Below are 66813 nucleotides of genomic sequence, written 5' to 3'. Positions count from 1 at the left end.
TGAGCTGTGCGCTCCCGGCCCGGGCCCCTCGGGGACCACGCAGCTCCTCCCCGGGGGGCTGTTCCCCGGGTGGAGGCAGAGCCCACGGGGGCGGGGCTTCCCTGATGGGCGGGGCTCTTCCCGGGGCGGGGCTTCCCTGATGGGCGGGGCTCTTCCCTGATGGGCGAGGCTCTTCCCGGGGGCGGGGCACCTGGAACCTCGGAGCGTGGAGCTGGAGCCCGTGGTCTCCCCGCCCCGCGGAGCCTGGGAAGCTCCCTCCCCGCGCCCCGCCCCGCTCCTGGGAGCCCCGAGGCCTGGGCGGGCGGCCACCCTGCCGGCCGGGAACGTTAGCGGGAGCGGGCGCCGGGCACCCAGGCGGAGCAGATGGGGACCGGAGGGCCTGGGAGGTCGGGGGTGCGGCTCGTCGGAATGGCGTGGCCATGGGGCCGCTGCCTGGCTGTGCGGACCGGGAGGGAGAAGGGACCCCACCCACCGCCCCGGTCCCGCAGCCGCCCCAGCTCGGCCTGGGAAGGAGCAGCGCGGCGCTGGCGCCTCTCCAGCCACTCGCGTGCTCAGTGCGGTTGAACCCCAGCCCCCTCGTTCGCCGTGTGGATCGTGGGGGGGGGACTCCCCGCAGGATGAGTGAGTGCCCCGGGGTGCGGCTCCGGGGAGGAGGGAGGGTTCAGGCCTCACCCCGCACCGACTCCGCAGGGGGGTGCCCGTCCAGGCTCAGCCCTGCCCCCTCCTGGTAGAGGAGGGGACGCCTGCCAGCGAGGCACCTACTTGGTCAAATCTCTTCTGAGCTCGAGGCAAAGCCAGGACCGGGGCTGCTAGTGTGCGGCTGAGACTCCATCAAGGTGTTTCTTTTTCTTAAATATTTTTTATTGATTCCAGAGAGGAAGGGAGAGGGAGAGAGAAACATCCATGATGAAAGAGAATCATGGATCGGCTGCCTCCTGCACGCCCCTCACTGGGGGTCGAGCCTGCGACCCGGGCCTGTGCCCTGACTGGGAATCCAACCGTGACCTCCTGGTCCATAGGTCGAGGCTCAAGGTGTTTTCTTGAATGACTTGGGATGGTTGAATGGCAGTGCCCCGGAGACAATGCTCAGCCCTTACCTCCTGTCTCCGTGTCTCCCCAGGAAACGGCAGTGAGTCGGAGGAAGACCACAGCGCCGTGACCGCGGGGAGCCCGGCGCTGACCGGCACTCACTGGGCCCCCGACTCCAAGTTCCACCCCGGCCACACCAAGATGGACGCCATCAAGAGAGGGAACGCCAAGGACAGCCAGCGCCACAAGGTCCACTCGGAGGCCCAGAGCACGGTCACCCAGAACTTCTCCTCCGAGACCAAGCAGGACACAGAATACGTGAGCGCGCCGCCTCCTGGGGGCGGGCGGGGGCCTGGGAGCCCGAGGCACCGGCTGCTCGTACCCCGAGCCGAGGCACACCCCGTCCAGGCACAGGGGCAGCTGCCAGTCTCCCAACGCCCAGAACAGGGACCAGACGGCCCTGCCCTCGGGGCGTCTCGGGGGCCGGGTCAAACACCGGGCGCGCCCCGGCCTCTGTGCTGGAGAAAGGCTCACAGCACCGGCTCTTCCTGTGCCCCTGGCCTCTGGGTGTCGGGTGACCCCGGTGCCGAGCCCCGTCTCGGACACACGGGAGGGGGGGCCGGTGTCCCCACGGGCGCCGTGATGGCTGAGTCAGGCCACGGGCACCGCTGGTCCCCCCGGGGTGCCCGGGCGGGTGGGACTTCATAGTGACCGGTCCACGCCCCCAGGGGCCCTGCCGCCGGGAGATGGAGGACACGCTGAACCGACTCAAGTCCCTGAGCACCCTGAGCCCGCGGGGCGTCCACCTCCCCAACTGCGACAGGAAGGGCTTCTACAAGAAGAAGCAGGTGAGCCTCCATCCGCCCCCCCCCCCCCCCGCAGGCGACCGGGAGCCACAGCTGGGCCCCTCCTCCTGCCCCTCCCTCCCCCCCCCCAGGGCCCTGCTCCCCTTTGTTAACCACGAAGGGACACAGCGCCTAGCACCTTCCCGCGGTCCCGGGTGGGCAGCCTGGTGGGCACAGGGCCTGGGAGCCCGGCCCCTCACCTTCTCTGCTCGGCACAGTGCCGCCCATCCAAGGGCAGGAAGCGCGGCTACTGCTGGTGCGTGGACAAGTACGGGCAGCCCCTCCCCGGCCACGACCCGCGGGGCAGAGCGGACGTGCACTGCGACAGCGCGGAGAGCCTGTGACCCGGTGAGCCTGGGCCGGGGCTCTCCGGCGGGAGGGGCGGGGCGGGGCTGGGCGCGGTCAGATGGAGGACAGACTGGGACACTCCCCGGAGGAAGGAGGGGTTCTGGGCCGCACAGGCAGAGGGTCTGGGCCCACGGGTCGGGTCCTCAGAGGCTTTCCCTGGAAGCCCGATGGAGCCCTTTCTTCCCAGTAAACTCTCTACCTTCAGAAGAACCTGTTTCTAAAATGGGATCTTTTTACTGATTGCAGAGAGGGAGAGAGAGGGAGAGACCAATGATGAGACAGAATCATGGGTCGGCTGCCTCCTGCACGCCCCACGCTGGACATCGAGCCCACAACCCGGGCCTGTGCCCTGACCTCCCGGTTCATAGGTCAACGCTCAACCACTGAGCCACGCCAGCTGAGCAAGAAACCTGTTTCTAAGTTAAAGACGTGTCTGTTTGTGCTTCCCCCCCCCCCCCGCCCCGCCCCCTGTAAAATACATTATGGGTATTCTGATCATCTGTGGTTAGTAGAATTTTAATAAAGTTTATTAAACCTAATTCAAACAATGACTTTTTAAACCATCATTTTGAAGAAGGCTCTCACATCCGATATTCTCTTTGACTACATGAGAGAGTTATTGGTGGGAAAAAGGAATAAATACGTCTCCTTTGGTCTCCTCAAGACAAATGTAAGTCAACAGAAGGAAATTTCATGTTTAGGTGTCTTCTTTCCTTGCAAGTTGGAAAAGGCAATTCTAATTTCGGGGTGACTGCGGAAGGACATAGCAAGCAGCCCAGCCAGCGGGGCCCAGTGGTTGAGCGTTGACCTATGAACCAGGAGGTCACGGTTCGATTCCCGGTCAGGGACACATGCCCAGGTTGTGGGCTCGATCCCCCGTGTGGGGCGTGCAGGAGGCAGCCGGTCCGTGGTTCTCTCCCATCACGGACGCTTCTCTCTCTCTCTCCCTTCCTCTCTGACGTCAGTAAGGACATATATGTTTTTAGATTGCTAGCATCGGGCAGGCCCTTCGCTCTGTGAACAGGCGGCCTGCCTGGTGCTCGGGGCGGGAGTGGAGGCCGACGCCGAGGAGTTAACCAACGTGCTCCTTTCTCTGTTTCAGTTCAGAGGGACTCAAACACCGACTCTGCACCAAAGACGGCCCAGGCGGTGACCAGCAGTGGCTACAGCCTCGAGGATCTGTCTGTCTCTGGCGAATCCGTTTCCTTTTAAACCACGTTTAGGGAGAGACCCCTGAAATGCCTGGGCTCTCAGCAGTGCGCTGAGCGGCTTCCACTCCCCAGCAGCCAGGGAACCACGTGATTTTTCTCGTCGCCTCTCCGAACCTCCTTATGAACTCAAGCGCAGACGCAGCCCACCCACCCGGGACCTCGCGCCCTAGCACCCTGCCACGTGGGCCTCCCGGGAACGCCAGCCTCTGCCCGGGGGCGTCTGCGCCTCTGGACGCACCTGCCGGGAACCAGGCCTGCGCCCCTCCGCCCACCAGCGAGCTCCTGCCCTCAGGCGGCCTGTCCTGCTTGGGGACGCGTGGAGACCATGAGGGGAGTCCTGCCTTTTTTAATGACCAAGAAGGTGCTCAGACCCGGGCACCTGGAGAAGTGGGTGGCCCGGCAGGCTCGGCCCCCAGGGCAGGGGCGGGGGGGGGGGTGCAAAGCCACACCTTTGTCTTCAGAGGCGCCCCAGACAGCGGCTCGATGCTCGGGGGGGCGGCAGGCAAGGGTGTTTTCCACTCACAACTCCAAGATCGAGGTAGTTTCCGAGGATACGCTCCTCAGAGGCAAAGGAGGTTGTGTTCATCCCTCGCCACGTGCCCTCCGTGCACAATGTAACACGTATGAATAACCATGTATCTAACCAGAGACAGGGGCCCTGGGGTAACACATATGAATAACCATGTATCTAACCAGAGACAGGGGCCCGGGGGACCCCGGAGTCGCCCCTCCTGACTCACGTATTCACAGAGAAGCGCCTTCGTGAGCTGTCACCGCTGCGTGCATCCTGGCCCACAGGTAACAGGGCCTGGACGCCACGGTCTCAGACGCCCGGCGGCCACGGCCTGTGGCCACGCGCCGCCCTCGGCCAGGCCGGGGGTCTCCAGACACTGCCTACCTTTCGCTTTCCTTTATTTTTTTAATCAAGTTTTCAGAAAGTATTTTTGAGAAGTCGGTCTCACCATGTATTTATAATTGGTTAATAAAGTGTTTACCGTGAAAAGCGCTCACCTGTGTCCGCAGCCAGCTCGCGTTGGGAGGGTCCCACGCCCCGTTTCACGGTGAGCTCCGGTGGCCCGCGGCCCGCCCGTCCCATTCCGGTGGGGTCTTGGCCGGGTCCTGGCCGGGCAGGTCAGCAGGTGCGCCCCCAGGCCCTCGCCACCCTCGGGCTTGTCCCCAGCCTCCTGCCGGTCCCGCTCCGGCGCAGGGGCACATGGGGCCTGGGGTCTGGGCTTGGGAAGGAACCGGCGGGAGGGAGAGCCGGGAACGCTGTGACTTCGGGGATCAGGGCGCACTGGTTTCTAGGACCCCCGTGCCTGGTCCTTCCTGCGCCCTTAAAGCACCCAAGTCCGCCCTCACCCACCTTGGGTGCGAGCACACGTGAGCATGCGCAGTCAGCAGGCATGGTGTGGGGGGAGCCTGCAAAGCCCTGGGCCGGAAGTGAGGGCGCACGTGCGGGGGCGGGGCCTGGCGCCCACCAGGGTCAGGATCCCGGGCAGGAGCTGTGGGCCCCCCAGGTTCGCCTTCCTGAGCACACGTTGCACACCCCCGTCACCCCAACCTCCGCTGCAGCCACACCCTGTCCACTCGCCTCCTAGTGCACTCCTGCCACATGGCGAGCACGTGACCTGCCACCTGGTCCCCCCCAGCTCCCGCCCCCACCCACCCCGCTCCCCTGCCCTCCAGGGTTCGGCTTACGGCCCCCACCCCCCCAGACGCATGCCCTGGAGTGCGCATGCTGCTCCCCTCGCTGGGTCAAGGCCCCGCGGGTGCCAGGCACCCCTTCCAGGGCTCAGCCGGCAGATGGACACTGACCGCGACGGGCAGGCCTCAGACTCCTGCTCCGGCACCACCTCCCGGAGAGAGGCCTCTCCCCAGCGTCCGACGCCTCGCCCGGAGGCAGCGTGCAGGCCGCTTGTCTGTGACGTTCCCACCGGGAATCCTCGGGGACAACGAGCAGATGCAACTGTCACGTGTCCACGACATGCATGCGCGCACACACGCAGGCACACAGACGCGCGCACAGGCACACACGTGCACACACAGCTGCGGGGCGGCCTGGTGTCCCCTGGCTCTGGGTGCAAGAAGGTCCCATCGTATTTCTACTTCTTCCCGCCTTGTCCCTCAGGAAGGTGACCCCTCCCCCGCGGTGGGTCGGGGGACAGGACCTGGTGGAGTCCTGTCAGGACATGGAACACTGAGTCACAGGTCGCTCCTGGGGACCTGGCCGAGGGGGCGGGGGGGGGGGGCTGGCAGCCGTGGGGTCTGAGGGGGCGGGGCCCCGGGGAACGGCTGGGGGCGGTGAGAGCGGAGACCTGCACCCACACACCTGGGGGCTCAGACCCCGGGCACAGCCAAGGTGGGGGCAGAGTGAGGAAAAGCGAGCGGGTAGGTAACCCTTGGAGGGAGAAGGGACCCGAGGAGCAGCGAGCCTGGCACTCCGAGCTCAGCGGTGCCAAGGGGCAGGCCAGCGCCCAGCAGGTGGCCACGCAGCCTGGGGGGAGGGGGGGGCAGAGGCTGAGGGGCGGGAGGAGGGTGGGGAGCTGGCCCAGGGGTGTTTCTGCCAGAAACCCAGGCCTGTTTACCAGCGGAAGGGACGGGGCGGGGCGAGTGGAGCAGTGAGGGCGGCCGGAGGTGGGAGGGGGGCCCAAGCCGGGGGTGACCGACACTGGGGGGCTGTTGGCCCGGCATCCTCAGAGGCGCAGCCGCTCTGGCAGGGGCCGCGGGCCGCGCAGCGGGTGGGGGCGCGCAGAGGTCCACGCAGGAGCAGGTGCTGAGAGGCCGTTTATTTGTGCACATGGTGCGAGCCTGTGACAATGCAGCCCTCACCTCCCGCACGCCCACCCACCCCTGGCGGGCTGAGCGCCACTGCGCCTCCCGGAGGGAACGAGGCTCCGAGTGGCCGCACGTCCCCGCGGGGCTGTCCAAGCTCGAGGACAGCTGGTGCGAGTGCTACACGCCGGCTGAGCAGTGTCTGTGCACGTAAGTTAGCAGAGCGCGGGTTCTCGCGTAGAAAAATAAACTCAGGGAGAATAAATAGACTACAGCTTCAGAAGCAAGTAGCGTGTGGAGTATCGAGAGCTCCCTCCCCGCACACGGAGCTGGTGTGTCGGAGCACGAACACACCCTGTGCCTCAACGTTTCGTTGAAGGAACAGGTCTCGCTGCGTCTGCCTTCGGGAAATACTGATCGCAGTTGGGGTCCCCGAACACCTCCGTGGACCCCACGATCTTCTGCCCGTTCCAGGGGTACACGCACCAGCAGACCCCTATCTCTCCATGCAGGGACACCATGCACTGCAAAACAGGGGTGCCAGGTCAGAGCGGCAGCAGAAGCTGGGGGAACGGGGCCCCCTGCCCCCAACACCCCACGGAGAGCCCACGGCTGAGGGCTCAGACCCCGGGCACCACCCGCCCACCGGGACTGACCGAGGACACACCAGCGCCCTCCAGGTCAGGTGTCCAGCGAGTCACAGACTCCACGCGTGTGCCGTGCAGTGTGGGTGTGCCCAGCGTGGTGTGCGTTCAGCTATCGGCTCCGGGGCCCCACCCTCGGGCAGGTGAGTGACGGGAACGCCGAGTGTGGTGTCCCCGGGGCTGACTGCTCCCCCGGCCAGAGGCTGGGTCTTCCTCACAGGGCAGGGAGGGGGGCCCGGGGGCGTGTTTGGGACGGGATGCAGTGGTGTGGAGCGTGGCTCTGCGGCTCGGGGACCCGCCTCCGTGGCTCACCTGCTTGGAGTGGTACATCCCGTTCCTGTGGCAGTTGGGCATGTAGAACTTGTAGAGGCCGTCAGCTGCCTGGGTCTTCTCCTGGGCCACTTTGGACAGCACCTCGTACAGTTCTCGCCGGCAAGGTTCCTGCGACAGGCACACGGCATCGGGGTAAAGGAGGAGGAAAGGCGACTTCCCCGCCCGGATGCAGGAAAGGGGGCTGTATGGACCGGGGAGACCCGGGCTGGTTCTCTGGCCTCCAGCTCTCGCCTGTCCCCAGAGGGCCGCACAGCTCTGTCTTGGGCGGTTAAGAGGGAGGTTGGGGCCCGCGCCCTCCCACCCGAACACCCCTAAACACCCATGGAAGCTAAGAGGTCTCCCCACTCTCTCCCCTCCTCCGCACGCACCCCCACCCCCACCCCCACCCCCACCCAGAGGCTAGTGCAGGCTCTGAATGGAGACTTTGGCCAGGGAGATTTCTAGCCATTGACATGGAGGCCGGCACCTCTGGTCCTTTGTCGCCCTCGAGTGGCAGAATTAAACAGGGCACCCGGAGACGGGGAGGGGGGAGATGGGGGGGCGGTGGGGAGGGTCCAGTCTTGCAGGTGGAGGGCTGGGGGATGGTCACAGGGCGTTGGGCGTGGACTTTGCGCCTTCAGCGGAGGAAGGCTCCATCGCACGTTGTGCCTAAGTCACCGCAGCCTTTCAAAGGGCGCAGACGTGACGGGGAGGGCAGCTCCGTCCTGTGCGCACTCTGTGCCCCGAGCCAGAGGCGCACCGCGGGGGTGGCCGGCCCCTCTCCACAGCAGAGCGGGGCCGCCCAGCGCCCTCCTAACGGCTCCGCAAAGCTCCGCTGTCCGTCCAGGCCCAGGGAGACGCCTGCGCCGCCCGTTCCCGCCCGCCCCACCCGACTCACCTTCGAGTCCTTGATGTTGGAGGTCCCGACCTTCTGGATCTTCTCGAAGGTACCGAGCGAGCTCCACAGCGGGGACTCTTCCCCCGGGCTCTCCTCCTCGGCCTCTGCAGACGGAGCCCACGGCCGTGAGCCCTCCCAGGACGGGGAGCCACGCTCAGCCCCCCGGCCCCCCCTCGGCTCCCCCGGAGCGTCTTTGTCATCCCACGGAGCCGGCGCTGAGTCACATGGCGAGGGCCCCTTCCACCCCGGGCCCTGGCTGCCCTCCTCACGGAGTCCACGGACCCGCTCCATCTCCCCTCCCTGCCCCGGGCCTTGCGTCGATGGGGCTCCTGAGAGGCTTGGGCCCCAAACTCTGGGTGCTGGGGGCTGGCGCCCGCTGGCTGTAGCTCTAGGCCACCCTGTGCGCCCAGGCTCGCTCCCCCCGCCCCCCGCCCCTCCCCGGGGAGAGCCTGATGGGGGGAGGCGGTACCTGTGGCCTCGGCGCTGGGCTCGGCGTTGGTGGTCTCGGGCATGCACACGCCCCGGCCCTGGGACAGCGCCCGCAGCGGCCGGGTCTCTCCGGGGCGCGCCTGGCAGCTGAGGCCGCTCTCGCAGCGCGCAGAGGTCATGCCGCACGCGTCGCCCTGGCGCAGGGCGCACATGGTGCAGCAGCCGCAGCCGTAGGGCCGGGCTCGCTCCCGGCAGGACTCGGGCACCGGCGGGCAGGCCGCCAGCTTCTCGGCGGAGCAGGGCGCGCACTCCCACCGGTGGGGCTCCTCGGCGGCGGCCTCGCCGAGCAGGGCGGCCAGCAGCAGCAGGAGCGGCGCGGCGGAGGCGGCGGGGACCGCGGGCATCGCCATCGGGGCGGCGGCGGCGGCGGGAGGGCCGGTCCTGGAGGCGCTGGGCGGGGCGGCAGGTGCTCAAGGCCCGGTGGACGCTCCGGGCGGCGATGGCGCTGGGAGCCGCGCGCGCCTTATAAAGGGCGCGGGGCGCGCACCTGCCGGAGGTTAATGATTGGCCGAGCGCGCGCCGCGGGGGACCGCGTTCCAAATAAGTTTGTTTTGCTCCTGCGCTCAAGGCCCCGCGCCAGGCGTGGGCGGGAGCGGGAGCGGCTGGGTCGCGGCTGTTTGTCCACTTGTTATGAGTTCCCGCCCCGAGCCCACGCGCAGCTCTACGCGGGAGCCGGAGCGCGTGGCCCGGGCGCGTGGCCAGGGGCGCGGCTAGTTCTGTGCCGGAGGAGCCCAGGCTGGGCCAAGGGAAGCCCACCGCCTTTTTCCCTCCCTCCCTCCCTCCCTCCCTCCTTCCCTTCCTTCCATATTTTTATTGATTTCAGAGAGGAAGGGAGAGGGAGAAACATCAATGATGAGAGAGAATCATGGATCCGCTGCCTCCTGCAGGCCCCCCACTGGGGATGGAGCCTGCAACCTGGGCCTGTGCCCTGACGGGGAATGGAACCCTGACCTCCTGGTTCCTAGGTCCAGGCTCAGCTGCTGAGCCACGCCCGCCAGGCCCCCACCCCCGCTTTCAAATGGGGAAACCGCGATTCGGGGAGAACAGGGGCGGCCGCTAAGGCATCAGCTGGCAGGTGGTTCTGGAGGGAGGAGGCTCCAGCCTGGAACTCCTGTCTCCCTGCCTTTCCCAGGAGGGGGACAGGGGAGCCCCTCCCAGGGCGATGTGGGTAACTGCACCTCCAGAGAGGAGCGGGCTGAGGCCGGGACAGAGTGCCGACGCTGCAGGGACACCCAGACCCCCGGCACCCAGACCCCCAGCACCCAGACCCCAAGCACCCAGACCCCCAGCACCCAGACCCCAAGCACCCAGACCCCCAGCACCCAGACCCCCAGGCACCCAGACCCCGGGCACCCAGACCCCAGGCACCCAGACCCCCGCCACCCAGACCCCGGGCACCCAGACCCCCAGGGCACCCAGATCCCGGGCACCCAGACCCCCAGGGCACCCAGATCCCGGGCACCCAGACCCCCAGGGCACCCAGACCCCGGGCACCCAGAGTCCAGCCACTGGGACTTTCTGACCCAGACCAGATGCGGTCAGGAATCCAACAGCAAGGCCTGCTCTTTAGTTAAAATCCCTTCTTGGATCTGCTCCTTGGGTTGCAAGACAAATGCCCCGTCCCTTCAAAGACTGTTTGGTGGCCCCACTGTCCCCAGGAGCTGCTGGTTTTCTGAGGAGCCCGGTCCCCCAGACCAGGCAGCCCTGTACGTACTGAGGGAGAACAGTCTTGAGATCAGTAAACACGCAAGTTGAGTACAATTTCCAAGTGAAGTAAAAATGAGAAGGTACTCGCCCGGCCAGCATGGCTCAGGGGCTGAGCATCGACCTATGAACCAGGAGGTCCCTGGTTCGATTCCCCGTCAGGGCACAGGCCCGGGTTGTGGGCTCCATCCCCAGTGCAGGAGGCGGCCGACCCAAGATTCTCTCTCATCGTTGATGTTTCTGTCTCTCTCCCCCTCTCCCTTCCTCTCTGAGATCAATAAAAATATTTTTTTAAATGAAAAGGTACAGGTGTGCCCTTATTTGTGTTCGATACCCCGTGTGGATAGCCACCTCCCTGTCCCCTGAATGGGCTGAAATGGGGCGGGTCAGGAGCCGAGGGAGAGGCCATGTCCCCTCGCATGTCCTTGGCCCCCTGGCTCACAGCACCTGAGACTCCTCGTTCTGTGCACGCAGGTGCTCACACGGACTGATGCATCGGGGCAGACAGCAGTGCCCGGGGTGCAGTGGGGCAGACAGCTGAGCCCCAGGGTCCTGGGAGCCCCGAGGGGCGGGGCCTGGAGCGCCCTCCCCCTACAGCCGCACCATTGTCCCCCCCAGATCGCCCCGCCAGCACCTGGCCCGTTCTTTAACCTCCCGGGCCTCAGTGTCCCCTGCTGTGAAATGGGGAGCAGTCAGCTGAGTGTGTGTGAGCCTCCCACGTCCTCCCGGAGGCCGGGGGCTGGGCCGGGGGCTGGGCCGGGGGCTGGGCCGGGGGCTCGGGTGATGAAACCCCGAAGGGCCTTTCGTCACCCGCTCGCCGGCCTCCCAGCCCGGGGCTTACTCACGGCCCAGGCGGTGTTGGGCAATCGGCTCAGAAAAACAATGCGGGGTCAAGGCCAAGGGCAGCCTCCTCGGGAGGACGAGGGGACCCTCCGGACGGGACGTGTTTTGAACCTGCGGAAACACAAAAATATGTTTTGCTCCTGGGCTGACGGGGGATGATGTCAGTGCAGCCAAGGCCGCTGCTGCCGATGAAGGCGCCGCTCCCGCTGAAGGCCCTCCAGCCCCATCCCGGGACCAGTGCGGGGGGCACCCGCTCTTCTCACATCATCACGCCAGGGCCTCACTGTGCCACCGCCACCAGCCCCCCAAAATCAGGACCCCCACGATCAGCAGGTGCGGGGTGCACCCTCCCCCCATGAGCACAGCCTGCTTCTCTGACCTGGCAAATGGCAGGGACCTGGCACAGAGAGGGGGGCAGCCTCCTCCATTCGGGGGGCAGCCTCCTCCATTAGGGGGACAGCCTCCTCCATTAAGGGGGGCAGCCTCCTCCATTACGGGGGACAGCCTCCTCCATTACGGGGAACAGCCTCCTCCATTAGGGGGACAGCCTCCTCCATTAAGGGGGACAGCCTCCTCCATTAAGGGGGACAGCCTCCTCCATTAAGGGGGGCAGCCTCCTCCATTAGGGGGACAGCCTCCTCCATTAGGGGGACAGCCTCCTCCATTGGGGGGGAAGCCTCCTCCATTAAGGGGGTCAGCCTCCTCCATTAAGGGGGGCAGCCTCCTCCATTAGGGGGGCAGCCTCCTCCATTAGGGGGGGAGCAGCCTCCTCCATTAGGGGGACAGCCTCCTCCATTAGGGAGACAGCCTCCTCCATTAAGGGGGACAGCCTCCTCCATTGGGGGGCAGCCTCCTCCATTAAGGGGGGCAGCCTCCTCCATTAAGGGGGACAGCCTCCTCCATTAGGGGGACAGCCTCCTCCATTAAGGGGGGCAGCCTCCTCCATTAAGGGGGGCAGCCTCCTCCATTAAGGGGGGCAGCCTCCTCCATTAAGGGGGACAGCCTCCTCCATTAGGGGGACAGCCTCCTCCTTTAAGGGGGACAGCCTCCTCCATTAGGGGGACAGCCTCCTCCATTAGGGGGACAGCCTCCTCCTTTAAGGGGGGCAGCCTCCTCCATTAGGGGGACAGCCTCCTCCTTTAAGGGGGGCAGCCTCCTCCATTAAGGGGGACAGCCTCCTCCTTTAAGGGGGGCAGCCTCCTCCATTAAGGGGGACAGCCTCCTCCTTTAAGGGGGACAGCCTCCTCCATTAAGGGGGACAGCCTCCTCCTTTAAGGGGGGCAGCCTCCTCCATTAGGGGGACAGCCTCCTCCATTAGGGGGACAGCCTCCTCCTTTAAGGGGGGCAGCCTCCTCCATTAAGGGGGGCAGCCTCCTCCATTAGGGGGGCAGCCTCCTCCATTAAGGGGGGCAGCCTCCTCCATTAAGGGGGGCAGCCTCCTCCATTAGGGGGGCAGCCTCCTCCATTAGGGGGGCAGCCTCCTCCTTTAAGGGGGGCAGCCTCCTCCATTAGGGGGACAGCCTCCTCCATTAAGGGGGACAGCCTCCTCCTTTAAGGGGGACAGCCTCCTCCATTAAGGGGGACAGCCTCCTCCTTTAAGGGGGGCAGCCTCCTCCATTAAGGGGGACAGCCTCCTCCTTTAAGGGGGGCAGCCTCCTCCATTAAGGGGGACAGCCTCCTCCTTTAAGGGGGGCAGCCTCCTCCATTAGGGGAACAGCTTCCTCCATTAGGGGGGCAGCCTCCTCCATTAGGGGGACAGCCTCCTCCTTTAAGGGGGGCAGCCTCCTCCTTTAAGGGGGGCAGCCTCCTCCATTAGGGGGGACAGCCTCCTCCTTTAAGGGGGACAGCCTCCTCCTTTAAGGGGGGCAGCCTCCTCCTTTAAGGGGGGCAGCCTCCTCCATTAGGGGGGACAGCCTCCTCCATTAGGGGGACAGCCTCCTCCATTAGGGGGGACAGCCTCCTCCATTAGGGGGACAGCCTCCTCCATTAGGGGAACAGCCTCCTCCATTACGGGGGGGGCAGCCTCCTCCATTAGGGGGACAGCTTCCTCCATTAGGGGGACAGCCTCCTCCATTAGGGGGGCAGCCTCCTCCATTAAGGGGGCAGCCTCCTCCATTAGGGGGCAGCCTCCTCCATTAAGGGGGACAGCCTCCTCCTTTAAGGGGGACAGCCTCCTCCTTTAAGGGGGACAGCCTCCTCCATTAGGGGGGACAGCCTCCTCCATTAGGGGGGCAGCCTCCTCCATTAGGGGGGCAGCCTCCTCCATTAGGGGGGACAGCCTCCTCCATTAGGGGGACAGCCTCCTCCATTAGGGGGGGCAGCCTCCTCCATTAAGGGGGACAGCCTCCTCCATTAGGGGGGGCAGCCTCCTCCATTAGGGGGGCAGCCTCCTCCATTAGGGGGGGAGCAGCCTCCTCCATTAGGGGGGGCAGCCTCCTCCATTAGGGGGGGCAGCCTCCTCCATTAGGGGGGCAGCCTCCTCCATTAGGGGGGGAGCAGCCTCCTCCATTAAGGGGGACAGCCTCCTCCATTAGGGGGGGCAGCCTCCTCCATTAGGGGGGGCAGCCTCCTCCATTAAGGGGGACAGCCTCCTCCATTAAGGGGGACAGCCTCCTCCATTAGGGGGACAGCCTCCTCCATTAAGGGGGGCAGCCTCCTCCATTAGGGGGACAGCTTCCTCCATTAGGGGGACAGCCTCCTCCATTAGGGGGGCAGCCTCCTCCATTAGGGGGGCAGCCTCCTCCATTAGGGGGACAGCCTCCTCCATTAGGGGGACAGCCTCCTCCATTAGGGGGACAGCCTCCTCCATTAGGGGAGCAGCCTCCTCCATTAGGGGGACAGCCTCCTCCATTAAGGGGGGACAGCCTCCTCCATTAGGGGGGCAGCCTCCTCCATTAAGGGGGACAGCCTCCTCCTTTAAGGGGGACAGCCTCCTCCTTTAAGGGGGACAGCCTCCTCCATTAGGGGGGACAGCCTCCTCCATTAGGGGGGCAGCCTCCTCCATTAGGGGGGCAGCCTCCTCCATTAGGGGGGACAGCCTCCTCCATTAGGGGGACAGCCTCCTCCATTAGGGGGGGCAGCCTCCTCCATTAAGGGGGACAGCCTCCTCCATTAGGGGGGGCAGCCTCCTCCATTAGGGGGGCAGCCTCCTCCATTAGGGGGGGAGCAGCCTCCTCCATTAGGGGGGGCAGCCTCCTCCATTAGGGGGGGCAGCCTCCTCCATTAGGGGGGCAGCCTCCTCCATTAGGGGGGGAGCAGCCTCCTCCATTAAGGGGGACAGCCTCCTCCATTAGGGGGGGCAGCCTCCTCCATTAGGGGGGGCAGCCTCCTCCATTAAGGGGGGCAGCCTCCTCCATTAAGGGGGACAGCCTCCTCCATTAGGGGGGCAGCCTCCTCCATTAGGGGGGACAGCCTCCTCCATTAAGGGGGGCAGCCTCCTCCATTACGGGGGGCAGCCTCCTCCATTAGGGGGGCAGCCTCCTCCATTAGGGGGAACAGCCTCCTCCATTTGGGGGGCAGCCTCCTCCATTAAGGGGGGCAGCCTCCTCCATTAGGGGGGGCAGCCTCCTCCATTAGGGGGACAGCCTCCTCCTTTAAGGGGGACAGCCTCCTCCATTAGGGGGGGAGCAGCCTCCTCCATTAGGGGAACAGCCTCCTCCATTAGGGGGGCAGCCTCCTCCATTAGGGGGGGAGCAGCCTCCTCCATTAGGGGGGACAGCCTCCTCCATTAGGGGGAGCAGCCTCCTCCATTAGGGGGGGACAGCCTCCTCCATTAGGGGGAGCAGCCTCCTCCATTAGGGGGGACAGCCTCCTCCATTAGGGGGAGCAGCCTCCTCAATTAGGGGAACAGCCTCCTCCATTAGGGGGAACAGCCTCCTCCATTAGGGGGGCAGCCTCCTCCATTAGGGGGACAGCCTCCTCCATTAGGGGGAGCAGCCTCCTCCATTAGGGGGGCAGCCTCCTCCATTAGGGGGGACAGCCTCCTCCATTAGGGGGACAGCCTCCTCTATTAGGGGGGCAGCTTCCTCCATTAGGGGGGCAGCCTCCTCCATTAGGGGGGCAGCCTCCTCCATTAGGGGGGCAGCCTCCTCCATTAGGGGGGCAGCCTCCTCCATTAAGGGGGGCAGCCTCCTCCATTAGGGGGGCAGCCTCCTCCATTAGGGGGGCAGCCTCCTACATTACAGTCTCTAGTCCCTTGTGGGGGTGTCTCGCTCGCATCACAATGTGCATTCACGGGGTGCAGCTAGCAGCAGGCATGGAGAGTTTTGGTCATGAATGGATGTTGGCGTTTTTAATGCTCGTCTGCATCTGTGCATAGAGTCTGTGATCTCGCCTTGGCCTGTTGACATGATGGGTCACATTAACGGAGTTTTGAGTCTTAGACACTTGGTCATGACACAGAATTTTTTCATTGTTAGATTTGATTTGCTAATATTTTTATAAGTAGACACAGGTGAGTATATATTTTTCTATATATTTTTATTGATTTCAGAGAGAGGAAGAAGAGAAAGAGAGAGATAGATCAATGATGAGAGAGAATCACTGATCGGCTGCCTTCTGCACGCCCCCTACTGAGGATTGAGTCCACAACTCGGCCCCACTGGGAGTCGAAGTGTGGCCTCCTGGTTCATGGGTCGACACTCAACCACTGAGCCACCCTGGCCGGGCCTGTTTTGCTCCTATTTTGTTGCCGGCTTTGGCTCTATGTTCATGAGACTCTGGGTTGTGGTTGTTCATTTTTGTAATGTCTTCGTTTGGTTTTGGTATCAGGGTAATGCTGGCCCCATAGAATGACGTAGGAATTATCCCCTCTGCTTCTATATTCTGGAAGATTGAGAGAAATGGTATAATTTCTCCCATAAACGTTCCTGAGTGCGTGGGGCTGGCTCCTGCCACCGGCTGAGCCTGGAGCACCGTGTCCGGACCCCCACCTGCTCCCAGAGGGGCTGCCGGGTGCGCTGGGGAGGCCTGGGGACGGGTGACACTGTGTGGCCGACAAATGTGACCCGAGACACACACCGTAGATTTCACAATGTTTCCGCTCACAACACAAACAAGAGCCTTCAGTGTCCTCAGACCAGGGTGCCCTGTGCCAGCAGGTCAGGGCACCCGGGGAGTCAGGGGGTCAGGGCACCATGCAGGGTCAGGAGGTCAGGGCACCTGGGGGTGGCCTAGCGCAGGGAGAAAACAGGACACGGGGACAGCATCCAGGCCGCCCCCACCTGGCAGGCTCTGGGACTTTGGCAACCTGAGGCCCTCGGCTCCCCATCTGGGAATAGAGCTCGCCAGGTGAGCTCTATTTTTTTATTATTATTCTTTACTAACTACGTGTTCTTTTCAGAAAAAGTGAAATGGATTTATTTTTTTAATATGTTTTTATTGACTTCAGAGAGGAAGGGAGAGAGAGAGAAACATCAGTGATGAGAGAGGCTCGCGGATCAGCTGCCTCCTGCGCGCCCCCCACTGGGGATGGAGCCCACAGCCCGGGCCTGTGCCCTGACTGGGAATCGAACCCTGACCTGCTGGTTCCTGGGTTGATGCCCAGCCGCTGAGCAGGCGGCCAGGCTCAAGTGAAATGGATGTAAGTGATGTTAACATGTGCCATCACCTGCCAGCGAGATACTGCCCATGTTACCATTTCCTTTTTGGTCTCTTTCTGGATGTGTGTGCGTGTGTGTGTGCGTGTGTGCGTGCGTGTGTGTGTGCGTGTGTGTATGCTGTGTGGCGTGTGTGGCATGTGTGTGTGCTGTGTGTAATTTTTGAAATGACCCCACACCACCTGTCCGTTGTACAGCCTTTCCCATTTAATACGTCATGGATGCCTTGTCTGCAGCTGTGCACCTGCTTACATGGGCGCACATATATGCACACGCACACACGCAGGTGGCACACAGCAGATCAGTCTGCAGAGTCTTCCTGCCCCTGGACGAGCCCTAGTTTATTGAGTCGGCCTGCGTTTCCGGCTCTGCACGGACTAGGGCTCTTAAAGGTACCGGCCCTCCGGTGGGCAGAGGGGAGTGAGAGAGGGCGGGGCTGTGCCCGGCAGCGGGGAGGAGGCTGCTGGCCTGGAACCGGCGGCGGGCTGTTGGGGGCAGGGCTGTGGGGGGGGGGGCAGGGCTGCGGGGGGGGGCAGGGCTGCGGAGGGGGGGGCAGGGCTGTGGGGGGGGGCAGGGCTGCGGGGGGGACAGGGCTGCGGAGGGGGGGACAGGGCTGCGGGGGGGCAGGGCTGCGGGGGGGGGCAGGGCTGTGGGGGGCAGGGCTGCGGGGGGGGCAGGGCTGTGGGGGGCAGGGCTGCGGGGGGGGGGCAGGGCTGCGGGGGGGCAGGGCTGCGGGGGGGGGCAGGGCTGTGGGGGGGGCAGGGCTGCGGGGGGGGGCAGGGCTGCGGGGGGGGCAGGGCTGTGGGGGGCAGGGCTGCGGGGGGGGCAGGGCTGTGGGGGGCAGGGCTGCGGGGGGGGGCAGGGCTGCGGGGGGGGCAGGGCTGCGGGGGGGGGCAGGGCTGCGGGGGGGGGGCAGGGCTGCGGAGGGGGCAGGGCTGCGGGGGGGACAGGGCTGCGGGGGGGGCAGGGCTGCGGGGGGGACAGGGCTGCGGAGGGGGCAGGGCTGCGGAGGGGGCAGGGCTGCGGGGGGGACAGGGCTGCGGGGGGGGCAGGGCTGCGGGGGGGACAGGGCTGCGGAGGGGGCAGGGCTGCGGAGGGGGCAGGGCTGCGGGGGGGGGCAGGGCTGCGGGGGGGGCAGGGCTGCGGAGGGGGCAGGGCTGCGGGGGGGGGCAGGGCTGCGGGGGGGCAGGGCTGCGGAGGGGGCAGGGCTGCGGAGGGGGCAGGGCTGCGGGGGGGACAGGGCTGCGGGGGGGGCAGGGCTGCGGGGGGGACAGGGCTGCGGGGGGGGCAGGGCTGCGGGGGGGGCAGGGCTGCGGGGGGCAGGGCTGCGGGGGGGGGCAGGGCTGCGGGGGGGCAGGGCTGCGGGGGGGGGCAGGGCTGCGGGGGGCAGGGCTGCGGGGGGGGGCAGGGCTGCGGGGGGCAGGGCTGCGGGGGGCAGGGCTACCTGGACGGGACCGTGCGTGGAGGCCCCTGCCCAGCCTCCGCCGGCAGGGGACCCCTGAACTTAGAGAAAGGGGAGAACAGTGACAGGGCCGAGGGCCCCCCTGGGGCAGGCCGTCCGGGCGCCCTTCCGGTGGGCCAGGCGCTGATGCCCTGGAGCCGCCCGCTCAGGCTCAGTCTTCCCCTCCGGCAATGGGAACAGCCGGTCCGCGGGGGGGGGGGGGGGGGGGGGGCGGGGACCGACCTCCCGGGGGGCCCTCGGCGGGGAGGGGGGGTGCAGCGCTGGGTCGGAATGTCCGCCTCGTTGCCTTGGAGACGAGTCAGCGATGCCTCCAGTCGTGGGGGGTCGGGGGGCCTAGACGGCGGGACCAGGGAGGGGGGCTCACCTGCGGGAAGCGGAGCCCCAGGTGCGGACCCTCAGGCTCGCGGGCTGCGCCTTCTGCGCCTGCGCGGCACGGGGGGCGACAGGTGAAAACCGCGCCAGGTGAGCTGCTCCCTGCGGCGCCAGGCTGGCGGGAGCGGGATGGAGCCGGGGGCGCAGGTGGGTGGGCAGGGGGGCGGAGTGGGGGGGCAGGGGGGCAGGGGGGCAGGGGGACAGGGGGCGGAGTGGGGGGGCAGGGGGACAGGTGGGCAGGGGGCAGGGGGCGGGGGGAGGGGGCAGGGGCAGGGGGGCAGGGGCCGGGGGGGCGGAGTGGGGGGGCAGGTGGTCAGGGGGACGGGGGGCGGGAGGGGCCGCAGGGGGGGGCAGGTAGGCAGGAAGGGGGGAGGCGGTCCGGTCCGTCTGCGCTCTGGATCGCCCCAACCTGGCACCAGGGACTCTGGGTCCCGCTGCCCTTCCCCCCTGAGACCCCTGCCCACCCTCCCGGGCCGCCCCCCTCCCCCCACCCCGTGGGGCTGGTCACTGTCCCGGCCGGCCCTCCGGAGACCAAGGAGGGCGCCCAGGGTCAAGGTGAGAGGCAGGTGCAGGCCCAGGTGAAGTGCAGGCCCGGCCTCGAACCCTGCGCTGGGGGCCCCTCCGCTGGGAGGGCCCCAGGGGTCCCTGTCCTCCTCTCGGTCCGCAGCTGGGACCCAGGAGAAACATCCGCTTTCTCAGCTGCTTCTGCGGTGTCTCAGGCCCTCGTTTTCCTCGGTTCTCACCCAAAAATTGTTTTGCTTCACAGGATTTTACTTATTTTTATTATTTGTCATCCTCGCCCGAGGATAATTTTCCATTGATTTTAGAGAGAGTGGAAGAGAGAGGGAGAGACAGAGAGAAATATCGATGTGAGAGAAACACATCGATTGGTTGCCTCCTGCACGAACCCCGACCAGGCCCGGGTGGGGGAGGAGCCTGCAACGCGGTGGGTGCCCTGGACCAGAATCGAACCCGGGACCCTTCGGTCTCCCGGCCCACGCTCTCTCCAGAGCCACACCGGCGGGGGCTCGGGACTGTGTAAATTGTATTTCATTTCGCTTTTTATCTGTCCGGCTCTGACACAAGGAGCCCATGGTTCCTTCCAAAACTTTTATGCCTTTGTTTTGTGCTTTTCAACCTCACATCCATTTGGAATGTTCTTGGAAAACGAGGTGATGGGAGGTTTTTAAATTCTTTCTTTCTGAGTGATTTATGGCTTTCTAAGTGGTACAATTGCAGCCCCTGGCCGACTGTGTCAGGGGAAGGTGTGAGGTGGGACGTGGTTCAGCCCTGTTCTGGGTTTTTCCAAACGGCGGCCTGGCCCGGAGACGCTGAAATGAGGAACGCTCCCCCTGGTTTCCCGGGAGAGGTCGGCCTCGCGGGCCTGGCGTCCTGAGGCTGTTTTCGTGAAAACACGGGATCGTTTCATCTGTGAGCTCTCAGCATGTTAGTGTTGTCCTGTCACAGGACACACGGTGTCTCACGGCATGTGCCCGCTCTTCACGCTGGGAGCTCGTTCTGAAAGGGAAGTGCGTCTCGGCCGCCGGCCTGCCAATCACCCGCAGGTGCTGGCCGGCTGTGCTCGCGTCTTTGAGAGGTCGGTTCGGAGCCGCTCCTGTGAGAGAGCGCGGTGACCCCGGAGGCAGGTGGACGAGGCCTCCATGCTGGGCGAGGGCCCCAGGCCCACCCACCTGCCGTCACTTAACACACACACTTGCAGGGCGTGTTGGCGGCTCTGCTTGATGCTGAGTGTAAATGTCAAGCTGATTTTATTGACAAAAGTTTTGTACTTATTCCCCCAAAAAAATTTTTTATTTTTACTTCAAGATAGTCTGTTTTCTTTTTAAATATATTTTTATTGATTTAAGAGAGGAAGGAGAGGAAGAGGGAGAGGGAGAGGGAGAGGGAGGAACATCAGTGATGAGAGAGAATCATAGACCGGCTGCCTCCTGCACGCCCCACACTGGGGATGGAGCCCACAACCCGGGCAGGTGCCCTGACCGGGGATTGAACCATGACCTCCTGGGTCATAGGTGGATGCTCAGCCCCTGAGCCACGCGGGCCGGGCAGGACAGATGTTCCCAGGCCTGTCCTTGGGGCTCAGAGACGCCCCAGCTCAGCTGCCTGCCCCCCAGGAGGCTGCCCTGTGCTCTGTTGGGACAGGTGTCTGAGTGGAGCTCCTCTGAGGACGAGGACCCGCCTTCCGTGTGGAGACCCTCGGGGGCCGCCCCGAAGCACAGCACCCCCGCGGAGGGCTTCCCTCGCCGCCGGAGCAGGAGCCCGCGGGGCCCCAGGCCCTACCGCCCGGGTGGGGGCCCTGGGGATGGGTCCCCGCGGCCGGGGCGTGCCTCCCGGGACCTGCCGTCCCCCGTCCTCCGGAAGCAGCGGCTTTCTACCATCTGGGCCTCCGAGGAGTCCAGTGTGCAGCCGGGGCCTGACCCCAGCCCCCCGGCGCCTGGCGGGGAGCCGCCTGCACCCACCGAGGCCACTCGCCCGCTGCGGCCACAGCCCCAGCAGAAGGCGGAGCCGGGAGAGTCCCCAGGGGGCTGGACCAGGAGCCAGGGGCTGCCCGGGATCTCCTCCACCAGCAGGCCGAGGCGCCGGGACCTGAAGAAGCTGGCGGCTGTGGTAGGCCCACCCCCCCCCCCCCCGGGGCCTGACCCCGCCCGTCCCGTCCCCAGGAGCTGGGGGGGGTGGCCTGTGGGGTGCAGGAAGAGCACTTGTGCTCGCTGAGGGGCGGGGCCTGGCGTGGGGAGGTCCCAGGCTGAGGAGGGGTGACGCCTCCAGGGGGGACCTGGGTTGTGTCAGTAAAACCTGAGCCCAGCATCTCCTCGCTCCCCAGACTCCTCCTGCACTGCCCTGGGGACAGGCTGGATGACCCTCGCTGCCCCTGTCCCCTGCGGCCGCCCCGCTCTGGCCTGGGCCGCGCCAAGGGTCCTCGCATCCTCCTCAGTGGGCGGAGGGTCCCCGGCTGCCCTGGGCTCTGGGTGCTCCCCTTTCTGCCCAGAGGTTCCTGGGGAGGGGCTGCTTCGCCCCTCGTGCCCTCCCCGCCCCCCCCCCCCCCCCCCGCGCTCTCTGGGCCCCGTCAGACCCAGCGCCCTGACGCCCCCTCTGGGCAGGAGCTGGCCCGTCCAGGGGTTGAGTGACAGGGAGTGGGGGCTGTGCTGGCGGCCAGGCCCCTCTGGCTCTCGGCCGGGTGGTGCCTACGTCCTGACGGGGGAGGGGGACCTGCAGGGTGGGGGGAGGGGGAGGGGTCTCTTTTCCCACCAGCTCGTCCAGCAGACGCCCGTGTCCACCGACGCCCTCAGAGCCCATTCCTCCCCAGACGGAGCGCGTGCGGCAGTGGGAGGCCCGTCAGCTGCAGAGCATCGAGGAGGCCACGCAGCACGACCTCACGGTGCAGGACGAGTGAGCTGCCCGCCCGGCTCCCGTCCGCCTGTCCGCCGGTCCTCTGTCTGTCCGCCCTGCACCCCCTCCGCCCGGCTCCCGTCCGCCTGTCCTCTCCTCTGTCCGCCCTGCACCCCCTCCGCCCGGCTCCCGTCCGCCTGTCCTCTCCTCTGTCCGCCCTGCACCCCCTCCGCCCGGCTCCCGTCCGCCTGTCCGCCAGTCCTCTGTCTGTCCGCCCTGCAACCCCTCCGCCCGGCTCCCGTCCGCCTGTCCTCTCCTCTGTCCGCCCTGCATCCCCTCCGCCCGGCTCCCGTCCGCCTGTCCTCTCCTCTGTCCGCCCTGCACCCCCTCTGCCCGGCTCCCGTCCGCCTGTCCTCTCCTCTGTCCGCCCTGCATCCCCTCCGCCCGGCTCCCGTCCGCCTGTCCTCTCCTCTATCCGCCCTGCACCCCCTCCGCCCAGCTCCTGTCCGCCGGTCCTCTGTCTGTCCGCCCTGCACCCCCTCCGCCCGGCTCCCGTCCGCCTGTCCTCTCCTCTATCCGCCCTGCACCCCCTCCGCCCAGCTCCTGTCCGCCGGTCCTCTGTCTGTCCGCCCTGCACCCCCTCCGCCCGGCTCCCATCCACCTAACCTCTCCTCTGTCCGCCCTGCACCCCCTCCGCCCGGCTCCCGTCCGCCTGTCCTCTCCTCTGTCCGCCCTGCACCCCCTCCGCCCGGCTCCCATCCACCTAACCTCTCCTCTGTCCGCCCTGCACCCCCTCCGCCCGGCTCCCGTCCGCCTGTCCTCTCCTCTGTCCGCCCTGCACCCGCAGCCGTAAACCCCACGCCCTCCTCAGCACTCGACGCCCCCCACATTGTGCCCCGGGGGGCTGTTGATAAAGGTCTTGTCACTCAGACCCAGGTGTGGTCCTGGGGGTGCCACCTGAGAGCAGGGGCGGGGGGCGGGGGGGCGGCCGGGTGACTTGCTGAGGGCACTCGACGACGGGTTTGCAGGTAAAGACCAGGAGCTCGGGGTGCCGCTCCACCCGAGGCCTCGGGGACCTGCGGGCGCAGGGGGTCAGGGGTGCAGAGGGCTCGCCTGCCCGCCCTCCCAGCAGTCCCAGGACGGGGTCGGGGAGGGGCATTGCTGACCCTCACGCGCAGGGAGGAGAAATGGCCCCCCAAGCTTCAGTCAGACAGAAACCCGGCCTCAAACCCCAACACGAGGCACCCCAAAACAGGTCACCCCAACACTGGGAACCCCAACACGAGGCACCCCAAAACAGGTCACCCCGACACTGGGAACCCCAACACGAGGCACCCCAAAACAGGTCACCCTGACACTGGGAACCCCAACACGAGGCACCCCAAAACAGGTCACCCTGACACTGGGAACCCCAACACGAGGCACCCCACAACAGGTCACCCCGACACTGGGAACCCCAACACGAGGCACCCCACAACAGGTCACCCCGACACTGGGAACCTCAACACGAGGCACCCCAAAACAGGGCATCCAGACAGACTGAGGCCAGGTGGAGACAGCCGGCCACGCAGGAGCTCGGGCAGCAAAGGTTTCTGGGAGGAGGGCGGGCGGCAAACCTGGTCTCCCTGGCGGCACCACAGCCCCTTTGAGGTCCCCGAGGGAGGGGAGGGTCACTTCCACCGTCACAGCGACGTCCCGGGTGTGTGTGGTGTGTGTGTGTACACGCGTGTGTGTGCATGTGTGTGGTGAGCATGCACTTCCTGGGCAGTGTGTTTAAATGCACGTTTTCTGAGCACGTTCCTTCTCTATAAGCCGACTTTTCAACTTGCCACAACAATTACCAGATTATAACGGAGGTGCTGTTCGCCCTGGCCGGCTGCTCAGTGGTTAGAGCGTCGACCACAGGGACCTGGGCTTCATCCTGGTCAGGAGCACGGACCTCGGCTGCAGGCCGACTCCCAGCCCTGGTCGGGGTGCGCGTGGAGACAGCCAGCTGACGGGTGTCTGTCGCTCTTTCTCCCCTTCCACTCGCTCTAAAAATCAACGGGAAAACACCCTCACGCCTTAGGGGAGGTTAAGAGATAAATTGGAAAATGGTAATATTTCAAATGAAAGTGGCAAGAAGCAGACTGCCTGTTGTTGCATGAGCTGGAGGTGGCTGCTTTGGGGCCCGGCCGGCGCGGCTCCGTGGCTGACCGTCGACCTATGAACCAGGAGGTCAGGGTTCGATTCCCGGTCGGGGCCCGGGCCCGGGTGGCGGGCTCCACCCCAGCGTGGGGCGTGCAGGAGGCAGCCGACCCATGATTCTCATCATCGATGTTTCTCTCTCCCTTCCTTCCTCTGAAATCAATCCTTAAACACATTTTTAAATACTTTGGTGCCTTCCCATCATCGATATTAAAAACAGTTTTCTGTGAGGACTGTTGCCACAGCCCCTGCAATGCACGGTCACGTGACCTCTGCCCCTACCTCGCTTCCATACGTGGGGAAGCCCAGGCAGGCGCTGATGCCGGGTCCCAGGGTCCCGCCCCAGCCGTCCACGCCGCCTCCCCGCAGCCTCCCGCTCCAGGACCCCGTGAGCCCCGCACGCACCCCGTCTCTGAGTTCAGGGGAGGGACAGGCACGGGCCGGGTCCCGGTCGCTGTGGCCGGGCAAACCCCACTCACCCCCTGGCGGTCAGGGTCCTCTCCTGGGCCCGCCGAGTGGTGCCAGCCCACAACCCTCCGGCCTGTGGATGGAGGACCCTCCCTCCACACCTGGTCTAGTTCACCCCCCACCGCGATGTCCCAGGCCCTGGCCACCCAGCCTCGCTCCCGCGTGTTCCCATACACTTTCCTGAGGCCACAGCGTCTCGTCCACGGCTCCACGCGTGGGCTTTGTCATCACGGGGCGGGGGGGGGGGGGTTAGGAAATCGCGGTCCGCCCCGCAGGGCAGCGACGCGGGCGGGAGGGTCCTGACCGCACGCACCGGCTTCCCACGGACGTGGACACAGGTTTAGTCAAGCAAGGCCTTCCTTTACTTTTGTTAAATAAGATCCAGGAAGTATAGTGCAAACACTCAGTAGAAAAGTTGCGATTAAGAAACGTACATTCACATTGAACATGTCAGCCCGTTCACGTGTTTTTCCAAATAAAAAGAGGACAAAGTATCCGACGACTTGTCTCAGGGGAGCAATCGTGGAGGAGACGGGCCGCTACGTGTGCAGTCGGCGTAAAAACAGACCCGTGTTGATCGTACAAACCTATCGAGAAGGTGACGTCACCGTCGGTGCCCACGTCCGCCCGCGTGCGCCCGGGCGTCCTGGAGGGAGGCCGTGCCCGGCGCCCCTGCTCGGCGTCCTGTGGGGGGACGGCCTGCGGGGCTCAGACGGCACGGCCTCCGCACCAGGCCCTGGAGGAAGGCCGGGGTGGGCGTGGCTCTCCCTAAGTGAGGGGTCCGTGCTGAGAGGTTACGCTCGCATCTTCGCGTGTGCGAGGTGGTGTGCGATCCGTGTGCTGGGGGGCGGGGGTGTGCAGGGCCCCGCTCAGGCTCCGGACCCGCCCTGTGGGGGACGCCCTGTCGGGGCTGCGGCCAGCCAGCAGGTGGCCCGAGGCGGGCTGCCCCTTGCTGTGCATGCTGGGTGATTCCAAACGCAAACTAAACTCACACACACGGGGACTTCACGCATGCGACCGCGTGCGAATGGCTTGGGTGTCACGGTTGTCACGGGATGAAGGCAGCACCGCTCCTCCCTGCGGGACGGCGCAGGGAGCGGGGCTCCCTCGGGCTCCGGGACGGACGGGGACGGTCCCCTGAGACGTGTGCTTTGTGCCGGGGCTGCGTGGGGCTGCTGGTGGGAGGCGAGAGACACGTTCAGGCTGCCGGCGGGCCAAGGGCCCGGTGTGCGCCGGGTGGCTGACCCGCACGCCGGACGCCCGCGGCATTAAGCCCGAGGCTGGACGGGTCTCCGGGGGCCGAGGTCACCCCTCCGTGCAAACGCCGATTCCCGGGAAGGGCTTTGGCAACGGCCGCACTGAGCCCGAGCCGCCAGGCCCGGGACTCGGGTCGGGAGGCGGACGCCTGCACGGGGTCCCCGCTCCTCGCCCCCTCGTGGTCCCGGGAGTCTGTCCTCTGAGCGCCGACACCCGCCAGCAGGTGACGAGGACACGGGGTGGCTCTGGCCCGGAGCTGGGAGCTGGGTGGAGTCCAGGTCCCTGGAGAGGTGTGTGCGGTGTGGGGGCGCCTGGGGACCCCGTTCTGCTGTGTCTGTCGTCCGAGGGGCCTGGCCCTGGCTGACGGGGCAGCGCCCTCCGTGCTGAGGGACAGGGTTCCCTCCGGGGTGACAGGCTGTGCAGGGGTGCAGTGCAGGACGGAGGGACGGGACCGGCCAAGAGGGCACAGGTCCAGGTGAGATGACCCCGATGTGGGTGGGGGACCCCGGTGTGGGTGGGGGACCCCGGTGTGGGTGGGGGACCCCGGTGTGGGTGGGGGACCCCAGTGCGGGTGGGGGGACCCTGATGTGGGTGGGGGACCCCGGTGTGGGTGGGGGACCCCGATGTGGGCGGGGGACCCCGATGTGGGTGGGGGACCCCGATGTGGGCGGGGGGACCCCGGTGCGGGCGGGGGGACCCCGGTGCGGGCGGGGGGACCCCGGTGTGGGTGGGGGACCCCGATGTGGGTGGGGGACCCCGGTGTGGGCGGGGGGACCCCGGTGTGGGTGGGGGACCCCGGTGTGGGCACAAACCCGCTGTCCGGGCCCCGGCACGGTGGCACTTGTGTGCGGATGAGCTCGCAGCGCCCGGGAGGGGGTGTCTGGGTTGTGCCTCCCGGCCCCCGACACCCTCAGAGGGGAAGTCTAGTCGGGTTGGAGCCCCTGGGGCCGGGCCCCTCCTTGGGGGGCGGCGGTAACAGCAGGGCACGGGGGAGGCTGTGGGGACGGGCAGCACAGGGCCCCTGCCTCTCGGGGACACGAACGGGGTGTGGGGGGCGGGACGTGCGAGCCCCAGCCCACTGCAGCCTGCTCACCCCGGAGCCGGCGCCCCGGCCGGAGGGCAGCCCCGGGGGGACCGGACTGGCCCCTGCCCCCGCCCGGTACCGGAAGCCACCCCAGAGGGAGCTGCCCGAGCGTCTGCGTTGGGTTGGTTATTGCTTCGGGGACTGGCGTCCGGAGCCTGGGGGCCTGGAGGCGGACGGACGCAGGGCCGCGCTGGTCTGGGGGCGGGGACGCCGGGCGGGAGGCTGTGGGGCGTCTGGACGTTCGGGCTGTGTGCTGCCCACTGAGGTCAGGGCATGCGAGGGCCATGCAGGGGCACACGGGGTCACGTGGGGACACGGGGTCATGCCACAGGGCGGAGGGTCGCCAAGCAGGGGTGCGCGTGCGGGAAACACGGCGCATCGGGGCTCTCCTCCGCTTGGGGGTGACGGCGGCCCGGCTCCCGGCGCCGTTTAGAGCGCGAGCACCCCGTCGAGGGCCTAGCGTCTGTGCGTGAAGACTGTACAGTTAAAACAAATAAGGCAGCACACAGTGTGACCACAAGTGAAGGAGGGGCCGCCCCCGCCCCGGGGCCCGGCTGTGCTCCCTCCGGAAGCTCCTGCCTCGGGCGCAGAGCGGGACCGTGTTCCGTGTCCCCGCTTTGCACGTGGCTCTGTGGACCAGGTGCCCCTCAGGGGACGGCGAGTCTCCGGGGCACCTGGTGTGTCCGCGGGGCTGTCAGCTGGCCCGCCCGCCCCCACGCGCCGGCCCGTGGTTGTGGGGTGACGGCCGCTTTGTGGGGGGCGGGGGGGGGCCCTCACCTCCCGGGGCTGCGGCCGTTCGTCTCTGAATGGCCCCGCCCCTCCTCCTCTGAGTGGACACGAGGCCGCGAGCCCCGGCAGCGCCCGCACCCCGAGACCCTCTGCAACGCGCCTGTACGTGCGACAGCCTGTTCCCCGGAGGCCGCGGCCTGTCCCCCATCGGCTCTGGCCCGACACAGCGGGACCCCGGGAGGGAGGCCCATCACGCTCCCTGCGGAGGCCGGCCCGCCCGCATCCCCGCGCCCACGCCTGGGGCCGCGGTCACGCCTCCCGGGTAGGAGGCCACGGCGACGCCCAGACCCACCTGCCGTCACCGTCCTGCCTCCGCAGCCGGGACCCCGGGATCCACGACCGTAAACTCCGGACACGCGTCCGGCCGGTTCTGCCAGAGAAGCACTCCCGTCCATCCGGGAAGCTGCTCACGGCGGGGCCTCGCGGGTCTTCGCGGCGAGCGCGGCCTCCACCGCCGCACGGACCGCGGCCAGAGACCCCGGCAGGGCAGGGCGCCGGCTTCGGGCCGCAGGGGAGCCGCACGCAGGACGTGGCTGCAGGCCAGGCCCCGGCTCTCACCGACGGCGACGCTCAAGAAAGCCAGCAGCCGCCCCTCCGGCCGGTGGTGGGGCCGGCCCCTCGGTTCTCCTCAAACGTCCGTCCAGGCCCCGGCGGCTCTGGGCCTGGCCCCGCCCTCACTCAGGGCCTGTGGCAAGGCGGGGGCCACCCGGCTCCTGCAGGCCCGCTCCAACCAGTCAGCCGCCCGGCCCGCCTGCCCGCCTGCCGCGGCGGGTCCCAAAGGTCTGAACGCCCAGCTGCCCGGCCGACCGGCACGGGTCACAGCTGCCACGCGGCCTCGGTCCGTGCGGGCGGGTTCGCCCCCAGTCACTGCCCAGCTGCTTTGTTCCGGCCTGGACGGCGCCCCTTCCCAGCCCAGCCGATGGCCCAGCCCTGCTCTGCCGGCCGGAGTGACCGAGTGACCAAGTGACCGAGGCCCCGAGCCTTCTGCCCGGTGCCCCCGCTAAGCCTCCTTCCCGGCCGCTCCGGGGGGCAGGTGTGGGCCGGGGGGCCGGGGGGCGAGCCCCAAGCCCTGCGGAGCCCCCAGCCCGGCTCCGACCGCGAGGCCGGCCAGGGACGCCGGGGGGCGGCCCGCGGCCAGGCTGGTCTGGTGGCCGGCTCGCCTGTAGGGACACATTTTCCGATCCGAGTTCAGGGTCCTGGTTTGCAAGTTTCCATCGGTCCTGCCCTCCAGGAAGTACGTCAGCATCTCGCCCTTGCCCTTGACGCTGACCTTGCCCCGGCACAGGAAGTGGTAGCCGCCCGGCCGCAGCAGCCGCTGCACCTCCTCCGTCACCTGCAGGGAGGGGGTAGGTGACCTCAGGCGGCCCAGGACTCTGCGCCCCCACGGCCACGCGGCCACTCCCTGGGAGGACAGAGGGCGAGCAGGCGCTGGAGGCCCAGGCACCGGGGGGTGAGCCCGGGACAACATGGCGGGCTCCCCGGCCGGGGATTCTCGGCGCCCAGTGACCGGGTCTCTGGGTCTCTGGGTCGGGGGACGGGCAGGAGCCAGCTCAGCTGGAGCGGGGAGGGCAGAGCCCAGCGGAAGCGACACCGAGCTGCCCCGTCGCCCGTCACGGGCCAGAACCCTCAGGCCGGAGTGCAAATCGACATCCAGGGACCCTGGTGCCCCGAGGGCCAGGCGCGGGGGGAGCTGGGCCGACCCCCCAGGAAACAGGACGTGACTCAGTGCCCTGAACCTCAGGCTCCCAGCCGGCATTTCAGCCGAAAGAACTCCCGCCACAAAGTCAGAAAAACGGTAAAAACAAGCTCTGCATCATCGAGTTCGTAAACTGCAGAGGACGGGATTGTCTGGTGTCTCCTTCCTTCACGCTGGAGGGTCCCCCGCCCCCGCCCCCGCCCCAGGGTGCCCCACCCCTGGCATCTGCTGTCCACCCAGAGCCAGGCTCCCGCGTCCCTGGGCACGTCGGTCCCGCCAGCCCAGCCCACACGCGTCCCCCCTCGCCGGACAGTAAGTGCCTCTCCATAGGGGTCCGGTCAGCCCGCCGGGTCCCGTCGTGGCTCCTAAGACACAGCAACGTGGCCGGCCCGCGTGCCGGGAGCAGGCCCGGCGAGGACGGCGACACCCTATTCCTGAACTCCCGGGGCCGCTGGTCAGGGCGCCCCGGTGCCGGCCGGCCTGCCTCCCGGCCTCCTGACCCCCCGGCCGGCGGGGGGGCGTCGGGAGCGCGGGGACGTGGCGGACTGACCTGGATCCTGCCCGGGACGCCCGTGCTGTCCATCCGGCTGGCCACGTTGACCGTGTTGCCCCAGATGTCGTACTGCGGGCGGCGGGCCCCGATCACGCCGGCCACCACCGGCCCCACGCTGATGCCTGGGAGACAACGGCACGGGGCTCGCGGGGGCGCTTCCCGGGACGGCGCCGCCCCTCTGGAGGGCCGGTTCCCGGGGTCTCCTGGCACAGCGCCCCTTCCTAAAGCCGGACCCCGAGGACGGCGCCCCTGGGGGATCCCGCCGCAGGGAGGCCGCCTCGTCTGGGGGTCCCTGTGCCCCCCCCGAGCTCCCCTCCCAGAAAGAACACGGCTCCTGGCCCGGCCGGTGTGGCTCAGCGGATGGAGCCTCGGCCTGCGGACTGAAGGGTCCCGAGTCCGAGTCCAGTCAAGGGCTCCTGGACGGGACCCCGCGGCCGTTCACAGCCTCTCAGGACGCCCCGCGTGGGGGCGGGCTCCCTCGCTCCAGGGCGGGGCCCGGCTGCCCCGAGGAGGCCGCCGCCAGCACTGGGCGGGCGCAGGGCGGGGCCACCTACCCACGCGCAGCACGAAGTCGTTGTAGGACTGGTAGTTGATCTCGTCCAAGACGTGGAACATCTCGAGGGCGAAGTCGGCCAGCGAGCCCAGGTGGGAGGAGACGCACCGCTTAGCCTGCACGAGGGCGGACACGGCGTCTCGTTTGGGGGGAACAAGGGTGGAGGGGCAGGGGCACCCCGCAGGCCAGCTGCCGGGGGCGGGGACCCACATCCACAAGGCAGCCCTCCGAGCGGGGCCGTCCCGTGGCCCTGGGGATGGCTCGTCTTTATCGGGGATTTTCGGCACCTACAGCCCCCGGGGGTGCTCAGCACCCCGCCGCAGGTAGGGGCCTGAGATGGGGGCGCTGCGCTCAGCGTGGGTCCGCCCGCACCGACCGCCGGCCACAACAGGCGTCCCTCTGCCTGGCGAGCCTCCCGTTTTCCCCCGGGTCTGCGTCTCTGCTACGGGAACTCCCTCATCGTCACCGCTTACCCTCTCTCTCCGTCCGCTTTGTCTGAAACGGAGGCCGCTGCTTGCGTTTTTTTATCTCCGCCTTTTATTTTTAGTGTATCTCTGTGCCCTGATAGTTTTTTTCACCTGTTTCCTGTGGAAAACCTAGTTGGTCTTTCGTATCAGTTGGTGTGTTTACCCCTCACATTTAAAGGGATCCCTGGGCCCTGGCCGGTGTGGCTCAGTGGATAGAGCGTCAGCCCACAGACAGAAGGGTCCTGGGTTCGATTCTGGTCAAGGGCACGTACCTCGGTTGCAGGCTCCACCCCTGGCCCTGGTCGGGGTATGCGGATTGGAAGGCAACCAATCGATGTGTTTCTCTCACATCGATGTTCCTCTCTGTCTCTCCCTCTCTCTTCCACTCTCTCTAAAAATCAAAGGGAAAATATCCTCGGGGGAGGATTAACAAAAAACAGATAAATAAAGGGGTTCCTGGTGTCGTTGGACTATCGCCTGCCACATCCCTGTTTTCTTTTTCTTTTAATTTTATTGATTTTTTACAGAGAGGAAGAGAGAGGGATAGAGAGTTAGAAACATCGATGAGAGAGAAACATCGACCAGCTGCCTCCTGCACACCCCCCACCGGGGATGTGCCCACAACCAGGGTACATGCCCTTGACCGGAATCGAACCCGGGACCCTTCAGTCCGCAGGCCGACGCTCTATCCACTGAGCCACACCGGTCTCGGCCACATCCCTGTTTTCTTACTTCTTCCTCTTGTTCTGCCTTTTTTGGGGGGCGGTGGGGGGGTGACAACCTGTGGGCCTCACTCTCAGCTCCGCACTGGGGAAGGGGACGCGCGGACGGGCCCCGGGGCCGACTTCGGCAGGAGGCTGTGTCCGGAGGGAGCCGGTCACTGACGCCCGCGGGGGCCCCAGGGCAGCGGGGTGGGCTCCCCGGACGCACCCACCTTGGCCCCGGCCGTGGGCGCCAGCCCCCCCGCGGCCATGTAGGTGCTCCCGATGGTCTTGATCTTCTCCAGGTCCTGGTAGAAGTCCTTGTCCATGAGCTTCGCCCGAAACACAGAACAACATGTTACACGTCACCCCACGCGCAGACACGTCAGCGCGCCGACCGGCCGCCGGAGCCACCGCCGAGCGCCGAGCCGCGGGCGCGTCCGGGGAGCGCCGGGCACCAGGCCAGGTCGGGCTGAGCCGAGACCCGCCCGCGGGCCACAGAGGCCCCGGAAGGAGGAGCGGGGCCACGGGGGGGCCACGGGGGGGGGGGGGGGGACTGCTGGCCGGAGGCGGCCACTCCCAACCTGCAGGTGAGGCCCAGCCCGAGCCCGGCGCTCACCAGGCACGACGGACGCAGCACCGGCCTCACCGCCACGGCCCACCGGCGCCTCCTCCCTGCCCCGCCTGGACCCACGGAGACCGACCCTGCGCCCGCCACCCGGTCCCTCGGGAGACACGTCCCGCCGGGCACGGGAGGACACGCCCCTCGCCCGCCCGCCCGCCGCCCGGCGCCCACCTCGTCGAAGTCGGCGATGATCTCGTTGAGCAGCCGCAGGCACTCCACGCCCATGTTGTTGCCGTCCAGCTCGATGTAGAAGTCGTTGAAGTTGGGGATGGACGCGAACATGACGCTCACCTGGGCGTACGACTGGTAGTACAGGTCCTGGGGGCGGGGCCGGGTCAGCGGGGCGCGGGGGGGCCGGGCCCCCATCGGTCGGCTCACAGCCAGGGGGCGAGGAGGGGCCCGCGGGACGGAAGGAGCCTGGCAGCCCCTGCGGCCGAGGGTCAGGCTGGCCTGGGGCTGGTGCCGGAGCTGACAGCCGGCCAGCCCTCCGCGCTGGGGTCGGCCCGGCACGCGGCTCCCGCGGCCACAGGAAGTCGTGACCTGCCCGGGCGGCGCTCACACGGGCTGCGGAGGCCCTGTCCCTCCTCACGGGCACCGGGCAGCGTGCTCGCTCCCGGAACCGAAGGGGCGGCACTTCCGGGCGCCTCGTCCCCCGCAGGAGCCTCCAGGTAGCCAAGACCCTCCCTGCCCTTGGTGCGGGCAAAGGGGACCCAGACCTCGGTGAGACTCTGAGAGGAAATGGGGGGCCATTGGGTGGGACCCCGGCTGGGACTGGGCCCCCCCCCACCAGCCCCTCGGCCCCAGGGCTCAGGGCTCAGGGCTCAGGCCTCAGGGCTCAGGCCCCAGGGCTCAGGGCTCAGGGCTCAGGCCCCAGGCCTCAGGGCTCAGGGCTCAGGGCTCAGGGCTCAGGGCTCAGGCTTCAGGGCTCAGGGCTCAGGGCTCAGGGCTCAGGGCTCAGGGCTCAGGCCCCAGGGCTCAGGGCTCAGGCCCCAGGGCTCAGGGCTCAGGGCTCAGGGCTCAGGGCTCAGGGCTCAGGGCTCAGGGCTCAGGCCTCAGGGCTCAGGGCTCAGGCCTCAGGGCTCAGGCCCCAGGCCCCAGGGCTCAGGGCTCAGGGCTCAGGGCTCAGTGTTCACTGCTCAGGGCTCAGGGCTCAGGGCTCAGGGCTCAGGCCTCAGGGCTCAGGGCTCAGGGCTCAGGGTTCAGGGCTCAGGGCTCAGGGCTCAGGGCTCAGGGCTCAGGCCCCAGGGCTCAGGGCTCAGGCCCCAGGGCTCAGGGCTCAGGGTCCAGGGCTCAGGGCTCAGGCCTCAGGGCTCAGGGCTCAGGGCTCAGGGCTCAGGGCTCAGGCCCCAGGGCTCAGGGCTCAGGGCTCAGGGCTCAGGGCTCAGGGCTCAGGGTCCAGGGCTCAGGCCTCAGGGCTCAGGCCTCAGGCCTCAGGGCTCAGGCCTCAGGGCTCAGGGTCCAGGGCTCAGGGCTCAGGGCTCAGGGCTCAGGCCCCAGGGCTCAGGGCTTAGGCCCCAGGGCTCAGGGCTCAGGGTTCAGGGCTCAGGGCTCAGGGCCCAGGCCTCAGGGCTCAGGCCTCAGGGCTCAGGGCTCAGGCCCCAGGGCTCAGGGCTCAGGGTCCAGGGCTCAGGGCTCAGGGCTCAGGGCTCAGGGCTCAGGGCTCAGGCCTCAGGGCTCAGGGCTCAGGCCTCAGGGCTCAGGGCTCAGGGCTCAGGGCTCAGGCCCCAGGGCTCAGGGCTCAGGGCTCAGGCCTCAGGGCTCAGGGCTCAGGGCTCAGGGCTCAGGGCTCAGGGCTCAGGGCTCAGGCCCCAGGGCTCAGGGCTCAGGGCTCAGAGCTCAGGGCTCAGGGCTCAGGGCTCAGGCCCCAGGGCTCAGGGCTGAGGCCCCAGGGCTCAGGCCCCAGGGCTCAGGCCTCAGGGCTCAGGCCTCAGGCCCCAGGGCTCAGGCCCCAGGGCTCAGGCCTCAGGCCCCAGGGCTCAGGGCTCAGGCCCCAGGGCTCAGGCCTCAGGCCTCAGGCCTCAGGCCTCAGGGCTCAGGGCCTCAGGGCTCAGGGCTCAGGCCTCAGGGCTCAGGCCCCAGGGCTCAGGGCTGAGGCCCCAGGGCTCAGGCCTCAGGGCTCAGGGCTCAGGCCCCAGGGCTCAGGCCTCAGGGCTCAGGGCTCAGGCCTCAGGGCTCAGGCCCCAGGGCTCAGGGCTCAGGCCCCAGGGCTCAGGGCCGCTCACCATGTTGCGGGGGTTGGAGAGCAGGAAGTGCTGTGCCACGTGGGCCGGCAGCAGGTTGAAGAGGATCCTTCTGTTGTCCAGCTTCACCCGCTCCATGTCGTCCCGCTCCTCCTCGGCCTGCGGGGCGTCAGGCCTCAGCGCCCAGCGCCCGGCTCCCACCTCTTCCCGCCGGGCCCCTCCCCCCATGGCGTCAGGCCTGGCGTGTCCCCCACAGGAGCCCCAGCCCCCCTGAAGTCTCCTCCTTCGAGGTTCCCTCTGCCCGGCCACCTGCCCTGGCTGAGCCCCCCGGCCTGTGTCTGGGGCTGAGCCCCTCTCTCTCCACGGCGGCGGCTCCCCAGTCTCATCCACGCCGAACACCACCCGCCTCGCCTTAACCAGACCCGTGAGCCACCGCGCTGACGCGTTACTGAGGCCCCGAACACGCTCCTTCCCGTCCCCCCTGGGGGAGCCGCCGACCCGCCGAGCCGTCAGGACACACCGGAGGGCTTCGCCGTTTCCGGGCAGAACCCTGTCCACGGCACGAGCCCCTCAGGTCACACCGACCCGTTTCCCCGGGAACCTCGCCGCCTCCCCCGGCCACTGAGACAGCCGAGGCCGTGGGACCGGACGGGGCGGACCCGGCGCCAGCGCAGCCGAGGGGCCTGGAGAGGTCTGACCGGGGCGCGGCCGAGCCCCAGCCGGTGGCCCTGAGCTCGGCGGCCTCCCTCGGCCACGGGAGGGCTCCACGGCGCCGCTGGCCACGCGACTGCAGCCAGTGGTGGGCTCCGCCCCGGGCACGGGAGCCGCCGGGATCCGTGGGTCACTCGCCCCGGCTTCCCGCGGGGCTCTGCCAGGCACATCCCGTGTGCGGCGTCCTCGGGGCACGTGCCCGTGGATGTGGTTACGTCACAGCCGGCGCCTCAGGGGCCGTGGCTGGAGGCACCTGCCAGGCGACAGTCCCGCTTCCTCTTCACACACCCCCCCCCCCCCGGGAGCAACACGCCGTTTCCAAGGCCGTTCCTGCGTGTCGAGGGGCCGGAGGTGCACGTGCCGCCCGGTGAGCCGGGCGCGTCCCCTCTGTGGTGGTTCCCTCCGTGGCGATTCCCTCCGTGGTGGTCCCCTCCGTGGCGGCCCCTCCGTGGCGGCCCCTCCATGGCATCCCCTCCATGGCGGCCCCTCCGTGGCAGCCCCTCCGTGGTGGTGTCAGAGCCGTCGGTTTCAGTGGCACGCGGCCACGGTGCATGGAGTGAGTCTGCAGCTGAAAGTGAGACGGGCGATTCCCCGAGGCCTGGGGAGGCCTCCGGCTCAGTGCCTCTGCCCCGGGCACGGCGAGGCCGGGGAGGGCCCGCAGCCCCACGCCTGCTGGGTGTTTTCTGGGAAAACAGCATGTGAGGTCCCAGCAGCTGACAACACGGTCCCCTCCTCTCCTAAACGCAGGCGGACAGGCCGCCGGTGAGGAGAGGGGCCAGAGCCATGAGATCCAGCTCGGCCAGGGGCCTGCGCCGGGCGGGGCCTCCAGGTGGAGAGAAGGAACCAGACAGGGAACCCGTCCTGACACGGGAACGACTAACTACCCCACCCCACCCCGTCCACACGTGGGCGCTGACACACGGAAGGTGACTGGGAGGAGGAGCTGGACAGGGAGGAAGGACATTTTAAAAGAACATTCCGTGTGTTTATTAACGGCACCGCGTCTGCTCTCTCCAAAATACAACCCTGAACACCGACGACAGTTAATGAAAACGGGGCCGCGGAAGGTGCACTAACGTTTCTTCATCTCGCGTCATCTGATGAGCAGCTGGGTTCTCGTCCAGTTTGTTCCTACTTATTTCCAAGCGATCGGATCTGTGTCGTCCACATCGTCTCTTCTAATGCACCCGCACCTGCAGGCGCCGCTGCCGACACGTGGTGCGTGTCCGTCTTCGCAGCGGGAAGCGGGAGGAGCCGCCCCGTCGCCCCCACCCGCGGTTCCTCGGCCAGGGTTCCGGCGCCCCACCGTCCACACCACCCGGACCCAGGGCATGGAAAACTCCTCAAACACAGTTCACCCGTTTTAAATCGGCCCGTGAGCCCGCCGGCGTGGCTCGGTGGTTGAACGTCAACCTGTGAACCAGGAGGTCACAGTTCGATTCCCGGTCGGGGCACAGGCCCGGGTTGCGGGCTCGATCCCCAGTGGGGGGCGTGCAGGAGGCAGCCGATCCATGATTCTCCCTCATCACGGATGTGTCTCTCTCTCTCCCTTCCTCTCCCTGTAAAATCGACTTTAAAAGTCGTGCGCTGTTCCGAGGAGCATGAGGGAGTCTCTCGCTGCCCCGCTCTGTCCACGCGGCTGTGACGCGTCCATCTGCCGGCGTCTCCACGCCGTGGGCGCTCCCACCCGCGATGACTCAGGAGCCGCCCCGGCGTCAGGCCGGCTGTCCCGTCCCCCGATCCTCCTCCTGGGTGCCCGGGCAGCAATGCCGGCACTCGGATGCGCTCCGAGTGGGAAACGCCTCCGGCGAGAAGGCGAGGGAGGGCGGCTGCGCCCGTGGTGTGACCGCCCGCCCGCGGCCCGGCCGCTGCGGATGTGAGGAGGCGGTCGAGAAGGCACTGCCCGGCTCCAGCAGGGCCTCCGCACCAGCTCCGGGCAGAGAAGTTGGTGGTTTTATTTTCATCGGAACCGTCGCTGCTCCAGGGCTCTCCACTGAGTCCGAGAGGAAGACGCACGGACCGGGAGCGTTCCCACGGCCCAGGCGGCGGCAGCGGCGAGCAAAGCGGGGCTCTGCGTGGTTCGGAGGCCGGCTGGGCTCCGTGAGTGTCAGCCGGCTCCTTGCCTGGCCCCTGGGCGGAGGCTGGAGGGCGCCGACGGCCGCGCAACACCTAACCGTCCGGAAGTGTCCTCGCTCCGCTGGGTCACGGGAAGTGAGGGCGCTCCCCCACGTGTCCTCGGAACACGGCGCCCGTCCCTGGGAGCCCCCGGACACGAGGGGCCTGCGGCACGGAACCCCCGGGGAGCCCGCCTCTCGGGGGGCGAGGGGCGTCCCTGGTGGGGGCCCAAGCGGGTGGCCAACGCCTGCTGAACGGCATTTAAAGGGGCACCAGCCCCAGGAGAAGCCGGCGCGGCCCGGACGACAGGAGCCCCTGCCCTGGGGTCCCCGGCGGAGCCCCGGCCCCTCTGCAGTCCGGGCACAAGCCAGCGCCGGGCCCGCCTCACCCCCTCGGCTCTTCTCGCTCCGGCGGCTCCTCCGGACCCAGAGGGGCGGCAGCTGGGCCCCCCGGAGGCCGCTCCCTCACCTGCGGGCTTTCGAACCGCCGCGGCCGGGTCTGCGCAGGGCCAGGTGTGTGCTGGCGCCTGCTCCCACCCCGAGGACCCACCCACGGGTCCCCTCGCCACCTGCTTCCTGTCGGCACAGCCAGCGGGAGTGGGAGCGGGGGCGGCCGGCTGGGTCCCCCCTGGCATGGCCGCCGAGGCTGTGAACTCCGTCGGGTGGCCGCCCTGTCCCGGGCCCTGGGATCTGCCCCGGCTCCCCGTCGGCAGTGGGAACTGCCCCACAGGGCCCCCGCCTGCCCCGAGCCCCGCATCCAGGTGAGGGGTGAGCAAGGGCGGGGCCGAGGCCCTTGGCGTCCGCGGTCTCCCCACAGGCCTGGCTCGGGTCCGGCCTCACACGGGGTGGGCGTGCTGAGAACAGCCGGACTCAGTGTACAGGTCGACGAACACACGAACCGGCAAACCCTCAGGGACAGGAAGTAGACCAGCAGCGGCCGGAATGCCTTCGGGGACGGGGAACTCACTCCGCACCCACCACTGACCTCTGACCCTCAGCCCGGCCGCTGCCTCACATGGACTGTGGCCGCCCTCCCCCTGGCCAGCGTCCAGCCAGGACCGCCCGCCTAACGCCCGCTCCCCAGGGGCTCCTCCCCCCGCCCCAGGGGAGCAGAAAGGCCCATCTTGCCTGCGAGGCCCAGAGGTAGTCCAGCCGCAGCTTGACGTCCACCTGCCGGGCGTGCAGGGCCAGCGTGCAGGAGAAGAGCAGGATGGCCAGGATGGGCTCGAAGCTGCGCCCGGAGGCGGCGCTCCTGGCGAGAGGAGGAGGAAACCCCGTCAGTGCCCGGACTTTGGCATCGAACGCGAGCCGCAGAGCGCCCCTCAGACTCAACGCCCACGGCGGCACCCGCCCCCCCCGCCCCCGCCAGGCTGAGCACGTATCCCTGGAGCTGACCCGGGCTGACCCGCGTGCCCCCGGGACCGAGGCCTTCCCAAACCCGGGGGCAGGGGCAGGGGGGGGGGCCTGGAGAAGCAGAGCCGCAGCCGCGAGCACAGACGTCACGCGCCCGCTGTCCGGCGGGAGAGGCACACCTACCCCACGGCCCTGGTGTAGCCGCTGAGCTCCAGGACCAGGATGTGGGACGCGCTGAGCACGCCCAGCAGGACCACTTTGGGCAAGGACGAGACCCGCAGGAAGAGGGAGAGCGGGAGGGCGCCCACCAGGCCGCAGAGCAGGGCCTGGGGCGCGGACTCGCAGGGCGGGGCGGGCAGCACGGCTTCCGGGCCCCCGGGCGGCAGCACCACCAGGGACCCGTTGGGACCGGAGCTCCAGGCCCAGGGCAGGCAGCCCACCTGGAGGGCACGGAGGGCACGGAGGGCGGGGCTCACACCTCACGAAGCTGCCCCTCAGCCCCAGCTCTGCCCCTTCACTGCCCCCCACTCCCTTGCCCAGAGCCTCCGCCTGTTCCCCCGCCTCTGCCTGTCCCCCCCCCCTCCGCCTGTTCCCCCCGCCTGCCCCCCCCACCTCCGCCTGTTCCCCTGCCTCCGCCTGTCCCCCCGCCTGTTCCCCCCGGCTGTCCCCCCACCTCTGCCTGTCCCCCCCCGCCTCCGCCTGTCCCCCCCGCCCCCGCCTGTCCCCCCCGCCCGTCCCCCCCCCGCCCCCGCCTGTCCCCCCCGCCTCCGCCTGTTCCCCCGCCTGTTCCCCCCGGCTGTCCCCCCACCTCTGCCTGTCCCCCCCCACCTCCGCCTGTTCTCTCCCGCCTGTTCCCCCCCACCCTCACCTGTCCCCCCCAGCCTGTTCCCCCCACCCGGCCTCCGCCTGTTCCCCCCGCCCCCCGCCTGTCCCCCCACCTCCGCCTGTTTCCCCCCCACACCTCCGCCTTTTCCCCCACTCCGCCTGTTCCTCTGTCACTACGAAGGGCAGGTCTCGCTTTACCAGGAGGAGACTGCATTTATTCTGCTGGACGATCTCCCCCCCTCGTTGCCTGGGCACCCCCCGGCCTGTCTGGCCCCTCACATCGCCCTCCTCTCCGGTTTGGCCCCTGGGGCTCTCCACAGGCCTCCCCTCCTGCCCGCCCGCAGCGCTGGCCCTCACCACGCAGCCTTGGGCCACGGCGTAGACCAGGACCACGATGAAGGTGCACAGGGCGGTGCGGATCCGGACGGTCAGGCAGCCCGGGAAGCACTGCACGGGGGGCTCGGGTCAGATCGTCTCCTGTTCCCGGGGGCTCGCCCTCCGCAGTGGCCTCCGCAGTGACCTCCGCAGTGGCCTCCGCAGTGGCCTCCGCAGTGACCTCCGCAGTGACCTCCACAGTGACCTCCGCAGTGGCCTCCGCAGTGGCCTCCGCAGTGACCTCCGCAGTGACCTCCGCAGTGGCCTCCGCAGTGGCCTCCGCAGTGGCCTCCGCAGTGGCCTCCACAGTGGCCTCCGCAGTGACCTCGGCAGTGGCCTCCGCAGTGGCCTCCGCAGTGGCCTCCGCAGTGGCCTCCGCAGTGGCCTCCACAGTGGCCTCCGCAGTGACCTCGGCAGTGGCCTCCGCAGTGACCTCGGCAGTGGCCTCCGCAGTGACCTCCGCAGTGACCTCCGCAGTGGCCTCCGCAGTGACCTCCGCAGTGACCTCCGCAGTGACCTCCGCAGTGACCTCCGCAGTGGCCTCCGCAGTGACCTCCGCAGTGACCTCCGCAGTGGCCTCCGCAGTGACCTCCGCAGTGACCTCCGCAGTGACCTCCGCAGTGGCCTCCGCAGTGACCTCGGCAGTGGCCTCCGCAGTGGCCTCCGCAGTGGCCTCCGCAGTGACCTCCGCAGTGGCCTCCGCAGTGACCTCCGCAGTGGCCTCCACGGTGATCCCCGCCCGGGGAGTCCCGCCCACGCCTCATCACACACACACACACACACACACACACACACACACACGCCTCGTGGTGTTTCCTTATTTAATCTCCCGGGGGGAAATTTGCCGGAAAACCTGGTGTCTTTCCATTAAAAGGAGCAGCCCCCTCCCCCGCACTGTGAGTGGCACTAAAATCGGAGAACCGCGTGCCCTCACGTTTCCATAACGCTGACCCTCCTCGCGCACAAACGGTGAGAATTCCCGTTTACGGGGTCTTCGTGCTCAAGTTCTACCGTTTCCTTCAGACAGGTTTTGTATAATTTTTGTTAAGTTAAACATTTTATCTTAAATCTATTTTCATTCATTTTTCAATATTCAACAATTTTATGGATAAAAGTCAGAGTTCTTGCCTGTCCAGGTATGCACGCACATACGTGGACCAGGGGAGGCACAGGGGCAGACACGTGCACGCACATACGTGGACCAGGGGAGGCACAGGGGCAGGACACGTGCACGCACATACGTGGACCAGGGGAGGCACAGGGGCAGGACACGTGCACGCACATACGTGGACCAGGGGAGGCACAGGGGCAGACACGTGCACGCACATACGTGGACCAGGGGAGGCACAGGGACAGGACACGTGCACGCACATACGTGGACCAGGGGAGGCACAGGGCAGACACGTGCACGCACATACGTGGACCAGGGGAGGCACAGGGGCAGACACGTGCACGCACATACGTGGACCAGGGGAGGCACGGGGCAGACACGTGCACGCACATACGTGGACCAGGGGAGGCACGGGGCAGACACGTACCTGGACCCGGGTGATGTGCAGATACAGGACACAGGCCACCAGGAAGCAGATGCAGAAGACCAGCAGGAGCAGGACAGCCACACTCCTAGGACGGGCGCGTGGTCACGGGCTGGCCGGGCGAGGTGTGCCCCAGAGGTGCCTGGGCGTCTGCCCTCCAGCCCCACCTGCCCCCCTGCCCCCAGAGCAGCAGCCGTCTCTGGCTCCCACCCAGGGAGGGTCCCGAGGGCCCCCAGAGTCTCAGTCCTGAGAGTCTGCAGAGGACGGGGGGAGGGGGGCCTCCGTCTGGGACCCGCGTGAGCCCCGGGGGCCATCCAGGTGCGCCCGTGGCGGGTGCTCTCTGAAACCTCAGAGGACTCCACGCGGACGTCTAACGGGAGGCGCTGCGTGGGAAGGAAAGGGGTGGTTTCTGGGTCTTCCTCGCTCTGAGGCACCTCAGACGTGTTACTAACATCCTTTCCGAGGCCCCTTTCCCCTCCCTGTTCTGGTTTCTCCTTCGAAGCTGAGGCAACGGTGGGGGTGGGGACACTGGCGTCTCAGTTACAAGTGGAGCGTTACCCTGAGCGTGAGCGCCCACCCGGCGTGGAGCGTTACCCCTGAGCGTGAGCGCCCACCCGCCGTGGAGCGTTACCCCTGAGTGTGAGCGCCCACCCGGCGTGGAGCGTTACCCCTGAGTGTGAGCGCCCACCCGGCGTGGAGCGTTACCCCTGAGCGTGAGGGGCCCACCCGGCGTGGAGCGTTACCCTGAGCGTGAGCGCCCACCCGGCGTGGAGCGTTACCCTGAGTGTGAGCGCCCACCTGGCGTGGAGCGTTACCCCTGAGTGTGAGCGCCCACCTGGCGTGGAGCGTTACCCCTGAGCGTGAGCGCCCACCCGGCGTGGAGCGTTACCCCCTGAGCGTGAGGACCCACCCGGCGTGGAGCGTTACCCCCTGAGCATGAGCGCCCACCCGGCGTGGAGCGTTACCCCTGAGCGTGAGCGCCCACCCGGCGTGGAGCGTTACCCTGAGCGTGAGCGCCCACCCGGCGTGGAGCGTTACCCCTGAGCGTGAGCGCCCACCCGGCGTGGAGCGTTACCCCTGAGTGTGAGCGCCCACCCGGCGTGGAGCGTTACCCTGAGTGTGAGGGGCCCACCCGGCGTGGAGCGTTACCCCTGAGCGTGAGGGACCCACCCGGCGTGGAGCGTTACCCCTGAGCGTGAGCTCCCACCCGGCGTGGAGCGTTACCCTGAGCGTGAGCGCCCACCCGGCGTGGAGCGTTACCCTGAGTGTGAGCGCCCACCCGGCGTGGAGCGTTACCCCTGAGCGTGAGCGCCCACCCGGCGTGGAGCGTTACCCCTGAGCGTGAGCGCCCACCCGGCGTGGAGCGTTACCCCTGAGCGTGAGCGCCCACCCGGCGTGGAGCGTTACCCCTGAGTGTGAGCGCCCACCCGGCGTGGAGCGTTACCCCTGAGTGTGAGGGACCCACCCGGCGTGGAGCGTTACCCTGAGTGTGAGCGCCCACCCGGCGTGGAGCGTTACCCCTGAGCGTGAGGGGCCCACCCGGCGTGGAGCGTTACCCTGAGCGTGAGGGCCCACCCGGCGTGGAGCGTTACCCCTGAGCGTGAGCGCCCACCCGGCGTGGAGCGTTACCCCTGAGCATGAGCGCCCACCTGGCGTGGAGCGTTACCCCTGAGCGTGAGGGACCCACCCGGCGTGGAGCGTTACCCCTGAGCGTGAGGGACCCACCCGGCGTGGAGCGTTACCCTGAGCGTGAGCGCCCACCTGCCGTGGAGCGTTACCCTGAGCGTGAGCGCCCACCCGGCGTGGAGCGTTACCCCTGAGCGTGAGGGACCCACCCGGCGTGGAGCGTTACCCCTGAGTGTGAGGGACCCACCCGGCGTGGAGCGTTACCCCTGAGCGTGAGCGCCCACCCGGCGTGGAGCGTTACCCCTGAGCGTGAGCGCCCACCCGGCGTGGAGCGTTACCCCTGAGCGTGAGGGACCCACCCGGCGTGGAGCGTTACCCCTGAGCGTGAGCTCCCACCCGGCGTGGAGCGTTACCCTGAGCGTGAGCGCCCACCCGGCGTGGAGCGTTACCCCCTGAGTGTGAGGGGCCACCCGGCGTGGAGCGTTACCCTGAGCGTGAGGGGCCCACCCGGCGTGGAGCGTTACCCTGAGCGTGAGCTCCCACCCGGCGTGGAGCGTTACCCCTGAGCGTGAGCGCCCACCCGGCGTGGAGCGTTACCCCTGAGCGTGAGGGGCCCACCCGGCGTGGAACGTTACCCTGAGCGTGAGGGGCCCACCCGGCGTGGAGCGTTACCCCTGAGCGTGAGGGACCCACCCGGCGTGGAGCGTTACCCTGAGCGTGAGGGGCCCACCCGGCGTGGAGCGTTACCCTGAGTGTGAGCGCCCACCTGGCGTGGAGCCGGGGCAAACCTGGGCGGTGGGCGAGGGAGTGTGTGTGGCGTGTCCGTCCCCAGACACGGGCAGGAAGAACGTAAAGAGAAAGGAACCCCCGCCCTCACCCCCCCACGCCCACGTGGAGCCGCACTCACTGGGGGATGATCAGAAGGTAGACGAGGCCGAACAGGGCGGCCAGGATGAGGGCGAGCACCACGGCGCTGGTGAAGGACTCGTCCGGGAGCTGGTGGTACTGCGGACAGAGCCCCGTCAGGCCCGCTGCCCGGCACGCAGGAGCCCCAGGGACGCCCGGCCACGGCAGCGCCCACAACAGCACTGCCCTGGCCAGCGTGGGTCAGTGGTCGGAGCACCGGCCGGAGCACCAAAGGGTCTTGGGTTCGATTCCCATCAAGGGCACATGCCTGGGTTGCAGGTTCAATCCCCGGCCCCGTTCGGGGCACATGCAGGAGGCAACCGACTGATGTATCTCTCTCTCTCTCTCTCTCTCTCTCCCCGCCCCTTCCCTCCCACCCTAGTTTCCACTCTCTAAAAAAAAAAAAAAAAAAAATCCATGGCGCCAGGCTGGTGTGGTTCAGTGGTTGAGCACTGACCTATGAACCAGGAGGTCAGGGTTCGATTCCCGGTCAGGGCACAGGCCCGGGTTGTGGGCTCCATCCCCAAAGGCGGCGTGCAGGAAGCAGCCGATCCATGACTCTCTCTCATCTTTGATGTTTCTCTCTCTCTCTATCCCTCTCCCTTCCTTTCTCTGAAACCAATAAAAATATGTATTTTTTAAATCAATGGGGAAGGATTTAAAAGAAAAGGGAAAAAGGAACAGCATCCCACCCACGGGGCCCGGGAGAGGGGGTGTGCACGTGGCGGCCGCCCCGAGCCGGCACCCACCTTCCGCTCGCGCTCCACCTGCTTGTACTTGAGGGTGAGCAGGTGCAGATCCGCCAGCTCCAGCTCCGTCTGCCGCGCCTCCAGGAGGCGGCCGATGTACCTGTTGACGCGGCTGCCGGGCGTGGCGTAGACGACGTTGGCCGAGAACGACAGGCGGTTTCTGACCTTTTCCGAGGCCGTCCGCAAGGCCCTGCGCTGCGGGCAGCGGGGAGAGAGGCCGCCGTCCAATCGCCATGCACGGAAGGAAGGCCTCACGCCCCACCTGCCCCCGTGCACGGCGTCTGGGCGATGGGGACCTGCGCGGGACCGCGGCTCCATCACCCGCCGGCCGGGACACCCCGGGCGTTCCTGTCATCGGTGACGGGGTCGGTGGGGTTACACAGCAACTACGGGGCGGCCCGGGAGGGGGGTTCCAGGACCCCTGAGCGCCACGGGGACAGGGCCCAGTACAGAGCAATGACACAGCTGGTTCTTTGAAAACATCAATAAAACCGACACATCTCCAGCAAGAGTGACAGAGAAAGACGCTAACAACCCCAGGAGGGAACTGTCCTCTGACCCCCGGACCTTGAGCGGGAACCGGGCGACGTAAGCAGGGTGCACTCATCAACCCCACACCCTACAGCCTGGGCACCCCACAGGGCGCATCCCATCGCCCTAGAGTTACAGACATGGGGGTCCTCATTTCAAATTCCCCAAAAAATAACGTCCAGGCCCGATGGCTTCACTGGAGAACCCCACCGAACGTCGGAGGGAGAATGAACCCCAACTCGACACAATCTCTTCCAGGAAACAGAAGAGGAGGGAGCTCTTCCCGGTTCACTGTGTAACGTGCACGTTAACCAGACGGGCAGCACGAAAAAGGCCCCTGTGGGCCGTATCTCTCATCAAAACAGATGCAACAAAGGCCTGAGCACAACATGAACAGACAACTCAGCGCCCTCTAACTGAAGCACACCTCACGCCCACTCCTAACCACAGGGAGGCGAGGCTGGGAACATTCTACGTCAACGGGTCCGGCCGCCAACAGGCTGACGAAGAAACTCCCAGTCACATCGCTGAGCGGAGGCGCTCTCGACGGGATTCAAACCACAAGCCGAGCAGCGGGCGGTGGGGAAGGCTGGCCTCCTGACCCCCGACCGCAGAGCACTTCGGGAACCGCCAGATCCAGTTCCCACGGACAGGGCTCGCGGCCAAAACCACAAAGAGCCGAGGCCACAGCGGCCCAGGGAGAGCCCAGGCCTTCCTTCTCTGAGAAGCCTGCAAGCCTCTGGGGATCGATGCCTCTTAAAGGCACAGAACCAAGAGGCGGAGGCGGGCGTGAAGGCCGGACACAGTCTCAGGAGGCAGCAGGCGGGTCCCCGGTGGCAGACCCAGGTCACCCCGACGGAGGAAGCGAGCGTGCTCCGGGGGCATGGGCGTCGGGGCCACGCGGGGGCTGCGGGGCGGGGACGGGTGATGTGGGGGGACACGCAAGGCTGCTCTCGGTGCTGCTCACCGGCTGCCAGGACACAGCCCCCCGGCCCCGAGGACGGGGGTCCCTGGAGGGGCTGGGGTCTCGGGCCAGAGTCACAGACATGACGCCCGTGTGGTTAGCGTGGACACAGGACTCCCCAGGCACCCCAACTTAGCTCCAGGCTCTCCCCCAGGACCCTGCCCCCAACCCCAGCAGAGACCAGAAGAGCCGGACCCACACACCGAGGAGGGCACAGCCAGAGACGCGCCCTCCTCCCCCCAGGGAAGGGGTGACCGGGACAGGCTCGAGGGCAGGGACAGGAGGCCTGAGACTCTGGGCCGAGCGAGACCCGACAGGTGCATGTCTGAGGGCAGATTCCGACGGCGGCGGGGACCTTCCGCGTGGATTTACCGATAAACGGTGGGATGCCAGGATGCAAAAAACAGTGCAGGCTAAGCACACAGTTCTGCAGGAAAGCAAGCCGGGTGAGCTCGGGCGGCGCTGAGACCGACCCGGCGACCGAGACCGAGACCGAGACGGCGACCGAGACCGAGACCAAGACGGCGACCGAGACCGAGACGGCGACCGAGACCGAGACGGCGACCGAGACCGAGCCGGCGACCGAGACCGAGACCGAGACCGAGCCGGCGACCGAGACCGAGACCGAGACCGAGCCGGCGACCGAGACCGAGCCGGCGACCGAGACCGAGACCGAGACCGAGACCGAGACAGACTGGAGACCGAGACCGAGACCGAGCTGGGGACCGAGACCGAGACAGAGCCGGCGACCGAGACCGGAGACCGAGACCGAGCCGGCGACCGAGACCGAGACCGAGGACCGAGACCGAGACGGCTGGGACCGAGACCGAGACCGAGCCGGCGACCGAGACCGAGACCGAGACCGAGGCCGGCGACCGAGACCCGAGACCGAGACCGAGACCGAGCCCGCGACCGAGACCGAGACCGAGCCGGCGACCGAGACCGAGACCGAGACCGAGCCGGCGACCGAGACCGAGCCGGAGACCGAGACCGAGCCGGCGACCGAGACCGAGACCGAGACCGAGACCGAGACCGAGCCGGCGACCGAGACCGAGACCGAGCCGGCGACCGAGACCGAGACCGAGACCGAGACCGAGGCCGAGACCGAGACCGAGACCGAGACCGAGACCGACCCGGCGACCGAGACCGAGACCGAGCCGGCGACCGAGACCGAGCCGGCGACCGAGACCGAGACCGAGCCGGCGACCGAGACCGAGCCGGGGACCGAGACCGAGACCGAGCCGGCGACCGAGACCGAGACCGAGCCGGCGACCGAGACCGAGACCGAGACCGAGACCGAGACCGAGCCGGGGACCGAGACCGAGACCGAGCCGGGGACCGAGACCGAGACCGAGCCGGGACCGCGCTGCGGGCGGCTACCTTGTCGTCGTCCTCGCAGGTCAGGACGTTGGAGAAGGGGATCTCGGCCTTGAACATCTTGCGGCACTGCATGAGCTGCACCAGCAGGTAGCACACCGTCTTGAACTTCATCCTCTTCGCCGGCTTGATGTCCGAGAGGATCAGCCCCGGGAAGATCTGCGGACAGCGGCGGGGGGCGCGTGAGCCGCCGCCCGACCCTCGGCCCTGCGTGGCTGCTGCAGAACGGGGCGTCTGCTCCAGGCCTGCGGCGCACGGGGCCTCGGGGACACGCAGGGTCCAGCCGGCAATGGGGCTCCAAGCACGCTCCCGAAGGCACCCACTGCCTCTGACCACGGGTGCCGGAGTCGCCGAGGGGGGCAGCATCCATGCAGGGCACTGGGGTCCACTCACCCCCTCAGAACTCCTCACAGGCCTCCCTCTTCAGCCCAGTGCCCCCCACCTGAGCCCAGAACCCCTCACCTGAGCCCCAACCCCTCACCTGAGCCTCATACACCTCACCTGAGCCCCATACCCCTCACCTGAGCCCCATACCCCTCACCTGAGCCCCATACCCCCCACCTGAGCCCCATACCCCTCATCTGAGCCCAGCATCCCTCATCTGAGCCCAGCATCCCTCACCTGAGCCCTGGGCCTGACTTGGTCGCCCTGCATCCTGTCCACATCGCCTCGAGTGCCCATATAGGCTGGCCACAGTCCTGCTGTGTGCACTCACCCTCAGTCCGCAGTGCCCCATCCCTGACCCCTGAGGGTGTCTCTAACCTGTTTCGTACAAGAGGCAGTGAAGGCCCCAGAGGGGGCACACAGGACCCAGGGCTCAGAGGTGATCAGAGTGCTTGCCCCCCCGACACACACACACACACACACACACACACGCCAAGGCCAGCCCCGGACCGGACGTGGGGGACGCCCCAGGGTGCCTGGAGCTGCAGGCCCGCAGAGGCAGCGGGGAGGAGAGGTCCGGCCCACCTTGCGCCGGTGCGAGGGCACGATGAAGAAGGTCTCGATGTTGTGAGCTCTCAGGAAGCTGTTCCTCTCCTGCCCGTGGCCCGGCTCCACCTCGTAGTCGCCGTTCAGACACTCCAGCGTGGCCTTGGTGATGTGCACCTTCCTGCGGAGGAGCCCGCAGCTCAGAGGCCCCGCGCGGCCTCCAGGCCCAGCTCGCCGGGTCCGGTGGGAGCTGGCGTGGGCGCCGGGCATCGCCCTCAGCCCCCTGGACACACAGTCCTCCCTGCAGCCCCCGCTGCGAGGACGGGGGCCCCCACCCCGTGCTCAGGGGGATTTTGTGGGGGTCAGCCTTGGCTTTGTGGGTCTGAAGACTGAGGCGAAGCAGGCGACTGTCATCAGAGCGTGAGCAGTGAGGGGCCCGGAGGCACGTCCTGGGGGATCTAAACCCGGCTCCGAGCCCAGCGCCTCCTCAGGGAAGGACGGAAGCGAACCGGCACCAGAATCAGCACCTGGGACAGCGCCGCCCGGGGCCTCCTCATTGGGGCTCCGCTCAGAGTCCCCGCCCACCTCCTAGACTCCGCCCACGCCGCCCGGAGCCTCCTCATTGGGGCTCCGCTCAGAGTCCCCGCCCACCTCCTAGACTCCGCCCACGCCGCCCGGCGGCCCCGCCCACGTGGACTGTTGGCTGCGGGGCCAGGTCCCCGTCTCCGCCCGCGCCCCTCCCGCCTCGGGCCGCACGTACCCGGGGAGGCCCGCGGTCTCCATGACGTTGGCCAGGGTCACGTCGTTGGACCACACGTCGTACTGCCACTTGCGCAGGCCCAGGACGCCGCAGAGGACGCGGCCGGTGTGCAGCCCCACGCGCATGTTCAGGTTCACCTCGGTGGCCTCGGCCACGGACCTGCCGCACAGACACCGGCCTCGTGCTGCCGAGCCGTCTGCTCCCTCGAGGCCGCGACACCGGGTCCAGGCCTTGGTGTCCCTGATGCCGCCGAGCTCAGTGCCTGGGCCGGCAGGAGCGTGGGGCCACCTGACCTCGTCACCCAGCCCCCACGCTGTGGCCCAGGGAGGCCCCCCAGCTCCCAGCCACGGGCCTGTCCCAGGGTGCACACACACACACACACACACACACACACACACCGCCCACCCGGGGGGCCCAGGAGGGGATGCTGCCCTGTGCCCTGGGGCCCGGTCAGGGGACCTCCTGCTGCCAGAGCCAGCGAGACCTCCGTGGGACCGCGGCCTGGAGCTCTGAGCCGCCAGGGCTTGACCCCACACTTTGAGACTCGGGGGAGGGGCCAGCAGGGGCCCGCCGCTCCATAAGCCGCCCCAACTATGGGGGCTTTTCAGGAGTGAGTCGTGGCTCTGTCCCCTGGCGGTAAAAACAACAAAACGTGTGGACGCCGAGATGGGCCCACCGACCCAGGTGCCCCCTCCCGGCGGGTGACGGACCAGCCCATCCTGGCAGAGGGACCCGGGACAGCGTGAGGCCCTGAGGCCTGGGAGCCGGGAGACCACGCACGGAGGTGGGGACAGCATCGCCCTGGCCTGAACCCTGCCTCTCACGTGGGTTCTGGGCCCTCCTGGTGTCCCGTCCTTCCCTCCCTCCCCCAGAGTCAGTTCATAACCCACAGGCGTCCGACCAGCAGGACAGGAACGGGAGGGAAGGACGGGACACCATGAGGGCCCAGAACCCACGTGAGAGGCAGGGCGTCAGCGAGGGGCTCCCGGCTCCAGGAGGGGGTCTAACCCGGGCTCCAAGCCCAGCCCCTCCCCAGGGAAGGAAAGGAGTCGGCCCCTGGAACAGCGCCTGGCCTCCCGAACCGATGGAGGCCTGACCTCCTCATCCCTCTCGACGCGGCGAGGACCAGGCAAGGCTGGCCAAGAAGCGGCAGGCCAGGCCCCGCTGCCCCAGGAACGCTCCCCACAGGCCGCTCCGAGCCCAGGGAACCAGCCGGGTCGGGTCGGCGCCAACTCCCCCGAGTCGGCTCCCTGACCACCACATCCCGCTGCGCGAGGGAGGCGACTTCTTCCCGCGTGACGGGCGCCCCTGCGGGCCCGGGGTTACCTCGGGCGGACAGAACCGGCCTCAGAGTCCACAGAGGGGCCCACGCAGCCTCCACAGCGGGCAGCTCTCTCCACGCGGCCCTGCGCCTCGGGCCGTTTTTCTCAGCCCTGGCACAGGGCCGCCCGGACAGACCGGCCGGCCGCGCGGGCCCCGCACTCACGTGATGGTGTCGATCATGTCCAGGCCCATCTCCACGCAGCAGTGGGCGTGGGCGGCCTTCGGCTGGGTGAGGCCCGACACGCAGTAGTAGCAGTCGCCCAGGATCTTGATGCGCCGGCAGTGGTTCTCCTTCGGGCAAAGGGCGCGTCAGGCCGGCGGGCGGCCCCGCCCCCTCCTCCCCCTCCTCCCCACCGGGCGCGGAGACCACAGACCAAGGCCGGGACTCACGCCAGGGCCCCACCCCACCGGGGGACTCCCCTCGGGCAGCTCGGCCTCGGGAGGGTGGCCCCCTTCCCCCCCCCCCCCGTGATCAGGGTCCCCACGCCTCCCCCACACCCGCCCTCAGGCCTCCTCCAGGCAGGGGTCCACCTGCCGGTCCCTCCGCTCACAGGCCAACCCACAGGTTGGCTCCTCCCACCAGCCAGGCCCCCACCCCCGTGGGGCTGGCACATGCCCCTCTTGACCAGCCACGAGGATGGCCACGTGACGCCTCTGAAATGTGCTGGGTCCCCTCTCACCCGGGAGGGCAGGCCACACGCGTCTGTGAGGCCCTGCAGCCTCAGCCCCACGCCTGGGTCCCAGATCGGATTCACCGGTGGGCACAGCCCTGACCTCGCCCCCACGGGACACCTGACCTCGCCCCCCACACCTGGGGGTCACCACCTGAGCCCACTCCTGTCAGGGGCACAGCTGGGGGTCACACTGAGAAATCTTCAAGTGGATCCACTCAGCCCAAGACAACCATAGCAAATCCGTTCATGTTAACAAAAGGAACACCTCTGAGGTAACATGACATTTCTCAAAACACAAATGACTGGTGAGAGGCCAGGCTGTTTTCACTTTTCTCTAGTGTCTGCCGTCCGGTGTCAGCCCCCGGCCTGTCAGCACCACCCCCCGCCCCCCGGCCTGTCAGACCCCCGCCTGTCTCCTCGAGCCCAGAGCTCCGGACCCAGCTCCGAACACCCACAGCTTCCACCTAACTGTGCTCTGTGCTCCCAAGAACGAGCCAACGACGAATAAGATCTGGCAGGCGGCCTGCAGCCGGCCATGCGAGCGTCCCAGGCGGACGAGGCCGCCCACGTTCTGGGGGTTGGGGGTGGGGGGGCCTTTAAACAGCAGCAAAACCACAGCTCACCTGTGTCCCCGTCCTGAGACGCAGAGCGAGTCCCTCCCTAGCCCGGCCCCACGCAGGCGCCAGTCCCAGGGCAGACTGGACCCAGCCAGCGAAGCTCAGTGGTTGAAAGCCGACCATGAACCAGGTCCGATTCCCGTCAGGGCACGTGCCCGGGTTGCGGGCTCGATCCCCAGTGTGGGGTGTGCAGGGGGCACCCGGTCAATGATTCTCTCTCATCACTGAAATTTCTCTCTCTCTCCCTCTCCCTTCCTCTCTGAAATCAATAAAGAAATATTTTTAAAAGTGCATCATCGGGTTTTATTAATCTCAAGTGCCCAGGCATCTGTGAGCAAGCTCCCGGGACCAACAAGCGTGTTGTCTGTGGACTCTGATGTTTTAGTTCCCTGAAGATGCGGGGTTCCCGCGGGGAGCACCCTGATTCCCGAACAGCTGGTTTCCAGCCGAAGCAGAGAGAGAGGGACAAGGCCGTGGGAGGGGCCTGGAAGGGATGGGCACCCGCGAGGCAGCAGAGGGCGGGCCGGAGGGTGCCTGCCCTGGCTCCCGGGGTGGTCTGCAGGCGCCAGGTGAACTCTGGGCCCCTGCCCGGCCTGAGCAGGCAGCCATGGGGCCAGGAGGCAGAGCCCCCAACAGGCCCTGAGCCCCACCCACCCCAGGCCCAGGAGGGAGAGGGGGTTCCGCTAGTATGGCATCGGGAAGACTCACAGGGGGTCCAGAGCCCAAAGGTGCCCCTCCCTCTGAGCCGACAGGAGGACGGGATTCTGGGAAGGCAGGTTGCTCCAGGACCTGGGGGCACCTGAGGGTGGCAGGTGCAGAGGGGACTGGCCCCCCTGCTGAGGAGTGTTTTCCTGGGGGCCGGGGTGGGGTGACCCGCATACAAATGGCAGGCACCTGGACTTCCAAGCATCTACCCGCTTTCCAGTAAGTGATCTATTTCCTGCTGAGGAGGAAAAATGACAGAACCCCAGGGTCACTGTAGAGAGTGCAGAATAGAGTGAATAACACGGTAATAACTCTGCACGGAGCCAGGTGGGCACTAGACCTACTGGGGCCATCACTTCATAACGCATCTGAGTAACCAGGAAGCTATACCGGGAACGGATACAATGTTGCATTATGTTAGTGACATCCCCCTCCTGTCCCACCTCCCAACTGCCCTGTCCGGCCTCCCAACTGCCCAGTGACGTGAGTGATGGCCCCGTGTGTGCGTCACCTGCACCGTCTGAGGTCCCATGTGTCCTCGGTCACGTGCGGGAACAGCCACACGGGGGCCGAGAACATGCAACAGAGCGACAGGCCCTCACAGGAAACAGCCTCTGAAGGGTGGGGTCACGACCAGAGCCAAGGACACAGGCTCCCGCTGCCTGGCACCCCGAGGAGCTGGTCCAGGGCCGGGGCCGGGCAGGCGGCCCGCACACGGAGAGCCCTCCCGGCCGCTCCACAGGCCCCTGGAACCGGCCTCGAGGCACCTGCTCCGTCCAGTCCATTCCCTTTCCCAGCTGGGCCCATCCCCCACGGTGGTGGGGCAGGACTGAGCCCCAGACAGGTGTCGCCCCTGGATTCAAGGGGACGTGACCAGCGCCCCATGTCTGTGGCCGCAGAGCAAACACGGGTGGGAAACGGGGCCGGTGAGGGGGGGAGGCCAGGGACCTGTGCACGTCTGCAGCCACCAGCGAGGAAAAGGAACAAATAAACCGCCCGCCGCTCCGGAGCGCCAGGCCAACAGCCCGTGTGTGTGCACCCGCCGGCCTCCGGCCTCCGCGAGGAGTGGCGCTCGCCCCACAGCGGCGTGTGCTTCCCCGAGCCGCGCGTGACGCCCCACGCCCTGCACGCCAGGCACGCGGGCTGGACGGGCAGCCAGGCGACCCCCCTCGTGCTCCTCAGACAGGGTTCATGTGTATCGTGATGCGACTGGTGAAATCGTCGTGAAGATGTGTTCAATGTCCGCGGCTCCCTCCGGGCAGAGGAGCAAAGGGGAACGCAGGGAGCGGGGGACGGGGCGGCCTGGTTGGGGCTTCCTTGCAGGCACCTCAGCCAGAGGGGGATCCGGACGGAGCCGGGTGGGGGGGGGGTGCGGGGGAGAAGGGGGCCACAGGGGCGGGGAGGGGGGAGGGGCGGCAGGAGAGAAGAGGGAGAAGAGGGGGACTCAGGCTCGGCCCCAGAAACGGTCCAAAGCGAAATAGAAACAAATAGCATTCTAAGGGGCGTCTGGGCTGCGGGGCCCGGGGCCCTGGAGGAGCAGGAAGGAGCATAAACGTTCTGAGTGAAATGAAAACAGCGGAGTCCGCGCGGGGAGTTCGCAGCCGGATGTGTGAGTCCAGAGAGAAAACAATCTCAGTGCGTGGCCTGGGTTCCACCTTAAGAAACGACAAGAAGAGCCCTGGCTGGTTTGGCTCAGCGGACTGAAGGGTCCCGGGTTCGATTCCGGTCAAGGGCATGTACCTTGGTTGCGGGCACATCCCCAGCAGGGGCGTGCAGGAGGCCGCTGATCGATGTCTCTCTCTCATCGATGTTTCTAACTCTCTCTCCCTCTCCCTTCCTCTCTGTAAAAAATCAATAAAATATATTTTTTAAAATTAAATTAAATTAAAAATTAAAAAATCAATAAAACTGGCAAACCTCCAGGCAGAATGACCAAGAAAGAAAAAGGGAAGACACGAATTACCAAAATCAGGAAGGGAGAGAGGCCAGCACCAGACTCTCCAGGTCTCAGGGTGGCAGGAAGCGCTGTGAACACTAATAATTCCGACAACTTAGCCTAAGTGGACAGATTCCGAAACGAAACTGGACCACCCACGCTCCTGCAGGGCGAAGCAGCGCAGACGAGCTGGCGGCCCGTCGGGGGAAACGGGGTTTGCCCCTAAACACTCCGCAAGGAAAGCCCCTTTCCCGACGGCGCCACGCCCAACGCGGCCACACGCCCAGGAAGGAACGCCACCAGCTCTGCACAGACTCCCGGGCCGGCCGGACGAGCACGCGTGACCCTGACCTCGCAGGCAGGGCAAGGGAGCCCGAGCCACGCCCTCCGGAACAGAGATGGAAAATTCTACATAAAATCTTAGCACATCAAAGCCCACAGACGTCAAAACGACCCCCACCGCCTGCGTCCAGCTGTCCCGGAACGCAAGGTCGTTCTGACATCCGCCCCCGTCGGTGCGCGTCCTCAAAGGGAAACCGACGCTGGGCAGCAGCCAACATCCGTCCCGACCGACACTCGCAAAAGGAAACGTCCTCGACTTGGGGAACAGCAGCCACAACCCCGAGCGCTGACGTCACGCGCGGTGGAGACGGACACTCGCCCGCGACGATCGGACCAAGACAGAGGCCGGCTCGGGCCCGGCCCAGGGCCCCTGCCAAACCCCGCGCCGGGAGGGCTCTGCCCGAGGCCGGGGTCCCCATGGCGCCCACAGGCAGGGGGCTGGGCGGGTGCCCGCCTTCCTCACCTGCAAACCCACAGGGGCCCCCAGGCCCGGGTGCGTGAGCCAGCCTCTGTCCATCTGTCCCGGCCACAGCCCCTTGCGGACCCAGACCCGGTTCCTGCGCTTCCGTGGCAGCGCTTACCGTGGCCAGCTCGTCGAACTTGCCGAAGAGCTCGTTGAGCAGCTTGACCAGCTCCTGGGCCGTGCACTGCGACGCCAGCCCCGTGAAGCCCACGATGTCCGCGAAGAGGATGCTGCAAGACACGGGCCCGCCCGTCACCGCTCGCCTCGGCCCGGCTGCCGAGCACATCGTCCTGTTCTTCCCTCAGCCCAGGCCGGAAGCCAAGGCTTTCCCCCTCCCATTTCACAGGAGAGAAGACTGAGGCCGGAAGGACCACGGACTCTGGGGTCACAGAGGCAGGAGACAGTGCAGCCACTCAGGGGCCCGCTGACCCTGCTCCAGCCGCACACTCGCCGCACTTTCTGAACCTCAGTTTCCTCACAAAGTCCAGGTGCGATGCTGGCAGGTCTCAGGGGTGTGAGGATGAACCCAGTGCCCAGAGGGGAGGCTCCTCCTGCCTGGGCTCGAACCCTGGCCCACACCGTGGCCTCTCTCTCCTGGTCTTCAGGGTACCCTCTCTACGGGGACAACTATCCTCCTCCATCACCTCCACCTCCTCCTCCATCATCTTCACCTCCTCCACCTCCTCCATCACCTCCTCCATCCCCTCCACCTCCTCCATCACCTCCACCTCCTCCATCACCTCCACCTCCTCCACCACCTCCACCACCTCCTCCATCCCCTCCACCTCCTCCCATCACCTTCACCTCCTACATCCCCTCCACCTCCTCCATCACTTCCACCTCCTCCATCCCCTCCACCTCCTCCATCCCCTCCACCTCCTCCATCACCTCCACCTCCTCCATCCCCTCCACCTCCTCCATCATCTCCTCCATCATCTCCACCTCCTCCATCACCTCCTCCATCCCCTCCACCTCCTCCATCCCCTCCACCTCCTCCACCACCTCCACCACCTCCACCTCCTCCATCCCCTCCACCTCCTCCATCCCCTCCACCTCCTCCATCACCTCCACCTCCTCCATCACCTTCACCTCCTCCATCACCTTCACCTCCTCCATCCCCTCCACCTCCTCCATCACCTCCACCTCCTCCATCACCTCCACCATCCCCTCCACCTCCTCCATCACCTTCACCTTCTCCATCACCTTCACCTCCTCCATCACCTCCACCTCCTCCATCACCTCCACCTCCTCCATCACCTCCACCTCCTCCATCCCCTCCACCTCCTCCATCACCTTCACCTACTCCATCACCTTCACCTCCTCCATCACCTCCACCTCTTCCATCATCTCCTCCATCACCTCCACCTCCTCCATCACCTCCACCTCCTCCATCACCTCCACCTCCTCCATCACCTTCACCTCCTCCATCACCTCCTCCATCATCTTCACCTCCTCCATCACCTCCACCTCCTCCATCACCTCCACCTCCTCCATCACCTCCACCTCCTCCATCACCTCCTCCATCACCTCCACCTCCTCCATCACCACCTCCTCCATCACCTCCACCTCCTCCATCACCTCCATCACCTCCTCCATCACCTCCACCTCCTCCGTCACCCCCACCTCAGCTCCCAGGCTCTCGGCCACAGGCCAGCGCACTACCTCACGTTGTCATGCCGCTGGATGTAAATCTTGTGGAAAATCCTCTCAGGGGGCTTCAGGAAGTCCTCCTTCATCTCCATGGCAACATTCCGGGGCAGAAGGCTCATGAGCAGCCGCTCCTGGATGTGAGAGATGGTGGTTCTGCATGGCCCTCCCTGTGCCTCCTCGAGGCATCTGCCCAGGAAAGGCTCAGCCCTCCTCCCCGCAGCCCGCAGCACGGGAACCAGCCCCGCAGCCCGCAAACCAGCCCCGCAGCCCACAGCAGGGGAACCAGCCCTGCGGCCCCACCTGGCCCCCCGCAGCCCGTAGCACGGGAACCAGCCCTGCGGCCCCACCTGGCCCCCCGCAGCCCGCAGCACGGGAACCAGCCCTGTGGCCCCGCCTGGCCCCCCGCAGCCCGCAGCACGGGAACCAGCCCTGCGGCCCCGCCTGGCCCGGAGCCTGGTGGGTGGTGCCCAGGCCTGGCTGGTCACTGCACAGGCAACTCAATCCCAGAATCCTGGGCAGGTGCCCCCGTGTCTCCCCACAGCCCCCTGTGCCTCCCACCGTGCGCTCGGCTCCTCCAGGAAGCGGTCACGGGAAGGAACCCGGCCCCACACCGAGAGGCCACGGAGCTGGCCTGGGAGAGGCCCTGCCCCGGGCCGACAGGGCCCCGTCCTCGCGAGGTGAGGGGCTCTGGGGGCCACACAGCGCCCCCTCCTGGTCTCTCCTCTGGTTTCCCCTGGTCTCCGGGATCCGCTCTCCGCCCCCCCCACCCCCCAGGCAGGATGAACCCTGGGCCTCCCCTCCGCACCCAGCCCGTGCCCTCCCCTCCCAGGTCCTCCCGCCCTCCTCCTGCTGGCCCTGACCTCCAGTCTCACGGGTCTGAGGCTCCTCTCTCAGGTTTGGGAAGGAAACGAAGAGCAGAGTTTAGGTCCCACACGGAGTGAGGGAGGCCGGGGGGCGGGGGTAGGAGAACCCCATCACTGCCCCTCCAGCAGCCCCTCCGTAAGACAACTCCCCAACCTCCCGCAAAACCAACACAGAGAAACCAAGTCGGGGGTGAGATACGTCACTCCTGACCCTGAAGACGTCACCACTGGTACCTGCTCTCCACACACACGTTGACAATTGAGGAGAAACACGCGATTTCCCGACAAGCGGAAGTTACCACTCCCCGAATGTAAAACCAACGCTGTGACCGAAATACCTGCATCGCGCTCTATCTGTTAAAGAAACTGGTTTCTTCGTTTAAAACTCACAAGAAGGAGGTCCCAGAGCCGGGTGGTTTCACTGGACAAAGGATTAGCCCTAACCCTGCCTGGGACCTGCCACAGAGGACGAGGGGCCCACGCCACGCCTCCCATAGTCACTGCCGCCTGGCACCCGCACCGGGCCAGGCACAAAGGGACACGGCAGCCCCGTGTCCCTGAAGAACGCAGATGTGAAACCTCTGCCAGCGTTTCAGCAAACAGCTCAGAGCCTGGCTCGGGCGTCGGCCAGGGACACGATCCCGTTCAAGACTGAGTATCAATGGGTGTCACACAGCATGTCACAGGGCAACAACCAAGACCACACAGCAGCCATCTGGGGGGAAAGGGCAACGTTCAACATCCATTCGTGGTGACAAGCCTCGGGGATCAGGAGGAGAGGGCACCTCCTCGTCCGGGTGAGGGGGTCCCGAGAGAGCCCCCAGCCGCAGCACGCTCGGGCCACACGGGCCTGGAGGCCTGGCCAGCGCAGGGAGAGAAAAGGACATTAAAGCCACAACGACAGGTCCCGACACAGCTGTGGGAACTGGGACAACACAGAGAGGCCGCCCCGTGCTGGCGAGGATGCAGACACCAGGGTCTGTTGAGAATGAAAAACGTTGGTCACTCGAGCCCGGCCAGTGTGGCTCAGTGGGTTGAGCATCGACCTATGAGCCAGGAGGTCACGGTTCGATTCCCGGTCAGGGCACAGGCCTGGGTTGCGGGCTCCATCCCCAGTGGGGGGCGTGCAGGAGGCGGCTGATCCATGATTCTCTCTCATCACTGATGTTTCTATCTCTTTCTCCCTCTCCCTTCCGCGCTGACATCAATAAAAAAAAAATTTTTTTAAGAAAAATATTAGACGCTCTAGAAAACGGTTTCACAATTTTCAACCAACGAAACACGTGGCCACCATCAGCCCAGCCACGGCGCCCGGAGGCTCACGCCAGGAATCGCGGCTCCTGCCTTTACAGTGGCCCAGCCGGGAGCCCCTCAGGGGTCCTCCGGGGGAGGGTAAGCCAAGAGAGCCCAGCCCCTCCACCTCCTCCCACCACCTCCACCTCCTCCACCACCTCCACCTCCTCCATCACCTCCACCTCCTCCATCCCCTCCACCTCCTCCATCCCCTCCACCTCCTCCACCACCTCCACCTCCTCCACCACCTCCACCTCCTCCATCACCTCCACCTCCTCCACCACCTCCACCTCCTCCATCACCTCCACCTCCTCCATCACCTCCACCTTCTCCATCACCTCCACCTCCTCCACCACCTCCACCTCCTCCACCACCTCCACCTCCTCCATCACCTCCACCTCCTCCATCACCTCCACCTCCTCCATCACCTCCACCTCCTCCACCACCTCCACCTCCTCCACCACCTCCACCTCCTCCATCACCTCCACCTCCTCCACCACCTCCACCTCCTCCACCACCTCCACCTCCTCCACCACCTCCACCTCCTCCATCACCTCCACCTCCTCCACCTCCACCTCCTCCACCACCTCCACCTCCTCCATCACCTCCACCTCCTCCACCACCTCCACCTCCTCCCACCACCTCCACCTCCTCCATCACCTCCACCTCCTCCATCACCTCCACCTCCTCCACCACCTCCACCTCCTCCATCACCTCCACCTCCTTCACCACCTCCACCTCCTCCAGCCCCTCCACCTCCTCTCACCACCTCCACCTCCTCCATCACCTCCACCTCCTCCATCCCCTCCACCTCCTCCATCCCCTCCACCACCTCCATCACCTCCACCTCCTCCATCACCTCCACCTCCTCCATCACCTCCACCTCCTCCATCACCTCCACGTCCTCCATCACCTCCACCTCCTCCACCACCTCCACCTCCTCCATCACCTCCACCTCCTCCATCACCTCCACCTTCGCGGACCAGGACAAACGCGGCCCCCCAAGTCTGCACCCGGGGGTTCCGCCTTGGGACAGCCCTGAGACAACACATTTCCTGGGGTGTCCGCCTCACAGGTAGACCCCCCCAGCCAGGGGCTTCCTCCCCCTTCCCCTCTGCCCGCCCCCCCCCCCCCCCAAGCTTTCCTGCTGAGTCAGTGTTTTCAAGGCTGGAGGGTGCGGTGGGGGGACTGACAGGGTTCTGCCTCCGCCTCACACGCCCTGGCTTCAGATCAGCGCTGAGCCTCCCATTATCGATGTTTAGGCGCCTCCACCTGTGGCCGTGACCCCGCTTCCCGCCGCCCTTTCTTCCCGGTCCCGGGCGCCCAGGCTTGTCTCCCTCAAAGAGCCGATCCCACATTCTGTTCCGAACCCGCGCGGCTGCCAGACCTCCACAGCCTGCGGGGCGTGGCCCGGGGTGTCCTCCAACCAGAACCCCAGGGGGTGCCGTTTTAGGGTGCGGAGACCTGAGACTGTGGGACCCCCCGTCCCCCTCTGCCACTGGCCACTCGGTCACTCACTTCATTCTCCTTCCCAAGCCAGGACGTTCCCCACCCACCGGGTTCCCAGATCGCCAGACAGAGCCGAGTTCCTTCATGCTCAACCGGAAGCAGAGGCCTGGACTCCCTGAAGAGCCCGCTCAGCCCCGGCGGCATCTCCTGCTGCCGGCAGTGATCATCCCGCACCCGCCCGCCACCGGAACTGGGGTGCACCTCCCGGGTCAGGGCTGCAGGAGGCTCTAGCAGGGGCCACTGAGCTGCTCTGTTAATGAGTTGGAACATGAAAGCAGAGACCGTGACACCCCATGTAGCCGGGCCTCCCCCACCGGCAGGTCCGCCTCGGTTTCCACACCGACGGGGGCGGGGCTGGACAGCGCTGCTCGGCCACCTTCAGGCCTGCCGGGCCGACCGAAGCCTCACCGGAGCCTGCCGGAGCCTCGGAGCCCGAGACAGGGCTCCCTGCGCCGAAAGCAGTGCGACCAGCGGGGCAGGGCGGGGACCCGCGTGCCGGGGACACGGGACCAGGCCACCGGGGAGACAGCTGTCCTGTGAGCGACCTGCAGGCTGCACCTCCATCAGCGGAGAAGGTCCCACAAGTGCCAGGGCCTCGTGGGAGTGACCAGCCCTCGCGCACCGTCCCGCGCCCGACGGCCCCGCGGGGAAGCCGGCGGGGTGGGGGGGCCCGAGGGACGTGAGCCGCGCTGGAAGGTCGGGGGCTGGACTCACCCGGAGCGAGCCCCGCGCAGCGGCCGGCCCACCCACCTGCTTCTCGTTCTCGTCCTCCAGCCGCAGCCGGTCCTCGATGCAGGTGCGCGCCTGCAGGAAGGCCCTGCGCTGGGCGCGCTCGGCCAGGACCCTCACGCACGCCCCGTACATGTTCACGCCCAGGAAGAGCAGGGCGTTGGCGGCCAGCTGGAGGGGAGAGGACAGAGCATGGGCGGGGGCCCCGCCTGGCGGCGCTCCCCAAACCCCTCCACAGGCGGCTTGGGGGGGCCACGGCCGGCCTCTGCGCCCGGGGGTCTCGGGGAGCCGTTCCAAACCCTTCCTGTCACTGCAGAAACGGACGGCTCCTGTGTCCGAGAAACTCGGGCTTTTCCGGGAGGTTCCAGGGCCGCTGCTCCTGGACCGACTAGTGTTTACTCCCCACACAGGGCGGCCTCGCTCGCGATCACAGGACAAAACCAGCACCGTGGCCCGCAGGCTCCTGCCAGGGACCGGGCGTGGAGGGCGGGACACCTGGCAGGGTGACCGAGGACGGGGAGGGGAGGCAGGTCCACTGGGCAGGGAGGGAGGCGGCGGGCGCAGGCGTGGCAGCCGGCAGCCTCAGGTGGCTGGGGCAGCCTCAGGCTCATGACCTCCAGGGCACGGACAGGCAGACCTGCTGCCGTGAGCCGCGACTTCCGCCTGCGTTAGCGACAGACCGCAGGACGCGAACCCGTAAGCCCCAGCACTCAAATGACACCCCAAAGACAGAAGCGAGTGCGTGTAAACCACACGGACAGAGCCCTTTAAAACGGAGACGGAGCCCAACCGGGTGGCTCAGTGGTTGAGCATCGACCCGTGAACCAGGAGGTCACAGTTCGATTTCCGGTCAAGACACACGCCCAGGATGTGGGCTCGATCCCCAGTGGGGGGCGTGCAGGAGGCAGCCGGCCCATGATTCTCTCTCATCATTGGCATTCCTATCTCTCTCTCCCTCTCCCTTCCTCTCTGAAATCAGTAACAATATGTTTTTGAATAAGTAAATAAAATAAATAAAATAAAACGGAGCCGGAGCTGCCAATCCAGAGGGACGGCCTTGCCCCTCGTATTCCTCCACGTGGATGTTCTAAGCGGCCAAGCACCCTCTGCTCGGGGCCTCAAGCAAGTGTGTCCCAGGAGCTGTGAGCAAGGACAGCAAGAAAGAGATACGATGGCCCTGGCCGGCTTGGCTCAGTGGACAGAGCGTCGGCCTGCGGACTGAAGGGTCCCGGGTTCGATTCCGGCCGGGGGCACAGGCCTGGGGTGCGGGCTCGGTCCCCAGTGGGGGGCGTACAGGAGGCAGCTGATCAATGATTCTCTCTCATCATTGATGTTTCTATCTCTCTCTCTCCTTCTCCCTTCCTCTCTGAAATCAATAAAGAAATATATTTTTTTTAAAAATTGAAGAGATATGATGACTGCGGACAGAGAACCAGAAACACTGTTCAGTCTCAGCGTCACTGCTACGTTATCTGCACCCACAGCCACGCCGTCCCCTTCCCCATAAACACCATCGCCCGCTCCATGGGAACGCTGGGCTTCCGCCGGGTCGGAGCGAGCTCCCCGAGTCCCTGTTCCTCGTGGTCGGAAATGGCTGCCGCCTCGCCCTCCGGAAGGCCTGTTATCTTGGGGGCTCAGCCATCCACACGCTGGACGGAGCCAACTCGGTCTCACACTCCTGCCAGGCGGGTGCACACACCGGCCGCCTCAGACAGACACGAGGGGACACGCCCCCTGGAGACCAGCACCCGCCAGCAGAGGGAGGAACAGCGCCCGCTCTGGGCACACAGGTGTGGCTGACGGTCCTCGAAGACAGGACCCACTTTGACCTGAACAGCCCCGTGGCCTCATCACCTCCGGTGGCCCTGTCCTCTTCCCCGTGACCCTGGCCATCCCAGCCCTCTCCCCCGGGTGCTGTCTCCGAGCTGGGGACCGGGTGCGGGTGTGCTTCTGTGGTGCCTGGACCTGTGCCTCCCGCCGGGTGGGGGGCTGGGCCTGGGCCAGGTCCGAGTGACCAGGCGGTTCTGACCCGTGGCAGACCGTGTGCTGGATTTGGGCAGGTGCTCGGGCCAGTCTGCTTGCACAGGCCCTGGCGGCAGCTGGGCGGCCAGCAGGTGTGAGCAGCAGACGCGTTTCTGGGGCGTCCACGTCGAAACGGCCCCGAGCTGGGGACCTGCCCACAGGTGCCACGGGGCCCGCTCCCTGTGGAGCAGCCTTCCCCGGAGACACACCCACCCTGGCTCCCAGCGCAACGAGATGTCTGGAACACGCAGAACATGGGGCACACGGGACAGCCATCCCCTGGGAGAAGCGCACCCCTCCCACGAGGCCGGCACCACCAGCTCCCAGTCTCCGAGGGCCCCTGCCGTGGAGCGCTCAGCGGTCACCTCCTCAGGAGGGGCACCATCGGGGGGGGGCCAGGGGCCCAGGTCACCCAGCCCAGGGGTGCAGGAGCCAAGGTGTGTGCACGGGCCAGACAGACACGGCTTTCCAGAGAGCAAGGCCTCAGCGGGCCAGGAGCATGGAGGGCAAAGGCCCCGGAGGTCAGGGAGCACAGAGGGCTGAGGGACAGGCCGGGGCGGGGCACGAGGGCTCGGGGAGGCAGGTCAAGGGGGAATGACTAGTGGAACAGGGGACAGGTCACCGGGAGCCCTACCCAGTCACATCTCCATCCCCACCTCTTCACACCTTCCCTCCACTCCGGCCATGATGATCCCCAGGTAAACTGAGGCCCAACCGGGCGGCCACCCAGCACCTGGCTGCCCAGTCACGGAGCTGCTCACCTGGAGAAGGAGCCCAGGACCTGCCCCGGGGTCAGCCGCCGGGGGCAAGTCCTCTAAAAACTGTGCCCACTTTAACCTGAACCCCCATGTGACCTGAACCCCCATGTGACCTGAACCCCCCGTGTGACCTGAACCCCCCATGTGACCTGAACCCCCATGTGACCTGAACCCCCATGTGACCTGAACCCCCATGTGACCTGAACATCTCCATGTGACCTGAACCCCCCGTGTGACCTGAACCCCCCATGTGACCCGAACCCCCCATGTGGCCTGAACCCCCCCATGTGACCTGAACCCCCCATGTGGCCTGAACCCCAATGTGGCCTGGTCGTCCCTATCGGACCCCGGCCGTCTTCTCTGTGACCTTGGACACCTCTAGTCCCTCTACGCCGAGTACTGTCTCCGAGCCGGACGCTCCCCCTGGGAACCAGGTGCAGGTTGGAACCAGCGGGTGGGGGGGGTCTCCCCTGGCCCTGGTGCCCGTATTCACTCACCGGTGGCTCCCGGCACCTCGCCAACCTGCCCACAGGCAGACACAGCCTGCACACCTGTCTCCCAGCCTCCTCCCCGGGCGCGTTCTCTCTCTCTCTCTCTCTCTCTCTCTCTCTCTCTCTCTCACGTACTCAGGGCCCCAACACCCCCCACCCACCCCCTAGCAGTCCTGGCCTTCTCCCTGCTCTCTGCCTTCACCCCTACTTCTCCTCTTCCCCCTGCCCCCTCCAGATCGCCATCCTCCTGCCCTCCCAGCCCGCCCCCTTTCCGGGCCCTGGGTCCTAGGGTTCCTGTGACCACGTGTGCCCAGGGCATCGGGTCTGGGGGCGCCTCTCTGTCACCCCCACAGCTGACTGACTCCCATCCCCCACCAGTTGTCTGGCCTGTCCACCTGCCCCTCCTCACCCCTTCCCTCGCCTCCTCCATCTGCCACCTGCTCTCCCTTCCCTCCCCCACCCCTCCGGTTCCCACACCCTCGGGCCAAAAGGCAGCCAGAGCGGGAGGGGCTGCCCCGCGGAAAAGCGGAGACGCTCCGGTCACCACCATCCCTCCCGCTGCCCAGCAGACCGACCACACGACCAAGTTGGGGCTGAGCAAGGCTGGAGCCCTAGCGACCGGAGGGGCGCGGAGGGGGGACCGGGCGCTGTGCGACCTTGGCAAACCCAGCCCTTCAGGGCCGAGAGGGTCCCCACCGGGCGCCAGGGCAACAGGAAGGGGCCAGAGTCCTCCTCCCTCCGCACCTCCCCCCGCCCCCCCCGGGGGGCCTCAGGGCTGGGGGGGACTCCGCGCCCCCAGGTGCCCTCAGGCGCGGAGCCGGGGAGGAACCGGGCCGCCCAGACCCGCTCCGCACCCACTTCCTCCCTCCGACGGGGATGGGCGCACGCAGAGCGCGGACCGGTTCCCGCCCGCGTGGCCGCCCACAGCCGCCTGACCTTGGGGCGCTCCTTGCTATCCGCGCGGTGTCCCGTCTCCACGCTCCACACCGGGAGGCGCGCGGGACTCGGAAAGGAGCCCAGCGCCGGGATGCCAGCCCCCCAGCCCCCGGCTCCCCGGGTGACCTTGAACGCTCCCCAGCCGGGGCCTCGGGGTCCCCCCTGCCCAAGGAGACGCGCGCCGGGCTCCCAGCGCCCCGGCCCTCCCGCGCAGGCGGGCCCCAGCCCCGAGGGGCGCGGCGCTTACCGTCCTCCAGAGGCGCGGGCGCCGGGCGGGCACCAAGGTGGCCGTGACCAGCAGGTGCGAGGCGGCCACCACGAGCCCGAAGCCGACGGCCAGCGGGCCGCCCACGGGCAGCAGCGCGTAGGCCACGAAGGTGACCAGGAGCAGCTGCCAGACGCCCTGGTCCGCGGCCGCCCCGGCGGGGACCCCGGCGGCGGCGGGCGCGAAGGGGCAGCAGAGCAGCGCGAAGGTGAGGCTGAGCAGCAGCGCCAGCCACCCGACCTGCCGCAGCCGCGGCGCCGGCAGCGCGCGCACGTTGGTGGCCACGAGCAGCGCCAGGAAGAGCACGAAGTGCACGGGGTGCGAGCCCCCGGCCAGGCCCCGCGCCGGGCCCCGCGCGCCCAGCAGCTCGCCCAGCGCCAGGGCGCCCGCCAGCAGGCTCAGCACCGCCAGCGCCTTCAGCGCGGCCGCCTGCTCCAGCCGCAGCGCGTAGCCGCGGAACAGCGCCTCCAGCTCGGGGCACGCGAACTCCTCGCCGCACGCCCGCAGCCCGCGCCGGCCGCGGGGTCCGGCCGCCCGATCGGCGCCCCCCGGCTCGCCCGCGCCTCCGCCTCCGCCTCCGCCTCCGCCTTCGCCGCCGCCTCCGCCTGGGCCGCCTGGGCCGCGCGGCGCCCCTGCCATCTCAGCGCCATGCAGCGGGCGCGCCCCTCGCCGGCCGGGGCGCCGGGCGGGCGGGCGGGCGGGCGGGCGGGCGGCGAAGCGCCGGCGGGCGGGCCGAGGTGGGGCGCCGGCTGCCCGCGCGCGCGCGCGCCCCGAGCGCGTCCCCTCCTGCCGCCGCGCCTGCGCACTGGCGCCCGGCGCCCCCGCCGGGTCCTCCCGCGACCGCGATGCGACAGCCCCGTCCCGAGCCGCCCGACTGGGCGCGCACGGCCCACGGGCGTCCCCACCTTGGCCCCCGCGCCCTCGCCGCCCGACGGGTCGCGTGACCTTGGGCCCCCGCTTTGGCCCTCGGAGCCTCAGTTTCCCCCTCTCGCGCGCAGCGCACGGAGCCGTCTCTGGAGGCGTTAAAAACGCTGAAATCCTGCGCTG

At 67.4% G+C, this 66813-nt stretch overlaps 4 protein-coding genes across 5 annotated transcripts in view; 2 read left to right on the top strand and 2 right to left on the bottom strand.

Annotated features, from left to right (window-relative positions):
* IGFBP3 (insulin like growth factor binding protein 3) overlaps positions 1-4439 on the top strand; it is a 6222-nt gene extending 1783 nt beyond the window's left edge. Inside the window, exons 2-5 of one of the 2 annotated variants that reach the window (XM_028137750.2) lie at positions 1121-1347; positions 1758-1877; positions 2093-2222; positions 3325-4439. In XM_028137750.2, the coding sequence (XP_027993551.2) occupies positions 1121-1347; positions 1758-1877; positions 2093-2218 (473 nt within the window). In that variant the 3' untranslated portion in view covers positions 2219-2222; positions 3325-4439. Of the gene's footprint in view, positions 1-1120; positions 1348-1757; positions 1878-2092; positions 2223-2468; positions 2753-3324 lie in introns of those variants that run through there. The other variant, XM_054726569.1, reaches the window with a different exon arrangement.
* A 1761-nt stretch (positions 4440-6200) lies between these two features.
* On the bottom strand, positions 6201-9292 carry IGFBP1 (insulin like growth factor binding protein 1). The gene is made up of 4 exons (XM_054726570.1): positions 8529-9292; positions 8060-8163; positions 7162-7290; positions 6201-6729 (listed from the first exon to the last, which is right to left on the bottom strand). Exons 1-4 carry the CDS (start codon positions 8896-8898, stop codon positions 6568-6570), a joined length of 765 nt encoding a protein of 254 aa, XP_054582545.1. The 5' UTR covers positions 8899-9292; the 3' UTR covers positions 6201-6567.
* A 9314-nt stretch (positions 9293-18606) lies between these two features.
* On the top strand, positions 18607-22403 carry CCDC201 (coiled-coil domain containing 201). The gene is made up of 3 exons (XM_054726571.1): positions 18607-18673; positions 20690-21154; positions 21852-22403. The coding sequence occupies exons 1-3, from the start codon at positions 18656-18658 to the stop codon at positions 21936-21938; spliced, it is 570 nt and encodes a 189-aa protein (XP_054582546.1). The 5' UTR covers positions 18607-18655; the 3' UTR covers positions 21939-22403.
* Positions 22404-28659: 6256 nt separating this feature from the next.
* Positions 28660-66405, bottom strand: ADCY1 (adenylate cyclase 1). The gene is made up of 21 exons (XM_054726257.1): positions 66390-66405; positions 65749-66353; positions 61316-61465; positions 56913-57031; positions 55369-55480; positions 50677-50804; positions 49191-49349; positions 48470-48611; positions 47504-47659; positions 44629-44823; positions 43881-43978; positions 41351-41435; positions 39795-39884; positions 38796-39052; positions 38388-38511; positions 34477-34593; positions 32426-32572; positions 31863-31961; positions 30463-30577; positions 29906-30030; positions 28660-28992 (listed from the first exon to the last, which is right to left on the bottom strand). The coding sequence occupies exons 1-21, from the start codon at positions 66403-66405 to the stop codon at positions 28660-28662; spliced, it is 3372 nt and encodes a 1123-aa protein (XP_054582232.1).
* Between the last annotated feature and the right edge of the window lie 408 nt (positions 66406-66813).

This window comes from Eptesicus fuscus, chromosome 14 (genome assembly GCF_027574615.1).
Source record: "Eptesicus fuscus isolate TK198812 chromosome 14, DD_ASM_mEF_20220401, whole genome shotgun sequence".
Lineage (NCBI taxonomy): Eukaryota > Metazoa > Chordata > Mammalia > Chiroptera > Vespertilionidae > Eptesicus > Eptesicus fuscus.
Note: the sequence above shows the minus strand (reverse complement) of the source record. Positions and strands in the feature narration are given on the sequence as shown.

Excerpts from the sequence above, each read along its gene's own strand:
- IGFBP1 (XM_054726570.1), bottom strand. The coding sequence starts at position 8,898 with ATGGCGATGCCCGCGGTCCCCGCCGCCTCCGCCGCGCCGCTCCTGCTG. Across the intron at positions 7,291-8,059 it reads CCAACATCAAGGACTCGAAG|GAACCTTGCCGGCGAGAACT; the intron begins GTGAGTCGGGTG and ends TGCCTGTCGCAG. Across the intron at positions 6,730-7,161 it reads GGATGTACCACTCCAAGCAG|TGCATGGTGTCCCTGCATGG; the intron begins GTGAGCCACGGA and ends CCTGTTTTGCAG.
- CCDC201 (XM_054726571.1), top strand. Across the intron at positions 21,155-21,851 it reads TGAAGAAGCTGGCGGCTGTG|ACGGAGCGCGTGCGGCAGTG; the intron begins GTAGGCCCACCC and ends ATTCCTCCCCAG.
- ADCY1 (XM_054726257.1), bottom strand. Across the intron at positions 48,612-49,190 it reads GAGACCGCGGGCCTCCCCGG|GAAGGTGCACATCACCAAGG; the intron begins GTACGTGCGGCC and ends GCTCCTCCGCAG. Across the intron at positions 34,594-38,387 it reads ACTACCTCTGGGCCTCGCAG|GCCGAGGAGGAGCGGGACGA; the intron begins GCAAGATGGGCC and ends GACGCCCCGCAG.